Source organism: Dendrobates tinctorius, unplaced genomic scaffold (assembly GCF_039654945.1).
Source record: "Dendrobates tinctorius isolate UK_male_01 unplaced genomic scaffold, ASM3965494v1 ptg000201l, whole genome shotgun sequence".
NCBI classification, from domain to species: domain Eukaryota; kingdom Metazoa; phylum Chordata; class Amphibia; order Anura; family Dendrobatidae; genus Dendrobates; species Dendrobates tinctorius.
Window position 1 is genome coordinate 10,831,816 of NW_027361868.1, and position 60,637 is coordinate 10,892,452.

General features: G+C 44.3%; 1 protein-coding gene across 2 annotated transcripts; it reads left to right on the plus strand.

Moving 5' to 3' along the window:
- The first annotated feature begins 456 nt into the window (after nucleotides 1–456).
- On the plus strand, nucleotides 457–59,790 carry TRAF5 (TNF receptor associated factor 5). Of its 2 annotated transcripts, XM_073553408.1 has the most exons (11): nucleotides 457–807; nucleotides 38,586–38,807; nucleotides 42,847–42,904; nucleotides 50,710–50,811; nucleotides 51,725–51,889; nucleotides 52,824–52,901; nucleotides 53,365–53,439; nucleotides 54,192–54,284; nucleotides 57,211–57,348; nucleotides 57,504–57,672; nucleotides 59,078–59,790. In XM_073553408.1, exons 2-11 carry the CDS (start codon nucleotides 38,593–38,595, stop codon nucleotides 59,656–59,658), a joined length of 1,674 nt encoding a protein of 557 aa, XP_073409509.1. In that variant the 5' UTR covers nucleotides 457–807; nucleotides 38,586–38,592; the 3' UTR covers nucleotides 59,659–59,790. The 2 variants fall into 2 exon arrangements, with proteins under 2 accessions (XP_073409509.1, XP_073409510.1); XM_073553409.1 differs by lacking the exon at nucleotides 457–807 and having other exon boundaries at nucleotides 38,671–38,807; nucleotides 50,766–50,811.
- The last annotated feature ends 847 nt before the right edge of the window (nucleotides 59,791–60,637 follow it).

Sequence of the window (60,637 nt, forward strand, 5' to 3'; positions counted from 1 at the left end):
GAAAAGCCTAGTGAGGAATATAAGTGGCTTTTTTCTTTTTTTTTTTTTTTTTTTTTTTTTACATATGGATGCCTTAAAGTGACTTACGCCTCTCTGGTAGAGGTCATTTTGGGGTCTTTTCCTGCCGTCTAAGTTAATCAGAGGCCATTAAAATAACATTTTAATAGGGTATTTATTTTTTTTTCCTGTGAGTCGCAGTCACATCCCTATGTGTATATTGTAAGTGTGACTAACTTGATGTGATACATTGTAACAAGCGATCGGGGCTGATTTATGCTTTTACATCACATGACTGCACTGGATACAATGTAACAAAAACATAAGAAAAATAAAACTTGAAAAGAGCAAAACAAAAGTGTCTCAGCTGAAGAGCAGAAGTTTTTATGATCTGTTATTTACATAAAGCCGGAAAACCCCTGAAACTTTGATGGACAGACACCCGCCTCCAGTTCCTGTATTGCACGTTCTCAGTGTGTTGTAACTTTCAGTGCTGGACTGGAGAACCGCAAGTCCCAGCAAGGCTTAGCTGTGGTTTAGCTCTACGGGCAAGGTTATGACAAGGATGGGACAACCCTGAGATTTTCCTATTTTCTTATGAACGCCTCCAGCAGTGACGTTCACACCACAACCTTCAGCACTGTCTCTTCCCTCCCTGCGCCGGATGAAAGAGCAAAGAAGTATCATGTCGCAGGTTCTCAGCCCACTAGTGGGCTCAGTAACATCTGGTGCGTAAAGCTGCTGCGACTGCGGAACAACCAGGGATACAGAACCCTCACTGCCTGACTACACAAGAGGGGAGCCTCCGAGGTAAGAGTGCTGTGTGTGCTGTCACCGAACCCGTGGGATATATGGATGTGTGCATTACTGTTAGAGTAGAAGAGGATTCTATGCTGTGATGACGGTGTGCCGCCTATGATGTGTGCTATGTATGATGTGTGCTATGTATGATGTCTGCCACCTATGATGTCTGCCATCTACGATGTGTGCCACCTATGATGTCTGCCATCTACGATGTGTGCCGCCTATGATGTGTGCTATGTATGATGTCTGCCATCTACGATGTGTGCTGCCTATGATGTGTGCCATGTATGATGTCTGCCATCTACGATGTGTGCTGCCTATGATGTCTGCCATCTACGATGTGTGCCACCTATGATGTCTGCCATCTACGATGTGTGCTGCCTATGATGTGTGCCATGTATGATGTCTGCCATCTACGATGTGTGCCACCTATGATGTCTTCCATCTACGATGTGTGCTGCCTATGATGTGTGCTATGTATGATGTCTGCCATCTACGATGTGTGCCGCCTATGTGTGCCATGTATGATGTCTGCCATCTACGATGTGTGCTGCCTATGATGTGTGCCATGTATGATGTCTGCCATCTACGATGTGTGCTGCCTATGATGTCTGCCATCTACGATGTGTGCCACCTATGATGTCTGCCATCTACGATGTGTGCTGCCTATGATGTGTGCCATGTATGATGTCTGCCATCTACGATGTGTGCCGCCTATGTGTGCCATGTATGATGTCTGCCATCTACGATGTGTGCTGCCTATGATGTGTGCTATGTATGATGTCTGCCATCTACGATGTGTGCTGCCTATGATGTGTGCCATGTATGATGTCTGCCATCTACGATGTGTGCCGCCTATGATGTGTGCTATGTATGATGTCTGCCATCTACGATGTGTGCTGCCTATGATGTGTGCTATGTATGATGTCTGCCATCTACGATGTGTGCCGCCTATGATGTGTGCCATGTATGATGTCTGCCATCTACGATGTGTGCCGCCTATGATGTCTGCCATGTATGATGTGTGCCATCTACGATGTGTGCCGCCTATGATGTGTACCATGTATGATGTGTGCCACCTATGATGTGTGCCATCTACGATGTGTGCCGCCTATGATGTGTGCTATGTATGTTGTGTGCCGCCTATGATGTCTGCCATGTATGATGTGTGTCACCTACGATGTGTGTCCTCTGATGTGTGCCGCCTATAATATGTGGCGCCTCCTACGATGTGTGCTATGTATGATGTGTGTCACCTATTATGTATACCTCCTCCGATGTGTGTCACTTACAATGTATGCCGCCTATGATGTCTGCCATCTACGATGTCTGCTGCCTATGATGTGTGGCGCCACCCCCGATGTGTGCTGTGTATGATGTGTGTCACCTATGATGTGTGCCATGTATGATGTGTGTCACCTGTGATGTATGCCGCCTCCGATGTGTGTCACAATGTGTGCCGCCTATGATGTCTGCCATCTCGGTGTGCCAATAACATTTGGTTAACCTGTGTTCATTGAATGCATTGGTGACCAAAGTCATCCATTGTTGTAGTACTACTAGTCTCAGTATGGAGACATGGAGCACAAGGATAGCACTCAGTTCTGTGACTTGGTGCCTTAGCGTATGTTCACACAAAGTTTTTATATATATGATTTTAATAAAGTTTTCACATCAAAATCCACATTTGAAAAAAAAACCACCCCAGCTCCTCTTCCTACAAGCTTCTCGTTTGCCCTTAGGGGATGATCACACGCAGTTCTTTGAAGTGAATTTTGAAAAATGAAAGTGAAAAAAACTTTTGCGCATGTTATTGTTTTTTTTTTAATTTTCCACTAGTATTTTTTTTAATGCACAGAAGAAAGAGCATCATGTCAGTTCTTTGGGATATTTTCCTCCCCACTTTTGGGGTGCATGCAAGCATTGGGGGGGGGGGGGGGGGTTTTCACAGGGATCTTGAAGCAGACCACTTCAAAATCCACATCCCCCAGTATATAGAGAGTATTCGAAGAGGGTTTGGGATGTAGATTATGAAGCAGAGCAGCACCAAAATCCCCACCAAAGAACTCAGTGTGAACATACCCAGAGTACATGTCACTTTCTCTGCTCCTTTTTTACACGTTGTAGAAAAAGCATCATGTCAGGTCTTTGGCATGTTCTCCCATTTGTCGTAGTTTTGGGGTGCTCTCAGCCAGAGTTTGTTTTTTTTTTCTTTGTGCATCTTGAAGTGAATTTAGGGCACATTTATTTGGTGGTTTTTCAAAAGTTTTTCCCACTGAATAATAAACACTGAATCTGGAGGACATTACTAAGTAAAAGGGCTTTCTCCTGACAGTTGCTGAACCCCCCAGCAATCAACTAGCGCCAAGTCCTTCCAAGCTCGAGACATTCATAGTATGCACTCTAAGGCTGTGTGCACACGCTGCGGATTCACCCGCGGATTTGTATCTGCGGATCCGCAGGTAAAACCACAAGTAAAATGACCTGCGGTTTGCCACCTGGATAATGAAATAGGTGGCAAACCGCAGCAGAATCCGCAGAAAGAATTGACATGTCATTTCTTTCTACGGATTCAAAACCACAGCTTTTCCGCAGTTGAAAATCCGCAGCATGTGCACATAGCCTTAGGGTCACTCGACTGTATTTTCTCTCTCATCCGAGAGAATCAGGTGGACTGTGCAAATCACTCTCTGATCAGACTATTATGAATATGATCTGATTTTCTTGATGGTGGAGAAAAAATTTTTTTGCCCCGTCTTCTCCTTTCTGTCAATCCGTAAAAATCGGGCTGCACTCAGACGTCATCCGAGCGCAGTCGGATTTTTTTTTCCCCCAACGGACTCAATGACCTGCATGACCGAGCGCGATCTGAATATCGGATGCAAATTGTACATGCTGCCATATTTTTTTGTTTTCTTGGATAGACTCGATCTGAGGGGGAAAAAAAAATTGAACATGTGCACAGCCCCATAGTGTAATGTTGGCCCAAGCGCGATCCGATGTTTTGTCAAAAATAGGATACTTAATGGAATTAATTAGCGGGACCCCCATTATATTTTAAAAAGACGATACGATAATAACGAGACAATAATAATGCTAATCGTACACATGACCTGAACTGTAATAAAACAAATGTGGTTTAGATCCCACAGATGGGCGTAGATGTCCGATATGTATAAAGAAAAAGCGCGCGCGCAATTATTGCAGGCGTTCGTATCAAAAGGAAATCATATACCTATAAGCTAATCCTGCAATGTGTGCAGAAAATGACAGAGGAACCTTGATTAGGAATAGGGTATATATTCCCTAGGCAATTCTCCCTTCAGGTATCACTAAAGGCCCCGGTGATGCATTTACACCGTGTTCTTCTTTTCTTTTCCAATCAATTTTATTAACATTTTATAACAGAGCATACATAAATGCAATATCATGAGGCATTCATGACACGTGAAAGAAAAAAGAAAAAAACACAACCAGACTATAAATACTAAGAAGAAGAACTCACGGAAACATTTCCAGCCAGCGAGACCATTTCTTTATAAAGGACGGAAGGCAGCCATTCAGCAACACCAATTTTTGCTCATATGACTTGTGTAAAGTCAGCTTTGCAATAATATCGAGTGAAGTGGGCACTCGAGTGGATTTCCAATAAAACACAATTTCATTATTCGAAACCAAAAGTAAATGAATAACCAATTTCCTAACAGAAGGATTCAAACGACTTGCATCCAACGAGAGCAGGGCGAACTGAGGAGTCAGGGAAAAATCTGATTGGTTTAAAATATGAGAAAGAAGGCTGGTTTCAGATTCGCGCTTTTTACATCGCTTCCTACTATCGCACACGGCTGCATGCGATCTGCGCACCCTATCTTAAGCATAGGGTGCGCTAGTAGGGTTTTGGCGTGCGCTGCGCACTTTTGAAGGTGCGCCGAGCGCACCAAAATGCAACATGGTGCGTTAGGCGCACACTGGCGCACCTTCAAAAGTGCGCAGCGCACGCCAAAATCCTACTAGCGCACGGTCTGCGCACCCTATGCTGAAGATAGGGTGCGCAGATCGCATGCAGCCGTGTGCGATAGTAGGAAGCGATGACCGGATGGGGCGGGCAGGGGGCGGGGCTTAGCGGCGCCGTGCGCTGCATGTTAAAAGCGCAAATCTGAAACCAGCCTAAGGAGTAGTACCATCTCGATATGATTTTAAAGTAGGACTCATGGAGAGCCACAGACATGGTAGCAGAATAGGTTAGAGACATGGTCAGTTCTCGAACATCTGGGGTAACAGAAAAATTCAAAACCGATTCCCATTTTTTCATATATGGGGATTTTATAAATGCAGAATCGTTGTTGAACCACTGGTAGATATAACGAGTGGACCAAAAAATATTATGGCCTGAGTTGCAGAAAATATTGATCGCTGGCTCCGATAGCGGAGGACAACGAGTCACCAGTGGAGTCAAAACGTGTTCTTTTCACTTGCACCTACAGTATGTTGTGTTCGCCTGTTGTTTGTTTTCTTTTTTTTATGATCGTTATTGTGTGCATAGTTTGGGGTTTCCAGATATTTTCAGCTGATTCATCAGTTGTGACTTTTAAAAAAAAAAAAAAATCTCAAATGTACTCCAGACTCACCCACCCACCCACTTTTTCACCCAGAGTGATTTTTTTTTTTTTCTTTTTGGTATGTCTAAAACGTTTGGGCAAATTTTGTGACATTTTCGCAAAATAAGTTGCAAAAAAAAAAATCAAAGAGCTAAAAGAGAGCTTTTTTTTTTTTTTTTTAAGTTTGCTCAATATTCGTGAACCACACCTGCTCCATTTTGAAGAATGTGGCACAAGGAAATGTCAACAAGTGGCAAAAACAAAAACAAAAAAAAAAAAACGAACAGAACAGAAAAGTAACTTTGGAAAAACAGCAAATAATGACTCAGTCCCATGTTTCTGATAAAAAGCAGGGGCCGTGTCTTCAGTTCAGGACCCAGTTCGTATAGGAGTCATGAAAGGCGGTGGTGGTAGCGGAGATCATTGGGTCTGTTTTTGTAGCTGTGACTCAATAATCAGATCAGGACATGATTTTAACATCAATCTCATGTAACAAGATATAACCCAGCCATCATCAGCCCGGCCAACCACCGATCACACGATATCAGAGGTCCAAAAGTCCTGTGTGACTGGAGCCGTACTGAGCATGTGCGACCACTGCTGCACTCATGTCTGTGGGACCGGTGGTTGCACATGCTCAGTACAGCTTCATTGACATAGGGGTCTTTGGGCCCCTCATTCTCAGAATCAGCTGTCGGACACCTAGGAATCATAAATTTATTCTCTATGCTGTGTGTGAAAACGTTGTTTATGGGACAACCACCCGTTTAGGGTACGTGCACACGCTGCGGATTCCGCTGCGGATTAATCTGCACGGATTTTGCAAAAACCGCAGATAATCCGCAGGTCCAAAGACCTGCGGATTATCTGCGGTTTGGTCCTGCGGATTCACTATCTCCACAATGGTGGAGATAGGAACCCGCAGCGGTTTCCGCAGAAAGAATTGACATGCAATTCTTTCTGCAGATTCAAAACCGCAGCAAATCCGCGCGGATTTTTCCGCAGCGTCAGCACAGCGGTTTTTATTTCCCATTCATTAGAATGGCACTGTACACCGCAGCTCTGCGGGTCCGCAGCGGCCAAAACTGCTGCGGAAACGCAGCGGAATCCGCAGCGTGTGCACACAGCCTAAAGCAGTTTACTGATATATCAGAGGAATGAGCTAAGGAGAAGGGAAAAAGAGGATCCTTTTTGTATGAGATGCCCGTCACAGCACAGAGGACAATGTCTGGCCTGTGGAGCCTGAAAAGAACAGCACCTCCATCTGCAATATAGTCAAAAACACATAAAATGGGGCAAGTTGTTGTTGTTCCTCATAGCAACCAATCACAGCGCAGCTTTCATTTTGTATTCTCCTCTTCACAGATGAAAGCTGTGCTGTGATTGGTTGCTATGGGCCACACAGATTGTTTACTTTCATGAATCTGTCTCATAAAAATGTCTGTAAAAATCAGGGCTATAGAAATGTTGTCTGTCCGTCAAAGGAGCATTCTTTTAAAATTAGTAGCCTGAGGCAAATTTATGAAAAATGTCTTAAACATAAAGTGTCTTTGTCGTCCATAGCAACCAATCACAGCGCAGCTTTCACTTTACCTTAATGGATTATTAACCCTTGTGCGATGTATTGTATATGTATGGCCGAAGTGCGCACTCAGTATACGGATCATACATAGAGTACACAGAACCTGAGCCCACTCCATAACGTGCCCACCTGTCACACCCACGACATGTATCAGCTGCCAGGTTTCCTTCCATTTTTTCCAAATGTAAATTTAAAAAAAAAAAATCTGAAACAAAAAGTAAAAATAACATATTTGGTCTCTCCTCAGACACAATAGCCCAAACTAATGAAATACAAACATGTTTATCCCATACAGTGAAAACTGGAAAAAAAAATCAACATGGTTGAATTTTTTTATTTTTTTCATCACATCTTCTCCCCATAAGGAGGAAATAAAAAGATCAGAACGTGGAATGAATCCCAAAATGGTAACGATAAAAACTACAGCTTGTGCCGCAAAAAAAAAATACTTTACGGAGAGAAAAATAAAAAAAATGCAACTTTTTTTTGCAAGTTTTTCATTTTTTTTTTTTTTTGTTAACTCGTAAAACAAAACAAAAAAAAAACCAGCATAAATTTGGCATCACCATAACCATACTGAGCCGAGAACACATGAGCGTCACTCACTGTCAATTAATCACTGATCTGTTTTCCGTAAGTGCTCAGGGCAGCATCCGAAGTGCTATTTCCATCTCTTCCTGTTTACCCCCGTCCAGGAGAATTGTCCAAGCTCATTTCTAAGAAAGTGTCATTATCTGATTGTGAATAAGTCCTTTTATTGTTTTTTTTCTTTCTCTATGTCCTGCAGTAAGAGAGGGATCATAAGAATAGCAGGGATATTCTGCCCCCTATAAACAGTGCCAGGCGTGGATGGTCATCATAAACTGCCATTTTCACAGCTTCCCTATTAAGAAATAGAAAAATCAACTGGAAAGTGGACCCGCAAACAGCGATATAGAGAGACGTAGGAAAAGTAGGCTATGCCTTTATAAAAAGTGTTAGACAGGGAATCCCCTCATAACCAGTGTCAGCCATAGAGCGCCCCTAAAGGCTCCTTGTAATTATAGCTAAGCAGAGAATGTGAGCAGAACGGAGGCACCAGGTGAGCTGAACTACTAACTGGAAGAGTCAGACGGCCGTATATCTCAAACGAGGATCGCAACGCAATTCTTGGACTGGTCATCCACTCTCCCGACCCGAGAGTGACAACTGCATACGTCAAGCTGTTAACAGCCGACGGCCGAGTAATACGGCTGTCTGACTCTTCCCTAATACTTATTTGCCTAAAAATGCCTCTTTAAAGCCACGTTCACACGGTCAGTATTTGGTCAGTATTTTACATCAGTATGTGTAAGCCAAAACCAGGAGCGGGTGATAAATCCAGAAGTGGTGACGGGTTTCTATTATACGTCTCCTCTGGTTGTTCCACTCCTGGTTTTAGCTTACAAATACTGATGTAAAATAGTGGCCAAATACTGAACGTGTGCATGCGGTCTAAGGAACTTATCAGCAGGTGACGCACTGACAAAGAATACTCTGAAGTAAAAACTGATGGAAAAAAGTGTTAGCAAATGCAGACGTTTTTCCCTCTAAGGGCCCCGTCACACATAGCGACTCACCAGCGTTCCCGACAACGATATCAACTTGTCAGGATCGCTGGTGAGTCGCTACATGATCGCTGGTGAGCTGCCAAACAGACAGCTTCACCAGCGATCAGCACCAGCGATGGCGAGCGCTGGCGTCGCTGTGTACATTAGTTACCAGCGCACTGATGCAGGGAGCTGGTAACTAAGGTAAACAGCGGGTTTCTAAGTGCATTATACTATATGCAGGACTATGGGGCACATTATATTATATGGAGGACTATGGGGCACATTATATTATATGGAGGACTATAGGGAGTGTATTATACTATATGGAGGACTATGGGGCACATTATATTATATGGAGGACTATGGGGCACATTATATTATATGGAGGACTATAGGGAGTGTATTATACTATATGGAGGACTATGGGGCACATTATATTATATGCAGGACTATGGGGCACATTATATTATATGCAGGACTATGGGGCACATTATATTATATGGAGGACTATAGGGAGTGTATTATACTATATGGAGGACTATGGGGCACATTATATTATATGCAGGACTATGGGGCACATTATATTATATGGAGGACTATAGGGAGTGTATTATACTATATGGAGGACTATGGGGCACATTATATTATATGGAGGACTATGGGGCACATTATATTATATGGAGGACTATGGGGCACATTTTATTATATGGAGGACTATGGGGGACATTATATTATATGGAGGACTATGGGATGTAAACTGTAGATGTGCTGCTGATAACATGATACTGTATGGTGATCTGTTAGTGATCTATTAATGATTGTTCTGTCCCCATCATTCTTTCTCAGATGGTGGAAAGAGGCCGGGAAACAAGTGTTGAACGACTTCAATATTGTTGATCGCACTCATTTAGCGTCCTGGACTCAGCGCACGTAACTACAACCGAAATGCTTCTGTGTGATGTGCAATATGTTAGCATTTGGGGCCCCATTTTAAACTCTGCCTAGGGCCCCACTTTGCCTAAAACCGGCCCTGCTCATACACATGACATGATGCAGCATCACAGATCACAATCTCTGCCAGGGCCTCCTATATAAGATGCACACACCACACTCTTATATGGCCTAATATGTCATATGAGGCCTGTATACCGACTGTACAGACCGCACTATCATCCTCCTGTATGCCGTACATAGGCAGAGAGTGCGGTCTGTACAGTATCTAAGAGGGCAACAGTCTGTGTGTCTTATAGGGGCCTAATAGGAGGCCAAAAGTCTGTGTGTCTTATAGGGGGCCTAATAGGAGGCTGACAGTCTGTATGTGTTATAGGGGGCCTAATAGAAGGCCGAGAGTCTGTATGTCTTATAGGGGCCTAATAGGAGGCCGACACTCTGTATGTGTTATAGGGGGCCTAATAGGAGGCCGACAGTCTGTATATCTCATAGGAGGCCTAATAGGAGGCCGACTGCCTGTATGTCATATACCAGGCCAATATGCCGTACATACCGCAATATCGGCATCCTATATAATGTACATACCACACTCTCAGCCACTTATAGAAAGTATCTATTGTAGGAGACCGAGAGTGCGGTCTGTATGTGATATAGGATGCCAAGAGTACAGTCTGTACAATATATAGGAGGCTGAGAGCGTTCTCTTTTGCACACTGTACAGCTTGCTAAAAAGCACATGTTTTAGTGGGAGAAGCCAAAAAATGAACACGTAATAAAACCGATTATTGTAGCCATAGGGTGGGCCCCTAGAGTCAATTCCCCTGGTGGGCCCTAGGCACCCCAGTCCGACCCTGCGTGTAACCCTCTGGAGATTGGCAAGTTCCAAGCCAAGATGGGTCAAACATTTTGGTGAACCATCTGCAGGGAATGTGTAGCACCACTAGTCAGACAAATGTCCAACATGTAAGGTTTGGAAATTCCACCAAGTCTGGGTCCACCAAGGTGTGAGCTGCTCTTACATAGCAGCTCTCTAGACCAAAAAAAGGTAGTTGTAGAACAAAGATCCCTCAATAATTAAAGCACTGACTTCCAATACTTAGATAAAGCAAACTTGTATATGAAAAAAATGAAATTCCAGTAGCAAGAAGACATCTTTATAAAATGTTTAGTTTATTAAACGTTGAAATTACAATGGTCTGTTGCCATTGCATGGACTTTAGGACCTCGATCTGACACCATCACATGGACTTTAAGCCCCCTTTACATTTAGCGATGCACCAGCGATCCCGACAACGATACGACCCGGTCAGGATCGCTGGTGCATCGCTAAATGGTCGCTAGTGAGCTGCCAAACAGGCAGATCTCACAGCGACGTAGCGACGCAGCAGCAGTCGTTACCTGTCAGATGCGGCGATGATGACGTCCTCCGCCCGCATGCACGCGTCGCTCGTCGGCGCCAGCAGGAAGCGGCCGACGTGAAATGGAAGTGGACAATCTCGCGCAATCAGCGATAGCCAGCGGGGGAGCCGGTCGGAGGTATCACACATAGCGATATCGCTATCGATATCGCTGCTGCATCACAAAATCGGTGACGCTTTAGCGATATTGCTAGCGATATCGCTATGTGTAAAGTCCCCTTTAGGAGCTGGGGCTGACACCATCGCATGGACTTTAGGAGTTAGGGCTGACACCATCGCATGGACTTTGGGAGCTGAGGCTGACCCCATTGTCTGGACTTTAGGACCTCGGTCTTACACCATCATATGGATTTTAGGAGCTGACACCATTGCATGGACTTTAAGAGCTGGGGCTGACACCATCCCATGGACTTTAGGACCTGAAGCTGACACCATTGCATGGACTTTATGATCTGTGGCTGATGCCATTCTATGGACTTTAGGACCTCAGTCTGACACCATTGCATGGACTTTAGGAGCTGGGGCTAACGCCATCCCATGGACTTTTGAACCTGATGATGACACCATCGCATGGACTTTAAGAGCTGTGGCTGATGCCATCAGATGGACTTTAGGAGCTGGGGCTGATGCCAACGCCTGGACTTCAGGAGCTTGTGCGGACACCATCTCATGGAATTTTGGAGCTGGGGCTGATGCCATCACAAGAACTTTAGGATCTGGTAGCTAACGGCATTGCATGGACTTTAGGAGCTGTGGCTGATATCATTGCATGGACTTTAGGAGCTGGGGCTGATGCCATCTCATGTACTTTAGGAGCTTGATCTGTTCATATAAGTGCATGTTAATATTCATTTTTTTCAGTAGTAATTGGAGCATAAACTCTCCAAATCCTCCTGAAAACTTTTTAAAAAACTCTTGGAAAACTCAACTTCAATTCATTTCTATTCCAAATCCACAGTATGTGAGTTTACACTCCAAAATCTCAGTAAGAAGACTTAAAGGAATTCGTGTACAAATCTGGAGTCATATGTGACTGCAGACTTGTGAATCCTCACAGTGTGCTCACTGCACGCTCTGAGGACTCCCAGGTGTCGGCGCCTCTAGTAGGCGGTCATGTGACTATAAGTTTGCGACTTGCATACTTGCGACCACATTCCGACTAGATGTGTCCAGCCATGCTCAGAACAATAGCATTAAGTGAGGCTGCGCACATCTAGTCGGCTTGTGACCTCCTGTATGCAAATCACATATGTGAAGTCATGCGCCTGCCATCGGCACCGGAGATTCCTCACAGCACACAATGCATGTAAAGATTCACAAGTCTGCAGTCACATAGAGTGACTGCAGATTTGTAGCCTAATGCCGGACAACTCCTTTGGTCTTCTCAAAGGAACTCTTTGGTGCTCCTGTAGGTGTAATATGAGGGCAGGACGGTAGTCGCAGCCGAGGACACCGGGGCTCTGGTGTCCTGACCTCCTCCCACAGGAATATTTTAAGCATCTACCGGTGTACCTGTTCTGGTTGCTGGTCCACGGTCAGGAATTCCACTGCGGTGCGACCCAGCTCCTACACACTTGCTTCCAGTGCATGTAGAAGAAATAACAAACACAGATACCAGTTCTGATGCAAACTCAACGCTTTTACTTTCTTCTTTAATGGGTCCAGGCACAACAGTTACATCACAGTCCACACAGCCTTCCTCCTTGTCATGATCCCAGTGCAGGTTTTTGAGCTGCACGTCAGGGGTTAATGTCTGGAACTCAGTGCAGGTTTTGACCTGCACACCTGGGGTTAATGATTGTGGCCTCTTTCTGGTTCTGGGAGAGCTTCTTAAACCCCTGGGAAGCTCCAATCCCTGTCAGTTATACTTTTGCCTTTGGCCAAGTGTGGTGACCTCTGTGTGCCTGTGCCTGTTCGTTGTTATAGCTTGTTTATATGGTTCTGACCCAGTTCTGTTCCCCGTTGTGAGTTGCCTGTTGATTCTGTACTTCGCTACCCTCCCTGTGTATGACTCATTGCCTGTGACCTGACTACTCTCTGCTCGCCCCTCTTGTGCCTTACAGCTATCTCTGTGTATGACTCCTTGGCTATGTCCTGACTATCCTCCCTGACTATGCCCCTTGGTAACTTTGTCTTGCAGTTACCCTGCTAGGAGTTCTCTTGCAGCTCCTAGCTCTCTGGAGTTTAGGCCACGCCCCCAGCAGTCACGTGCTTCAGGTCCTGCTGTTCTGAAGTACGCACCTACTCGGCTGCTGCCCGCTCCACAGGTATCTTTGAGCACAGTTCGCTTTACTCAGGACACGCGCACTGGCTCAGTGAGCAAGTGCAGTGCGGTGTTCCTGACATTATAACTGACCGTGAACTTTTTTTTTCTCTCCTCACTTCTGCAGCATGGACCCAATGCATGCCTTATCTGAGCAGGTGAAATGCTTGACTCAGTCGCTGCAGAAGCTAAGTATGGAACAGGTTGCGGACTCGGTTCAGGGGGTGCTTTCCGCAGGCTTTCAGCAGGTGGGGAATAGAGATGTCTGTTGTGAGCTCATTTTCTCGTTCACCTTTGATGTCCGATGAACTCCCTCTGCTGGTGAAAGGAGGTGGTGAAACTGATTTGGATGGGAGAAACCTGTCACCTGAACAGGTGGATTGCGATTGGACATCCGGAATCTCTGAGTGGATATAAGGCAGCCGACGCCCTGTAGGGTTGCTGGTGATTTCTCTGCTCTGAGCTCTGGCCTCCAGTTCAGTTCCTGTCTTCTAAAGCTAAGTTTTGCTCTGTTATTGTTCCATGAGATTTTGTCTGATTTGCTTATTTTTGTGTTCTGCCAGCCCCGGCTGGGGCTCTGCTGAATTTCCATTTTTGTCCCAGATCGGTTAAATCTCTTTTGCTCTGTCTTCAGAATATATCAGAGTGCTGATATAGGGATTTTGAAGTCTAGTGACTTCAGGGCCGTTTTTCCTATCAGACGTTTTGGGACATTTTTGGTAGGGTTTTTGCGGATTGCAGCCAGCATCTTTTCTGTCCTTTCCTATCTAGTTAGTTGGGCCCCATCGTTTGCTCTGCCTGTCTTTCTGTCTGTGCTTGTGTTTTCATCTGTTTTCACCGACAATACATGTTGCGGGCTGTCTATTGCTTTGGGGTCTGCTCTGGGGCTGTTTAGATTTCCCCTTTCTTTCTTTAGGCTTATTTAGTTCTCCGGCTGTGAAGAGGCATCTAGGACCACCTTAGGAACGCTCCACGGCTACTGTTAGTTGTTGTGAATAGGATCAGGGGTCTGCAATCCGCTAGCTACCAACCTCTCCGGTTTTCTGGACTTAGCTTGTATTTTTGTTTTTTCCTCCTCCGATGACTCATTCATAACAGATGTCATTTTAGTCCCACCCGAATCCCCGGTTAAAGTGCCAGATACGTTTTCTGGTAACAAAGATGAATTCAGAGCATTTAAGGAGGGCTGTAAGCTCTTTTTCTCTTTGAGATCCCGCTCCTCTGGGGATGAGAAACAGAGGGTGGGGGTGGTTATGTCCCTGCTTAGGGGGTCCCCACAAGCCTGGGCATTTTCGCTTTCCTCTTCTACCCCTGAGAGAATGTCTGTGGATGTGTTTTTTGAAGCCTTAGGGCTTATTTATGATGAACCTGATAGAGTGCGTTTGGCTGAGGACAAGGTGATGAGTGTCTGTCAGGGGAAGCATTCGGCCAAGTGGTTCTGTACTGAATTCAGAGGTTGGGCAGCCAAGATTTCTTGGAGTGATGCCGCCCTTCAGGGGCTGTTCTGTAGAGGCCTGTGTGAATGTCTGAAGGATGCCCTGGCACTCCATCCTCCACCTGACTCCCTGGAGGATGCCATGACCCAAGCGGTTCGCATGGATCGCAGACTGCAGGCTAGAGGTGTTATGCAACTGGAAACACCATTATTCTTCAGTGGAGATGAGACCCATACTCTTCCTGTGGCTATGGAGGTGAGCGCTGTCACCTGTGAGGAAAAGGAAAGAAGACGCCACCGGGAGAAGCAGTTGTGCTTCTATTGTGGGGAATCTGGACACTGGAAGAAGGACTGCCCCTCCTGTCCGTCATCCTCCAAGATGGCGGGAAACGACTAGGTCTGAGTAGTAGTCGAGGAGGCTACCCAGACCTTCAGGTACAATTTTCCTCACATGCAAAAATGGTGCTGCAGGTGGAACTGGAACTTGGTATTGGTCCGGTTCAAACTACTGCTTTTGTTGACTGTGGTTCTGCCGTGAGCCTGATTGATACCAAAATTATGACTCTTAATAAGATAGGGACAGTCAGGCTTCAGGATCCTATTAAACTTGTGGCAATTGACTCGTGCCCTCTTACCCAGGACGGTATCTGTTACAGGTCTGAACTTTTTTCTCTAAAAGTGGGTTCCACTCATGTGGAAAAACTAAGTTGTCTTGTGCTAGATAACTTGCCTTCAGGACTGGTACTGGGGATGCCTTGGCTTCAACGCCATAATACTACCATTGATTGGGTGACAGGAGAGATCACTCAATGGGGATGTAAAGATAAATGTGGTAACCTGGGACATCTTGTTAACGCTGTTAAATCCGTATCTGTGTCGTCTGTCGGTCTGGAAGGTATTCCGGAGTACCTGAAGGATTTTGAAGACGTTTTTTCCGAAAGTGAGGCTGAGGCGCTGCCACCACATAGACCCTATGATTGTGCCATTGATTTAGTACCCGGAGCCAAGTTACCTAAGGCTCGATTGTTCAATTTGTCCGGGCCCGAGCGCAAAGCCATGAAGGAGTACATAGCTGAGAGTCTCCACAAAGGGCATATCAGGCCTTCTGTGTCACCTGTGGCAACAGGATTCTTCTTTGTGAAGAAGAAAGATGGTGGTTCCTCGACTTTCGCAAACTGAACAAGATAACGGTTAGGAACACTTACCCACTTACCCTCATCCCAGACTTATGTAACCAGTTAGCTGGGGCCCAATGGTTCTCCAAGTTAGATCTCAGGGGGGGCCTACAGTCTGATAAGGGTTTGGGAAGGGGACGAGTGGAAAACTGCGTTCCTCACATCAGAAGGACTCTTTGAAAACCTGGTAATGCCGTTTGGGTTAACTAATGCACCCGCTATTTTCCAGAATTTCATCAATGTTGTGTTTTCTGACCTGATAGGCCGTTTTGTTATTATTTATTCGGATGACATTTTGGTGTATTCCACGGACAGCCAATCTCACTTGCAACATCTACAGACAGTTCTCCAGAGACTCAGGGAGAACCAATTGTTCGCTAAATTGGAAAAATGTTAGTTTTTTGTACAGGAACTGTCTATTTTGGGGTTGATTGTGTCCTGTGAGCGGTTTCGTATGGATCCTAAGAAGGTGCTGGCGATCGCTGACTGGGTTCAGCCTCGAGATCTCAAGGGGCTCCAGCGCTTCTTGGGATTTGCGAACTATTATCGGAGATTCATTAAAGGTTTCTCACAAGTGGTTAAACCACTCACGTATCTTACCCAGAAGGGCGCTGATGTAAAAAATTGGTCTGTACTCGCTAAGGAGTCCTTCTCAGCTATTAAGAAATGTTTCATGTCCGCCCTGGTGTTGGTTCAACCAGACCCGTCCAAACCATTCATTGTGGAGGTGGATGGTTCTGAAGTGGAGGTGGGGGCTGTGCTGTCCCAGGGTCCAGTCACCCTTACCAATCTCAAACCCTGTGCCTTCTTCTCCAAGAAGTTCTCTTCAGCCGAGAGAAACTATGACGTAGGTAATAGAGAACTTCTTGCGGTCAAGCTGGCGTTTGAGGAACGGAGGCACTTTTTGGAAGGGGCGGCTCACCCTATCACGGTTGTCACGGATCACAAAAACTTGGCATACCTTGAATCTGCTAAGAGGCTTACTCCTAGACAAGCCCGTTGGTCAATTTTTTTTCACGATTTCAATTCTCCATTACTTTTTGACCGGGGTCCAAAAATGTTAAAGCGGATGCCCTGTCCTGAAGTTTTGACCCGGTGTCTCCCCCCCGAGCAGCCATCCTCCATTCTTCCCCCACGGGTGGTAGTGGCGGGGGTCTCATCTGAGTTGGAACAAGAAATTCTAAGGGCTCAGGCGCTAGCTCCGGCAACCAGGCCAGGGGATAAATTGTTTGTTCCATATTTTTTGCGGCCTAGACTTCTGCAGGAGTTTCATGAGTCTAGGTTGAGTGCTCATCCAGGTATCACGGCCACTAGAGAGGCAGTAGCCAGGGGTTTTTGGTGGCCTTCAGTAAGGTCCGATGTCAAGAATTTTGTTTCTGCTTGTGGTGTGTGTGCCTGTTACAAAAGCTCGCATAACCGGCCGGCTGGGGAACTCATACCTTTACCGGTTCCTGATAGGCCATGGACTCATCTTTCCATGGATTTTATTACTGGCCTTCCACCTTCCAGGGGCAATACCGTGATCTGGGTGGTGGTGGTTAGGTTTTCTAAACAGGCCCACTTCATTCCCTTGGCAGCATTACCCTCAGCAGAAACATTGTCAAGGTTGTTTGTGCAGCATGTGGTCCAATTGCATGGGGTACCCCTGAATGTTGTGTCTGACAGAGGTGTGCAGTTTGTGGCCAAATTTTGGAGGGCGTTCTGTATGAAATTGGGCATCTCACTCTCCTTCTCGTCGGCATATCACCCGGAGAGTAATGGTCAGACAGAACGCACCAATCAATCCCTGGAACAAATTCTCAGGTGTCTGACCTCCGCCAGACAGGAGGATTGGTGTGATGCGTTACCGTTGGCAGAATTCGCTTTTAACAACCGAGTGAGTCCACCAATATGTCCCCATTCCTGATTAACTATGGGTTCAATCCGCATTTTGGGGAGTTTTCACGGGTGGATTCCGGTTGTCCAGGGGTAGAGGGGTCCGTTCAACAGTTAAAAAACCTCTGGGCTGAAGTCCAGCGTAATATCTCTCGGGCCCAGGGGATGTACAAATATTTTGCTGGCAAAAAGAGAGCCTCGGGAGACATGTTTCAGGTGGGAGAGAAGGTTTGGCTTTCCACACGTAACATCAACTTGAAGGTACCATCAGCTAAATTGGGACCAAAGTTCATTGGTCCGTACGAGATTATGGAGATGGTCAACCCAGTGGCATATACGCTGCGTCTCCCCGCCTCCTTAAAAATATCCATTGTGTTCCATAAATCTCTGTTGAAATCCGTAGGGTCTGTCAAAAAGCACTCCGAGCCTGTTGTTCCTCCAGTACTGGTGGAGGGTCAGTTGGAGTATGAGGTAGGACATATTGTGGACTCTCGGCGGGTGCGCCGCTCTTTGCAGTACCTGGTCCACTGGAAGGGATATGGACCAGAGGAGCGCTCATGGGTCCCTGCTCGCTCTGTACATGCAGATCGCCTGGTTCGGGCTTTCCATGCCAAGTACCCGGGGAAGCCTGGGGTCCAGAGGCCCCCCGTTGAGGGGGGTACGGTCATGATCCCATTGCAGGTTTTTGAGCTGCAGGTCAGGGGTTAATGTCTGGAGCTCAGTGCAGGTTTTGACCTGCACACCTGGGGTTAATGATTGTGGCCTCTTTTTGGTTTTGGGAGAGCTTCTTAAACCCCTGGGAAGCTCCAATCCCTGTCAGTTATACTTTTGCCCTTGGCCGAGTGTGGTGACCTCTGTGTGCCTGTGCCTGTTCGTTGTTATAGCTTGTTTATATGGTTCTGACCCAGTTCTGTTCCCCCTTGTGAGTTGCCTGTTGATTCTGTACTTCGCTACCCTCCCTGTGTATGACTCATTGCCTGTGATCTGACTACTCTCTGCTCGCCCCTCTTGTACCTTTGCCGCTATCTCTGTGTATGACTCAATGGTTACGTCCTGACTATTCTCCCTGTCTATGCCCCTTGGTAAACTTTGTCTTGCAGTTACCATGCTAGGAGTTCTCTTGCAGCTCCTAGCTCTCTGGAGTTTAGGCCATGCCCCCAGCAGTCACGTGCTTCAGGTCCTGCTGTTCTGAAGTACGCACCTACTCGGCTGCTGCCCGCTCCACAGGTATCTTTGAGCACAGTTTGCTTTACTCAGGACACGCGCACTGGCTCAGTGAGCAAGTGCAGTGCGGTGTTCTTGACACTCCTGCTCTTTCCTTTTCTGACTTTCTTCGCCCTCACGTACATTACAGGGTAGTAGCGCCCTTGGCGGTACCGCAGTTTCGCTTCTGTATGACCTCAGTACATAGGGGATCCCGCTCATCCGCTTCCCCTCAGACTTGCAGGCCTCAGCCCTATTGAGGATCTGCCACATCATGAACATTCTGCGCCCTGCACGACTTTTGGACCACGTTTCCTTCTTCGTTCCTGCAGCTGATGTGAACTGTAACTTCCCCGGGTGCTCCGGTCTTATCCAGCACCCGTCTGACTGTGCCCGTGCCTTCCTGCTTCTTATCAACATTGCGTAGCTACTATGGCGTCCTGGGCTTAGAGCCCTTGTGGACCTGTTGGGCGTGCTCTCCCTTCTCAGCTATTCCTATCACCTACACTAACTTAACCCACAGCAGCTCCTCCTACAGTTAACCCCTAATGAACTATCTATCAACTGTACCTATCAAGGACCCACTAGTATGCCCCCATCTAGTGGCCCATTCCAACACTACACTTACCCAGTCTATGAATATTTTATACTACAAGTGCCCTCCGCTATTGAACCCGAAGGATACACTGAATTACCCTGATCTATACATTAACATACGACATACAATACAATATACAGTAAGATAAGGTCACAACAAAGCATAATATCTTACAGTTTGGTAACACATAATCGTGGCAGTACCAAAAAGACCATCAGTAATACACAGCCATGTAGCAGTACCGAAACACCATAGAATATTTACATTAATAACATCTGTACATAAGAACTCTTAAAGGGGAGGAGGCATTAAAGGGGTGTTCCATTCCAATCCCCTACATAGGCTCCAGGATCCAGGTGCAACTGCAAACCCACCACCTACTGTAGGCACTCCCCTTTTAAAGGAGCCTGCTGAATGTGATTGGTGGCTTGTTTCCTCATCTTATACAGACCTATTTGTTATTTTAGAAGGTTATATCCCTTTATCTCTATATGGATAGTGTTTTGGTGATAGTTGTGTGATTTCTGATATTATTTCTTGTACTTCTTTTCATCATTAGGTTGTGGTGGTCGTAGAGGAAAATAATGACTAATATAGTTACAAATTGTCCCTTTTTAGTGGGAAAATCCCTTGTCATAACACATATTTTTGATAACTGTGTATTCTTTTGTAAATATGTCTAGGGATAACCCCTACTTGCACCATGAGACTCTCATAAGGCTTATCTTGTGCTCATCTTGTCCATTCATGAATTAAAGGGAATCTTTCACTAGCATTTTGCTACTCCACCTAAGAGCAGCATGATGTAGGGGCAGAGACCCTGATTCCAGCTATGTATCACTTACTGAACTGCTTGCTGTCAATTTGATGAAATCACAGTTTTATCTGCTGCAGATCTAGCAGAGCTCTGAATGCTGAGCTCTGTTTAACCCCGCTAACATCTCTGATCGGCAACTTTCTGCCTATGCACAGTGTACACAGAAAGTTGCAAACAGTTGTGGTTATACACTCACTGGCCACTTTATTAGGTACACCTGTCCAACTGTGTGTTAAGACTTAATTTCTAATCAGCCAATCACATGGCGGCAACTCAGTGCATTTAGGCATGTAGACATGGTCAAGACAATCTCCTGCAGTTCAAACCGAGCATCAGTATGGGGAAGAAAGGTGATTTGAGTGCCTTTGAACGTGGCATGATTGTTGGTGCCAGAAGGGCTGGTCTGAGAATTTCAGAAACTGCTGATCTACTGGGATTTTCACGCACAACCATCTCTAGGGTTTACAGAGAATGGTCCGAAAAAGAAAAAAAATCCAGTGAGCGGCAGTTCTGTGGCCGGAAATGCCTTGTTGATGCCAGAGGTCAGAGGAGAATGGGCAGACTGGTTCGAGCTGATAGAAAGGCAACAGTGACTCAAATTGCCACCCGTTACAACCAAGGTAGGCAGAAGAGCATCTCTGAACGCACAGTGCGTCGAACTTTGAGGCAGATGGGCTACAGCAGCAGAAGACCACACTGGGTACCACTCCTCTCAGCTAAGAACAGGAAACTGAGGCTACAATTTGCACAAGCTCATCGAAATTGGACAGTAGAAGATTGGAAAAACGTTGCCTGGTCTGATGAGTCTCGATTTCTGCTGCGACATTCGGATGGTAGGGTCAGAATTTGGCGTAAACAACATGAAAGCATGGATCCATCCAGCCTTGTATCAACGGTTCAGGCTGGTGGTGGTGGTGGCATGGTGTGGGGAATTTTTTCTTGGCACTCTTTGGGCCCCTTGGTACCAATTGAGCATCGTTGCAACGCCACAGCCTACCTGAGTATTGTTGCTGACCATGTCCATCCCTTTATGACCACAATGTACCCAACATCTGATGGCTACTTTCAGCAGGATAATGCGCCATGTCATAAAGCTCGAATCATCTCAGATTGGTTTCTTGAACATGACAATGAGTTCACTGTACTCAAATGGCCTCCTCAGTCACCAGATCTCAATCCAATAGAGCATCTTTGGGATGTGGTGGAACGGGAGATTCGCATCAGGGATGTGCAGCCGACAAATCTGCGCCAACTGTGTGATGCCATCATGTCAATATGGTCCAAAATCTCTGAGGAATGCTTCCAGCACCTTGTTGAATCTCTGCCACGAAGAATTGAGGCAGTTCTGAAGGCAAAAGGGGGTCCAACCCCTTACTAGCATGGTGTACCTAATAAAGTGGCCAGTGAGTGTATATAGCTCATGAATATGCTTGACTATCTGGCAGCAGGTTTACTAGTTATGGTGCTAATCTCCTGCAGACTAAACTACGATTTTATAAAAATTATACTAAGTAGCCTAGCAAGTGACACATCGCTGAAATCAAGGTCTATGCCCCCACAGATTATATAGCAAAAACCTGGTGTCAGAGTCCCTTAAAATGGAACCTGTTATCAGAAAATGACTTACTGGCTAATGGGAGCCTGTCACTTTATTAATGTTGCCCAAGCCATGGGAGAGAACTGTCAATCACGTCTAAAGCAGCACTGGGAGAAGAAGGCTGGGGTCGGCACCAGACTAGTCTGGTCTCCGGTTACAGTCCCCTGCCCGATCTTAAAAGTTTTCCATTTCAAATTTCTACACACCATCAATACATCTGTGTTAAAAATAATAAAATCAGCCTAATCACGTTCCTCTGCTCTAATATCGGCTCTCCGCCGCTGCGCCTGGTACAATTTTACAGGCTGCACTGGCAAAGTCACAACTACAGCTCTCATGAGTGCTAAAGCCGTTCTTGGGGCTCAGTGGTAACGTTGGCGCAGGCAGCATAAGTTCAGTGATTGGCTGCAGCAGTCATGTGTGATATAGTCATGATGTCACCGCTGCAGCATGTAAGCAATCACTGGCAGCAGCAGAGAGGCAGTGCTTGAGCCCGGGGAGGATGAATGTAGCTGGTTTTACCATTTTTAACACTGGCACTCTGATGGTGTGCAGAAAGTTGTAAGAGGAAAATTTTAATTTTGTTTCATTTTTCCTTTTCTGCAACTCAACAGCCATAATTGTTTTTGTTATTTTTCACTTTTATGATGCTTTCTTTTATTACATTACATCATTTTTATGTGTCGCAAATATAGAAAAGAAGTAATTTGTTTAAAAAAAAACCTCTAGTTTACTCTTCAAATTAAATAACCTTTTGAATAAATTTGGCAGATTATTAGGTATTTTGCTATTTATAATTAAAGGGGATGTTCACTACTGGATATCCTCTGCTTAAAGGGATTATCTGGGACTTTGCTTATTTTTCCCTATTGGGCTGAGAACTTGCCTGTTCTGCCCGGTGCCGATCTCTGATGGCTCAGAGCGGTCACGGACCACAACTGCCAGCAATTCTGCTGCTTCACTTGGCTTCACGTCAACAATGCAGCTCTTTCTTTTCCGGCCTGCTCTGTTGATGGAGTATTACTGCAGATGTCATGCTGACTGACAGCTGGCTCCCTGCAGTGATGCAGCGGGGAGCCACAGGTCAATCAGCATAACGTCAGCAGCCATCGGCAGAGCAGCCTGGAAGAGGAGGAGCTGCTCTGTTGGCATGAAGTAACAATCACCGGCAGGAGCGGTCCGTGACTGCTTATTAGCTACAGCTAATCAATACCTTCATCAATGGGTGGACGCCCGCCACCTGTCAATCCAAAATCTAGTGTAAATGCTGCCTCCCGATCAGTCCACAGTATAGTGTAAACGCTGCTGCCGATCAGTCCACAATATAGTATTAAATGTTGCCACCGGTCAGTTTAAATTCTAATAAATGCTGCCCCTGGTCAGTCCACAGTCTAGTATAAAAGCTGCCACCGGTCGCCTCATAGTCCAATGTGTATACTGTCTTCGGTCAGTCCACAGTCTAGTATAAAAGCTGCCACCGGTCACCTCATAGTCCAATGTGTATACTGTCTTCGGTCAGTCCACAGTCTAGTATAAAAGCTGCCACCGGTCGCCTCATAGTCCAATGTGTATACTGTCTTCGGTCAGTCCACAGTCTAGCGTAACCTTATTAACCAAGTGTGTATCACGGTAGTGATTAGTTTGAAAGTTCCTGTTACTCCTGTAGCGCTGCTGAGAAATATCCATCATTGTTGGCAATGACCCTTTGCTTATTAAGTTTAGTTAGAATTTAACAGAAATCTCTGAGCAGTTCAGAAGGATTTGACCATTATACCTCAGACACCTCAGCAGAATACTTTGGCTGGATTTCCCTTTAAGCTATTAATTATGAGAACCACCCACTTATTCATGAACATGAGTGAGAGGGCTTTTTTCAGTGGTGAAGGCTCAACTTGATAATTTCCCGATTAATGAACACTTTAGCATTCTCAGACTGATTACCTTTATTAAACACCCACTTCTCTTCTTTGTCTTTTCTCCAATTGTTTGTTCATTGATACACGTTTTTCTGCTTCCTCTTTTCCATGTCCTTCCTTGGTTCCATTTCTCCATCTACGTTAAACCATAATTGCCAACTTTTCTAAATGGAGTTTCGAGAGAATTGGGTTTGCAGCTGATTTTTCATCACGATCATGCCCTTTTTTTTTGAGCCATGCCCAAATCTGTGCCCTGACCCCAGCTTGTGCAAATGGACACCAGGGTCCTACATTATGGTGTAGAAAACTTTGGGTTAGAACTGCCTTTTAGGAGGTTTGTGGTATGCCTGAAAACCTTATCAACTCTCCTGGGAGTCCAGGAGGTGTTGCCTTTTCCCTGAAGCTCCCCAGATGTTCCAGGAGAGTTGTGAAGAATGTCCTAACGGCAGTCATGTTACCGGTTATGTGAAGAGGTCCTCTCATGAAAATAAACACTTTATTATTTAAGGCTGCCTTTATATTAACTAATTTCTTCTTGTCCAACATGTATAACCCTCTGGGGATTGGCAAATTCCAAGCCAAGATGGGTCAAACATTTTGGTGCACCATCTGCAGGGAATGTGTAGCACCACTATTCAGACAAATGTCCAACATGTAAGGTTTGGAAAGTCCACCAAATCTGGGTCCACCAAGGTGCAAGCTGCTCTTACATAGCAGCTCTCTACACAAAAAAGGTAATTAAAATAAATAATTAAAACACTGACTTAAATGAAAGTCCAGTAGCGAGGAGACATCCTTATAAAATATTTAGCTTATTAAACGTTGAAATTCCAGAGGCCGTATCACCAGCCTACAAGTCTCTGACCAATGTGTCCTAAAATCATAGACACAACTGTCTGAAATGAATAGGAAAGCGATAAGGGTTCTGTTTCTAGAAGAAAGCAGACATGTTTTTCAAGTACCTTTAAAATAGTATGAATTTCAGTCTAATTGCAAAGGTCGACATCCCGATTTCAGCTAAGTAGTAATACCGGTATATCCTCCTTAACTAATTACTAGTTCAACCCCTTACATCTGTATACCGAATTGTAATTATTACAGTTCAACAAAAAGATTCGGAGACCACTGGTCTAAGAGCCACATCAGTAGTTCATGGTCTCCGGTCCAGATCTCTGTGAACCTTCTACTATCTGCAGCTTCTTCTGATTAGAAGGGCTGGGTCTGTTGCCATTGCATGGACTTTAGGACCTCGGTCTGACACCATTACATGGACTTTAGGAGCTTAGGCTGACCCCATTGTCTGGACTTTAGGACCTCGGTCTCACACCATCACATGGACTTTAGGAGCTTAGACCATTGCATGGACTTTAGAACCTGAAGATGACACCATCGCATGGACTTTAAGAGATGTGGCTGATGCCATCGCATGGACTTTAGGAGCTTGATCTGTTGTGATCGCTCTGGATCTTTGGGGCTGGATCTGACGCCATTGTATGGTCTTTAGGAGCTGGGGCTGATGCCATTGCATGGACTGTAGGAGCTGGGGCTGATTACATCGCATAAACTTTAAGACGTCATCAGCCCCAGCTCTTAAACTTTAAGAGCTGGGGCTGATGCCATCGCATGGACTTTAGGAGCTGGAGCTTCGCCATCGCAGGGACCTTAGGAGCTGAGGCTGATGCCATCGTCTGGACTTTAGGAGCTGGTGTTTACACCATCTTCTGGATTTAGGAGCTGGAGCTGAAGCCATCGCATGGACTTTAGTAGCTGGGGATGATGTCATTGCATGGACTTTAGGAGCTGTGGCTGATGCCATCACATGGACTTTAGGAGCTGGAGCTGACACCATCGCATGGACTTTTGGATATGGGGTTTAGGAGCTAACACTTCGCCATGTCTGTATTGTCTGTAAAGCGCTGTGGAATTAATGGCGCTATATAAATGAGTAAAATAGATAAATAAATAAATAAATAAAATGTGGATGTTTGAATTCATCCCTAATAAAGTTTTTGCAAATTTGCAGGCTGCAGGTGATGAAGAGAAGAGGCTGCTTTCCCCTAATAAGAGTGAGATACTAAAATTGTTGATAAGTACAACTGTTCCATATATGGCCGAAAAATTATTGAGGTAATTTTTGCAACAATGTTCAATGATTGAGGCTAAATGGTTGTTAAATATGACTTTAGTTAAATTCAATAAAAATTTATGGTTAAAAAAAAAACAAAAAAAAAAACAACTGTTCAGAAAGTGAATTTGAGTTTCCCATGAGCGTCATGTTAACACAATTATGTGTCGCTGACTAATATGTCACTTATATGAAGTTAGTCATAAGACATGGATAAGTACAAGACTGTAACGTAAGAACTGAAAGATCACACAGATAACTTCCCGGCTCGGTCTGAAAACATTACAAATGAAACAGAATTTCCTCCTGATATACAGAAAACAAATGTTGAGTCCCCGAGGTTTAGTCTCGTGGAGTTGCTAAAAACTTTATTTAGCCTTTATTTATCTATATTACGAGTGAAATATAGGAATCATAGGACCTCGGAGCTCCAATTCCTCAGCTTCTCTTCGATTCCTCAGCTTCTCTTCTAGTCCCATCTAGTAAAGACATGACCCATCGCTAGGATATGCTGTCACTCTATGATTGCCGGGATGGATCTCTGTGACCTCCACTGATCCTGAGAATGATTTGCAAGCGGCAGGGTTCGAGACATACTGAGGCTATGTGCACACGTTCCAAATTCTGCTGCGTTTCCGCAGCGTTTTTGGCCCTGCGGAAACGCAGCTGTTCCGCAGACATGGTACAGTACCATGTTAGCCTAAAGCATTTCAAATCCGCTGTGCTCACGCTGCGTTTTTTTCCGCGCGGTTTTGCTGCGGTTTACAAACCGCAGCATGTCAATTGTTTGTGCGGATTCCGCAGCGGTTTCACACCTTTAACATAGTGGAGGTGTGAAACCGCAGGGCTAAACCGCAGGCTAATCCGCAGGAAAACCGCAGGTCACTTTACCTGCGGTTTTACCTGCGGATCCGCATGTAAAAACCCCCAGGTGAATCCGCAGCATGTGCACATAGCCTTAGGAAGAGGTTGTATCAAGTGTGGAAGTTAGCTTCTATGCATAAGGTCCCCTTCACACATCTGTGTTTCTGGAACGTTTGGCGTCCGTTTTCACACGTACCGGAGACACGTGCACACCCATTATAATCTATGGGGCTGTGCAAATGCCCGTGTCTTCACACGGACCGTGTGTCCACGTTACCCATATGTAGACATGTCCGTTTTTTTCCGGGAGCACGGATGACATCCATGTCTCATCCGTATGCCGTCAGTGTGACGCGTACCGGAATAGAATGCAGAATGGAAAGAAAAGATTTCTATGTGTTAAAGTTGTGCAAAGAAATAGATTATTAATAATTAATATGGGAAACAGTCAGCATGGCCACCATATTTTCTAAACGCCATAGAAGAAAGTCTACCTGTGTTTACCATGATTTATAAGCCCGAGATGTGCGCCCACATATTACAATGAGAAAGAAAAAAAATGGAAATGGATCCAGCGATAGGCGGGGGGTAGTTAAAATATAACTTTGATTACAAAAGTGTTAAAAATATGGAATCACATATTGTCTGGCACTGTACACGCAGAGGAGCAGATCAACCCGTTTCAACGCTAGATGATCCAGTCCTTGAGATCATGAGGAAGACTAGCGTCGAAACGCGTTGATCTGCTCCTCTGTGTGTACAGTGCCAGACAATATGTGATTCCATATTTTTAACACTTTTGTAATCAAAGTTTTATTTTAACTACCCCCCGCCTATCGCTGGATCCATTTCCATTTTTTTTTCCTTTCTCATGCTTCTTGTTTGTTCATCTGGATCTGGGCGAGGCGTTGGTTGGTAGCAGGGAGTCCACGCACAGCACCCGGTGAGCTGACTATTTTTCTTTTTTGTTTTTACATATATGAATAGCTGATTGCTTTTTCACATTGGACAGTAAGAGAGATTTGGTCATGTTCTATGAATCTTATCTTTCCACATCTTAGTTTTGCACTTTTCTACTTTTCAACCACAAATGCCCTTCACTGAGACGGCCTCATATGTCAACAGGAAGATGATTCAGTGACACATAAGAGTAAGTTTAGAAGAGTTTCCTATTTATGGGCTGTCTGCGTTAATATGGAGGTGGCAATGGTCTCCATTTGGTTTCATACAGTAGGTTACACTGGCATTTGGGTTGGTGCATTGTGACTGTGGATCCTACACACCAGTCTGTTTCCTGGCTTCCACTGTCTCTTTTGCGTCTCAACGTCTCCACAGTCCGCCCGAGCTGAAAGAAATATTGTTTCTTCTGGTTCAGATGGAATGTGAACACTGCAGCCAATCAGTGGCCGCTGATTGGCTGCTGCAGTCGCATGATGTCTTCCATCAGACTGGAGGAGAACAATGAGGGGCAGAAGAGCAACAGAGGTCCCACAGGTGAATATCTGATTTTTTTTATTTTTTTATTAATTCCCCCATTGGACTGTTTTTTTTTTAAATAAAAAAATATACGGGGGGCGTGGCATGGCGGGCGAGGAGTGAGGACGCACACCGGAGAGCTCCCGCTCCTATTCTGAGAACCAACGATATAAGAGACTCACCCTGATGTTTGGCACCCCAATGCCCACAAGGAGAAGCCGGGGGAGTGCGCCTACAGGCCCCGTGGCACCTGAAAAAGCTCCCCACAGCATCTCCCGCTACTTTACGGGAGCGGGGAAGAGGAGGACTGCAGGCACAGGCGCCATGTTGGAACTGGCGCGCAGAGGACAGACGGGCCCGCCGACAGCAGGGAGCAAGGTAACGGAGGTGGGGGAGCGGAGTGGAGGGAGAGGAGACAGCGGGGGGACCTCCCCGGGATCTGGTAAAGCGGCCTTGGCGGCTGTGAAGGGAGCGGGGCAGACTTCTCACGGCGAGGGAAGCGCCACTGAGCCCCTGTCACCATGCGCTCCACAGGGAGACCCCGCAGACAGGCAGGAGAGGTCTGACGCTGATGCAGTCAACAATGCGGCCAGCACAGGCCTAGAAAGGGCCCACCTGTTATACCCCGCATCATACTCCCAGGGACGTGGCTCCAATCCTCCGGGCAGCAATCCTGTCACCATAGGAGATGAGACAATTCAGGAGAGAGCGGACCCCAAGACAGGAGAGCGGCCTAATCACTCCACGACAAACACTCCATCAGGAGAACTTACCGTCTGACATGTTTCCCCCACCTGCTCCTCAGCTAGTTACACCAATAACTTCACAATGCGGGCCTACGACCCCCCTCCCGATGGGACAGCCTATATTACCTACAGGAATCGATCTCGCATTACTGTATAATAAGATAAAGGATATCCCGACGAAACAGGATATGGAACAATACATTGTTCGCTTGGAATCTTCTTATAAAACGGAGCTTTCTATACTTAAGGATGACATCCAGCAATGCGGAGAGAAAGTTGAATCTCATAACCAACTCCTGACCTCCCTGAATGAAAGAGTAGAGGCTCAGGAAGCTGCCATGGCTGCTCAGGCTAGACAGCTACAGACTCTGGCAGAGATGCTGGACGATTCTGAAAACAGGGGACGCAGGAATAACATAAGAATACGGGGATTACCCGAATCAGTCCCCCCTCAGGAGCTGAAAACCACCTTGAGAGACATTTTCAATTCGGTATTGGATAGACCCCAGGATACCCCACTGGAATTAGACCGTTCCCATAGGGCCTTAGGCCCGCGTCCTAATGCACACGACCGACCGAGAGATGTGATCTGTCGGGTACATAAGTACCAGCTTAAGGACGCACTCATGGGAGCGGCGAGGAGAGCAGGACCTATTAAGTACTTGGATACCCACATACAGCTCCTACCAGATTTATCCAGATGGACCTTACTGAGACGTAAAGCCCTTCGCCCACTATTGGAGGAGCTGCGACAGCAGGATCTTCCCTATACCTGTGGGTTCCCGTTCTGCCTTCGAGTTCAGAAAAGGGGCAGAGTGCACCATCTGAGCCACCCCAGCGGAATCCCAGCATTCTCGGCTGCCCTGGACCTACACGAGGTGGACGTCCTCGACTGGCCACCCCTACCATCCCTTTACAAAATGGACGACGCTCGAGGAGGACAACTTCCCCAGAGACAGCGCCAACCTGGAAGACAGCCCAATAGATGTGGACGAGCACAGCTGGAAGGAGAAAATAACTGATAACGGGTTCTTGTGACTTTGGGGAGTTCTCTGCGTGGGTGGGCGGGGGATGGGATGAGGGATAGGCTTTATTAGCAAGGTAAGAGAGAGGACTACACCAGATGATGTGATTGGTCAGTCTCCCCTTTCCTTTTTCCTTTCCTCTTTTTCCCTCTTTCCTCTCTTGCCCGCCCTCCCCTCGCCCCCCCCTCCCATTGCTCCTGGATGGACGTGTCTTTGTGCTGAATATTTACGGATACGTGGTGGGACCGCCATCTTATAGAGTTTCATTTAAAGGGAAGTATGACTAATGGAAGTTTCTGGTAACATGGGATTTATGGTTGTAAAGCTGTCATCACTTTCAGTTTAATGGTACTGAAGACGAAAGACGAATGCGAGATGCGTTATATCAACGATTTAGGGGGCTGTTGAAAATGGTAAATATAAGTTTAAGGGGTTGATTTTCTTGCTTCAGGGTCAAGCGAATATTACTTCATTATAAGGTTGGGGACCGGAGGAGACGGGTCTCCATTTCTCTTCTTGCAGTACACTCACCCCTTGGAGGTGCTGTCTTGCCATCGAGGCGTACAGCAATTAGCACATACCTCCACCTGGTTTCATGTTATTAGTGGGCGTGTGCTTAATCACACCCGCATTGTTAACTTGTTAACTTTACCGTTACTTTTTGCTTTTCTAGTTTCTGACTCCTTGTCTACCCTTTGTGTTTACCCTAACCTCACCCCACTAGCCTTTCCCCTTCCCACAGCGGGCGCTGGACCCCGGAATGGACCCACCCCTTTGGAGGAGGCCTGATTCTCTCGACCCTAGACTACAGATAAGATGCCTGGTAAGACTACCACACCAAAGATCACATTGGGCTCCTTAAATGTCAGGGGCTTTAACACGCCACAGAAACGGTCACAAGTTCTGTACGGTATGCACAAGAAAAAAGTTAATGTATTGATATTACAAGAAACACATTTTAAGATCGGACATGTTCCTAATATATCCAACCGCTATTACACATCATGGTTCCACAGCGCCAACCCAGATTCACGATCGCAAGGGGTTTCCATTTCACTCCACAAATCCCTCCAACATACTATACTAGACACACTGGTTGACACGGAGGGGAGGTATGTGATCTTGAAGATCCAGATTTTTTCAACAAAGTATACCATAGCGGGATGGTACGCCCCCGGCAGGGATCAAATTCGAGCTGTTAGGTCTTTTTTGAAGACTTTAGCTGATTTTGCTGACGGGGTTGTTATACTGGGAGGGGACTTTAATTTGACTCTTAACCCGACACTAGACTCCACGACGGCGAGGTCCTACCTCTCTCCCCGACAGATGGCCTGTTTGAAGAAAGACCATCATGACCTGCACCTCACCGATGTATGGAGGCTCCTTAACCCCAATGTGAAGGATTACACGTTCTTCTCCGCGCCGCATGACTCGTATGGTAGAATAGATTTTTTTCTTCTTAGCCACTGTGCGCTGGCTTGGCATCCAAAAGCGACTATTGGTAGTTTTCTGTGGTCGGATCATGCCCCAGTCTTTCTGGACATCAGCCCCCCTGATTCAGGGATGAGGCAGTGGACGTGGAGACTAAACGATAATCTTTTAAAAGACCCTACATGTGTAGCTGACGTTAAAACTACCATAACGACATTTTTACAAGATCACACACATGACGACACCGCTATGCCCATCAAATGGGAAACTCTTAAATGTTTCCTTAGAGGGGTACTCATTAAACATGGTTCCCGTCTGAAGCAAATGAAAAATAAGGAAATTAGGGATCTTATGGAAAAAATTCTAATTCTGGAGACGAATCACAAGAATGACTTAAGAGCAGAGACACAGAGTGACTTGATCAAATGTAGAGACGACCTGAAGTCCCTGTTAAATGAGAAGTCCCGTATTCATAGAAATCGTTTTAAAAGTCTCTTATATGGCCAAGCTAATAAATGTGGACGTATGCTGGCTAGATTTCTACATCCACGTTGTCAGACCTCATATATTCCATCCATTCAGAAGCAACATGGACAGGCGACGTCGAATCCAACCAAAATCCTAGACATAATGAGACGATATTACCATGCATTGTACAACATAAACGGAGGTGACCCCTCTCGGTCACCTCTGGACCCCCAACCGCAAATCAAGTCTTACATACACGATACCGCACTTCCGACACTGACTACAGACCTAACGGAACCATTAGAAACTGATTTCACCATGGAGGAGATTGATGAGGTTTTTCGGAGCAGCCCGGCTGGTAAGAGCCCGGGACCGGACGGCTTTTCCCCTCATTTTTACAAAATGTTTCGGGAACAACTTAGCCCCACTATGACACAGGTCTTTAATTCCATTACCGGCGAGGCCCCATTTGTTCCACAATCTTTAGAGGCTTTCATCACAGTGATACCGAAACTGGGTAAGGACCCTACGGTGGTGACCAATTACCGTCCGATATCACTCATTAATGTGGACGTGAAACTTTACGCAAAAATTTTGGCCAACAGACTGGCTCCCCTTCTGCCTTTGGCTGTACACTCGGATCACGTGGGGTTTGTACGAGGAAGGGAGGCGAGAGACGGGATAAACAAGACCCTCACCCTGACTGCACATGCTAAAATAAAAAATAAACCAATGGCACTACTGTCGATTGATGCAGAGAAAGCCTTTGACCGGGTACACTGGGGGTTCATGTTCTCGGCCTTACGACAGATAGGCCTGAGGAGCCGCTTCCTACAAAGAATTGCGGCTCTATATTCCAGCCCTTCGGCGAGAGTTAGGGTCAATCGCGCATTGTCAGACCCTATAGTTATCAGAAACGGCACACGACAGGGATGCCCTTTGTCACCCCTCTTATACACGGTGGTCATGGAACATTTGGCAGTAGCAATTAGGAGGAACCCCGGTGTACACGGTCTATGGGTGGACCGTGTCCATTATAAGGTTTCTCTTTACGCAGATGACCTTCTATTGTATATATCTCAGCCACACATTTCCCTCCCATCGCTAATGATGGAGTTTAGAAAATATGGTGCAGTCAGTAATTTTAAAATCAATCTTCAGAAAACTGAAGCCCTTAACATATCCTTGGGACAAGCAGAACTTACGAGAACAATGGGGAATTTCCCCTTTAGATGGAAGAACGGAGCTATCCAATATTTGGGCGTTCAAATTCCTACTGACATGACCGACCTTTATAAACTCAATTATTTACCCCTTCTGGAATCGACCCTGAGGCGTTTGCGGGAATACGGACGAAAAAATATCTCATGGTTTGGGAGGATGAACTCTTTCAAGATGGATGTTCTTCCCAGATTTCTGTATTTGTTTCAGGCGGTCCCGATCACTCCGCCGAAGGCACTCTTCCAGACCATCAGATCCGCACTGATCCGATTCGTTTGGCAGGCTTCTAGGCCCCGTTTAATATATGCCAGTCTGACTGCTCCAAAGTCCAGAGGCGGTGCAGGTCTCCCTGACTTAGAACTTTATCATAGGGCATCCACACTAGTGCGCCTGTTTGACTGGCGATACAGCCATCGCTCTAAACAATGGGTCCAACTGGAACAGACATCCTTTGATATTCCCTTAAGACACCTCCCTTGGATCCGATGCTGTGATTTTGCGGCAAGCGGCTCTGAGGAATCAACCGGTTTTTTGGTACAGGAGACATTACGACTATGGAATCGCATAAAAATTAAGAAGGGATTAATTAGTGCCCTGAACCCGTTGATACCAATTTTTGGCAACCCAGACTTTCCTCCAGGACGTTTCAGGGACCGCTTCTTGGGCTGGCATATTAGTTCTGATTTACTCTTGGGACAAGTACTGGTGGGAAGAGATATTCCATCTTTGGGGTCTCTACAAGATCAGTTTCCCACTGAGAGGCTCTCTTGGATGGAATATAATCAGTTGAGGTCGTTTGTTCAGAGCCACATAGCTGGTCGTACATCTCGCCTCCCCGAGACAAGACTGGAAAACTTATTACAGTAACAAGAATCCCCTTCCCACTTGATCTCTCTATTATATAGAGAGCTCCATGTTGAGAACTCGGAGACGATCCCGAGCTATATCCGGGCATGGGAGGAGGAGATGGGATGTAGATTCTCAGTAGAGGATCTTAACAAAGCCTACCTATTCACACACAAAATGTCCCCGGCCGGGGGGCGCACAGGAGAAAAATTTTAAGATACTGACCAGGTGGTATCTGTCCCCCGTTAGATTAAAGTCTATCTTTCCGTCGGTGGAGGACACTTGTTGGCGGTGTGGAACTGAGAGGGGCACATTATACCATATATGGTGGCAGTGCTCCGCGATACAACCCTTCTGGAAGAGAGTGTTTCTGGCTTATCAAACAATTACTGGTGATGATGTCCCCCCTTCCCCACAAGTCGCCATCCTCTCGATCCTCCCAGGCTCCATATCAGCTCAGAAACGGAGCATTCTCAGATTTTGTATAACTGCAGCACGTATGGTAATCCCACGCCATTGGAGGGCAACATCACCGCCAACCATGGCGGAATGGGTGTCAGAATTTGCAGAAATTTTCCGAATGGAAGAGCTGATGGCCGAGATGGAGGGGGACAACTCCCGCTTGATTCGAACTTGGCATCCATGGATCTTGTTCAAAGAAACTGCTGGGCTGCCTCAACTGGCTGAGGAGGCTTCTTAGGGGCCGGTTCGGGAGTCTAGCGCCTAATTCCCCTCTTTCTCCCCTTCCTCCCACATTCTCCCTTCTTTACTACCCCTAAACGTTCCAATTATAATTTTTGTGTTCTTTCTTCTCCCTCTTTTTTTATCTTTCTTTCTCTCTCCTTCTTTCTATAACACACCCCCACTGAGAAATGTAAAAGATATTTCGAACGACCGCTACTACACTGTTCCTGCCCATCTATGGTACTAAGAGTTAAGATAATGAGAGGAAGGTTTACTCCCCTGGCTGCACCACTTCATGTAAGCAGAATGTTTAATGCAACCCATATAGCGGGGTTAATTAATACTAAGGGCCAATCATTCGGGTGGAACTCGGGTAGTGACAGTGGATCTGGGTACACTCAACATGCATTCTATTGGGAAGATGCGAAACTTTACCTTAAGCAGATGTGATAGAGTTATAAGGGATTGTTATAATGTGAAATTGTTCAGATGATGTACTATCTTTACCATTTTGTATGTTTATTTTCTTTACTCTGTCTGTCTATTTGATCTTTCTTTCACTAAAAATAGATTCAACATAAATAAAAAATATACAAGTTGATTTGCTTGCTGTGATACCATATACTACTATACTATATAAAATTACAGTAACCTGTAAAAGAGATGGTCGACCACGACCATACTGAAATTGTGACTGTACATACTTTGGTTCATGAGAGGCTGATGTTTTAAAGCAGGTGTTGAAAATGTCTGGTCAGAGTATGGTCAGATTGTTATCGGATTCTATCACATGAGGAGAAGATAGAGAGAAAAAATGTCTACATCTTCTCCATTTTGTCAGTGCGTGGAAATCGGACTGCACTCAGATGGTATCTGAGTGCAGACCGATAGTTTCCATGGACTCACTGACTTGCATGGCTGACTGCGATCCAAATATCAGATCAAACTCGGACATGCAGCGATTCTTCCTCGGACAGACTCTGTCAAAGGAAAACATCGGACATGTGCACGGCTCCATAGAATAACATTAGTCCGAGTCTAATCCAATGTTTTATCAGGTCCCTCATCCGCACGAGCTCTAAATCAGTCAAGTTACAGACTCAGGCCGGGATCACACACAGCGAGATACGGCCGAGTCTTGCAGGTTAAAACCAAGCTCTGGCGCCGGCACTCCGGAGCGGAGCGTGCAGCCGCACAGCAATACATGGAGCTGCACGCTCCGCTCCGGAGTGCCGGTGCCAGAGCTTGGTTTTAACCTGCGAGACTCGGCCGTATCTCGCTGTAGTGTGACTCCGGCCTCATTCATATATACGGACAGTTTCAGATGCTATCATTGTCATATAAACGTCACATAGGGCATCTTAATTTACTAGTGGTAACAGCCTGGAAAAGACATTAAAGAAAGAAAAAAAGGACTCGTTATTTAAATTAGATTTTTAGGTTAAATGATTTTTTTTGCTTTTTTGTTTTTGCAATTTTTGGCAATGTTTTTTTTCCCATATCACAATTTGTATTAAAAAAATTGAAAAAAAAAAAATTTGCAATTTTCATCCTGACCACTGGGGTTTTTTTTAGACTCTAATTTCCTGTTGTTTTAGAAAATGCACATTATATTAGCAGCAATGAACAGAACCTGATCTTTTGTATTGAAGCATCTAATGAGCGTGTAAAAAGGTCATTGGGAAGGGAGGGGGAGGAGGTGAGCTGTGACATCACTTATTGTGATTGGTAGATCATGTGTTATTAGCTGTCTATAGAGGTGTTACCAGTCATTGTAATCCTGCCTCTGATGATAAAGAGCCTGCTGTAAACTCTTCTTGAAAATGGCAAGATTACTAATTTTGTTATTTTTAATAATGATCATTAGTAGAAAAAAAAATTAGCAATATATATATATATATATATATATATATATATATATATATATTTAAATGCATATAACACAAAAACGTGATTTAAAAAATAGGTAATTTTCTGATGATAGCTTTGCTTTAAAGATACAGCGTCACATATAAAAATGAAGGTACTTCTTTCAAACGTGCTTCCAAAAGTCTGTGGATCCATACTGTACCTCTCTATGTGTCTGATTTCATATACACACAGTGATGTTTTATGCAAAGGTTTTAGCTGTAGGCACTTAAAGGGAACCTGTGAGAATGTTTTTACATATTGAAGATGTGATATGGCCGTATAGGCGCGCCCCCCCCCCCCCCCCCCAAATATAGATTATGCCTTTGTTGTAGATATCCGATGTGACAGCCATGAGAAATCCTGCATAGACGTCAATTGTAAATAGGTGGTGGAACTGCACTGGGGATGTTACTGCACTTGCACTGCTTCTGACACGCCCCCAGTGCACTTCCATCCTGATTTGCATATGACGTCTGCCCTCTTATGACTGGAACATTGGACCACTACAATAAAGGTGTCATTTTAATTGGTGTACAAGCGCCTTTACAATATTAGATAACACCCTGCCTCAAGTTTTTATGTAATTGTTTTTATTTAGATTTTCCTTAAATGGGTTGTTTCCTTGCAGAAAACTTTTTTCCCATAAGCTTAGTTTGTTGTAAGAAAACCAAACTGTGTTTCATTTACCCTCCCAGGGTCCAGGGCTGAGTCTCCGCCACTACCTTAGTCTCTCTTGTTTGGCTTGTTTCGACATCACTGCAGCCAATCACTGAGCGCAGCATCTCTGTCCATGCAGACCGCACAAGCTGCTCTGAGCTGCTGCGCTCAGTGATTGGCTGCAGTGATGTGGACGTGATGTCACCGCTACGCGCAAACAAAGGAGACAGGCAGCAGAGGAGACTCAGCGCTGGATCCACAGAGGGTGAGTAAGGCTGAGCTTGTTTTTTAACAATGAACTGTGCAAATAGGGAAAAGTTTTCTGAAAGGGGACAATCTTCTCCAATTTCTTATCTAAATGCATTGAAAGTATAAGTAAACATTTTTATTTTTTAACAGTTTTGTCCAGTTTGGAAAGCTCTGAAACTTTGCAAGTCACTTTATTAGGGGATTTGTCTTCGTTCCTGTTAAAAAATGTTTTTATGTAAGTGGCTTCCAAATTCCGTCTTTTCCCCAGCACGTAATCATTTGGAGTACAGAAAATGGCAGTGGAAGGGTCAGCTCAGCACCTGTATTTCACTATGGGCTCATTCAGTATTTTCCACCTACGAGAAAAATGGACCAATTATTCTTTTTAGGGTTGGGTCCAAGGGTCATCAGTGTTTCTTGTACGTCGAGAAAAAAAGTGTCTCCACCTTCTCTTTTCTGGCAGTCTGTGTTCATGGACCCACTGACTTGCATTGCCAATTTTGAACTAAGAGGTGAATCAAAATCAAACATTTTTTTTAAACAAAAAATTGGATATGTGCCCAGCCCCATAGAATATCATAGATACAAGGTTATCCTTGAAAACCACAGATTGCACTCGTACGAGGAAAAACCGAATGAGCCCTTACTCTGGGGATAAGCTGCTGCAGGAGACTGTTCTGACAAGTATGATACTCAGAGGAGGAGACATGCACCGATCCATCACTGCCATCATCTGTACTCCAAATGAATACATTCTGATACCTATGCAACTGAAGGCAGGAAAGTAATGGGTAAGCCCCGGCCCCACGCAATAGGACCTATGGGAAGCAGTGAAGGTTAGTATAATTTTTTTTATTATTTTGAGCCATTTTGATGTCTCGCTGGGACTTGACTTTACCGCGCAAGCGACCGACATTACTGCAGTCGTGAAGGACCCTGATCAAAGGTGCTAAACACTTGTTAAGGGGGACCTTGTCTTCTGCAGCGCTGGGTGAGACTCCACACCACAACATTTCCTGTATTTATTCTTTCACTTCCAGGAATATTCCTCCATATTTCATTCTTTATTGGCTTTGTTCCAGCTCAAACATGGATTGTGCCGACATTACATTGCATCCAGAAAAATTCGGCAGGCAGAACTCCAGCGCGGGATTGTCACTTGACTTTGAGCCGAAGCAGGAATATGTGTTTGTGGAAACGCTGCAGGAGCGCTACAAGTGTGCAAGCTGCCATCTGGTTCTTCACAATCCTCATCAAACAGGATGCGGTCACCGTTTCTGTGAGAAATGTATGCTGAGCCTGAAGTGAGTGCCGTACGGCTTTTGTAGCATGTGCTGCACTAACCACATATCTGACTACAGTATATCATTATCGTGACATTATCTGAAGACTCAGGCAGATATTGGGTGACGCGCACCTATGGACACCATTGCAATACCATCATCGCCACACACTGACTAGTACAGATTTGCTTTGTTAGGCTCACATACACTATATACTTAAAGAGAATCTGTCATCAGAATTTTGCTAAGTAAACTACAGACATTGTCAGGTTGGCGCTGTCACACTGATTAAAATGATACCTGGGGTGAAGAAATCCGTCTTGTGGTTCTTGTGTAATCAGTGTTAGAAGTTTTCAGCTAATGAGATGCCTGTGCTCTGGGGCGGGACTGTAGGCAGCGTCTTATCTTCCTGCTCTAAGCCAGAGAAACCAATGAAAGACCTGACCACAGGCTGCCCCGAAGCACAAGCATGTTTCTTATCATAGAGACAGAGAGTGACAGACTGTTTGTGCTTCGGGGTGGACTGTGGGTAGGTCTTTCCTAGGTTTTTCTGACCTAGAGCAGGAAGATAAGACTCTGCCCCGGAGCACGTGCATATCATTAGCTGAAAAGTTCTAACACTGATTACACAAGAACCACATGACGGATTTATTCACCCCAGGTATCAATTTAATCAGTGTAACACTGCCAACTTGACAATGCCTGTAGTTTACTGAGCAAAATCCTGCTGACAGGTTCACTTTAATTCTGTCTTACTGCTCTGACTATAGTTCATGAACCAAGTAGCTCAGGATTAACTGTTATGATGGAGCGGTCCTCATGCATTAGATCTTTCTAAGATTTCTGGTCAGATGAGGATATTATTCGTTATAAAAGAACTTAACAGCAAATTACCATGTTAGGATGCTACAGTTCTGTCCCACTCTTGATCACAGCCCCTTGAGTTCTAACAAACAGATGTAAGCGCATTGTGAGCGGACTAAAATAGCTGAAAGCATTGAATATATGAACTTGGAACTGCATTACTGCTATGTAGACTGTATTGTAAAATTGAGATTCTCAGTGCAAATTTTTATCAAATTGTGTGAGCCCATCTGCCAGCAATAAAACAACCTCTTTAGATGGGAACTTACACTATCAGAATTACCTCTCCAGATCTAGGCTACAAGTTTAACCTCTTTCCGACATCAGGCGTAATAGTATGCCGATGTCAGACACCCTCCCTTTGATGTGGGCTCCGGTAGTGAGCCCACATCTTTCCCAGCACATGTCAGCTGCTTTGAACAGCTGACATGTGCCCAGAGCAGCCCCGGGTGGAATCACGATCCAGCCACAGCTATGAACTCGTTAAATGCCGCTGTCAAACTCTGACAGTGGCATTTAACATGCATTTCCGGCAATCGTGCTGGAAATTCGCTCATCGTCACGTGATCGCGGGTCACCGATGGGTTGGCATGACAACCATAGGTCTCCTGCAGACCTCTATGGTTGGCAATGCTGGCTTGCTATGAGCGCCGTCTGGTGGTCGGCACTCATAGCAAGTGAGTAATTCTGCTACATACAGGTGATCTGATCATCGCCTGTATGTAGCAGAGCCGATCGGGTTATGGCAGCTTCTAGACTCCCATGGAGACAATTGAAGCGAAGCATGTAAAAAAAAAAAAAAAAAAATGTAAAATATAAAAGTATTAAAGAAAAAAAAAAAAGCTAAATTCACTCCCTTTTGCCCCATTCAAAATAAAACAATAAAAAAATCAAACATACACCTATTTGGTATCGCCATGTTCAGAATCACCCGATCTATTAATAGAAAAAAGGATTAACCTGATCGATAAACGGCGTAGTGAGAAAAAAAGTCAAAACGCCAAAATTACGTTTTTTTGGTCGCCACGAAATTACATTAAAATGTACTCGTAATAAATGGTGAACAAAAGATCATATGTGCACCAAAATGGTATAAAAAAAATGTCAGCTCGGCACACAAAAAATAAGCCATCACCCAACCCGAGGTCACAAAAAATGGAGACACTACGGTGGGGCGGAAAATTGCGCAATTTTTTTTTTAAACAAAGTTTGGAATTTTTTTTTACCGCTTAAATAAAAAAGAACCTAGACATGTTTGGTGTCTATGAACTCGTAATGATCTGGAGAATCATAATGGCAGGTCAGTTTTAGCATTTAGTGAACATAGTAAAGAAGCAAAACAAAAAAAACAACTATGGGATTGCACTTTTTTTGGCAATTTCACCGCACTTGAAATTTTTTTTCCCGTTTTCCAGTACACGATATGTTAAAACCAATGATGTTGTTCAAAAGTACAACTCGTCCCGCAAAAAAAACAAGCCCTCACACGGCCATGTTGATGAAAAAAATAAAAAAGTTGTAGCTCTGGGAAGAAGAGAAGCCAAAAAAACGAAAAAAAAAAGCAAAATCGAAAATACCTCTGGTCATGAAGGGGTTAAAATGCAGGCAGGCTACAACTCTAATTAAAACACTCTTAATCCCCCGTCACACACAGCGATCTCGCTAGCGAGATCGCTGCTGAGTCACAAGTTTTGTGACGCAACAGCGATCTCTCCAGCGAGATCGCTGTGTGTGACAGCGATCAGCGACCGGCCCCCCTGCCGGGTATCGCTGATCGTTGTGGAAAGGGGTGGACATTTTTTTGATCGCTGGTCTCCCGCTGGCCAGCACGCATCGCTGCGTGTGGTAGGTGGGAGACCAGCGATCAGCGAGCAGGAGCTTGTAACCAAGGTACACAGCGGGTTTGTAAGCGCGCACGGCGCTTAGAAACCCGCTGTTTACCTTGGTTGCCAGCTCCCTGCACCAGTGCACTGGTCTCTAAGGTACACAGCGACGTGCGTGCTCGCCGTCGCTGATCGCTGGTGAAGCTGCCTGTTTGGCAGCTCACCAGCGATCATGTAGCGACTCACCAGCAGCGATCCTGACAAGTTGATATCGTTGTTGGGATCGCTGGTGAGTCGCCATGTGTGACGGGGCCCTTAGACTAATCGGCTTAGACAAATTTTATCAAAATGTAAACTAAAAATCGTAAATTTCTAAGAACTGTCTGTATAGCAGTAATGAAAGACGCAAGGATAAAAACAATGAGCGAATACCCTGCAGTAAGTAAATAAATAGTGATAGTACATGTACATAACATAGGTACTTAGTGGAATACACCTTGGTACTAGCTATGTGCATGATTAGATATACGGTACTTAAAAGCCTCAAAAGGAACAACAACAAAAATGAGAAAAATGCTCAATACAGGAAAATTAAAGCTGACCTATGGCTAAAACCAAAATATGTCTCTACGAAGTAATGCATGCCTCCAGCTCCCGCCACAGAGGGGTCTATCGACCCTTTCATTAGCCTGAAAGGACATTCTCATAAGGTCCCCAAAATGGACTCTGTTAGGCTATGTGCACACGGTGCGTATTCTGTGCTTGCATTTTCTGTGCAGAATTCACGAAATCCGCAGGTCAAATGACCTGCATTTTTCCTGCGGATTTCTTCCTCTTTTTTGCGGTTTTTGTGCGGCTTTCCACCTGCGGACTCCTATAGTGGAGTAGTTGGAAAACTGCACAAAAGAAGTCACATGCTGCTTTTTTTTTTGCCGCACGAAAACCGCGCGGAAAAAAACGCAGCATGTGCACAGCGGGTTTTTATTTTTCATAGTCTTTAATGGTACTGTACATCACCTGCAGTTCTGCAGCAGAATCCGCACCGTGTGCACAGGGCCTTAACGTGCTTCAGGATTATTGAAGTCCTTAGTATGCTCCTGCATATGTACTTTTAAAATCTCCTGGATGTACAACCTATATAAGAAATCTCATACGTAGCAATGAAAACAATGAAAAACCTGGACATGTGAACAGCAGCATATTCTATCTGTCAAAAATGGATGTTAGAATGAGGCCTTACCTGTATTTTGCTCAGATTAAATGGACCCTACGTTTCTGATCATATCTGATTCTATATACAGAATGTGCATAGGAATCCAGTATAAATATTTGTAATTGTGGCTGACACATACTCCATCATCCCTTTTTTGCAGAGAGTTGTATGAAATTCCTCAGTGTCCGATGGACAAAGAAAATATTAAAATACAAGAGGTAAGAAAAACCAGTCTTTTATTACGCAAATCGTCCATTAATCTGGCACCCAGCTGTCCAAAATTCCTTCTACTATGGCACAAAAGAACCTAAAGCCAGGTAAACATGAAATGACCAGATAGTGTTGTGCCCCATATTAGGGGTCTGTTCACCTTTGTGAGATGTGCTTATAACAGGTACAACTCTGAGAACTTGTAAAGCGTGGATCAGCTGCTGTTCCTCCTTGTGCCGGTTATGCACAATGGCAACTACAAAAACTGTCACAAGATGTAGAAAAAAACAAGGAACCATGGGCAGTGCTAGAAAAAATTACAGCTTGTGGGTAGAGGTACAGTAGCTTTATTGAGGCTATGTTCTTCAGCACTGTCCAGGTGTCTTCATCAAGGCCATATAAATGAAGATCATGTCCACTCTCTATCTTAAACTCAACCTCTCCAAAACTGAACTTCTTCTGCTCCCGCCGACTACTAACCTCCCTAAATCTGACATTTACCTCTCCGTGACTGGCACCACAATAACACCCCTGCAGCAGGCGCGCTGTCTGGGTGTTATGTTTGACACCAATCTCTCCTTCACATCCCATATACAATCTCTTGCCTGCTCTTGCCGCTTACATCTAAAGAACATCTCTAGAATTCGCCCTTTTCTCACCATGGAAACAACAAAAACCCTCACTGTAGCATTGATCCACTTCCCGCCTGGATTACTGCAACGCTCTATTAATTGGCCTCCCCGTCACTCGACTATCCCCTCTCCAGTCCTTACTTAATGCAGCAGCCAGGGTCGTCCATTACACTGGCTTCCCATTCATTATAGGATCCAATTCAAAGTACTTGTTCTCACCCACAAAGCTCTCCACGGTGCGGCACCCCCCTACATCTCCTCCCTCATTTCTGTCTATTGGCCTAGCCGATCCTGCGCTCTGCAAACGACTTTCGACTAACCTCTGCACTAATCCGTACCTCCCACTCCCGACTCCAAGACTTCTCCCGTGCTGCTCCTATCCTCTGGAATGCTCTACCCCAAGAAATTAGAACTAACTACAATTTGCACAGTTTTAGGCGCTCCCTCAAAACACATTTGTTCAGAGCGGCCTATCACATTCACTAATCAAAGTCATTCTATGTGTAAAGCCCACGTTACACACTGCGATATCGCTAGCAATATCGCTGTAAAGTCACCGATTTTGTGACATTGCAGCGATATTACCTCCGACCGGCTCCCCCACTGGTTATCGCTGATCGCGCGAGAAGCTCCTGAGCCATTCCTCGTTGGCCACTTCCTGTGGCGCCGACGAGCGATGCGTGGAGCCGGGTGGGAGGACGTCAGGATCGCCGCGTCTGACAGGTAAGTAGCGACCCCCGTCCCCAGCGATGCCGCTAGTGAGATCTGCCTGTGTGGCAGCTCACTAGCGACCACTTAGCGATGCACCAGCGATCCTGACCGCGTCATATCGCTGGTCGGGATCGCTGGTGCATCGCTAGGTGTAACGGTACCCTAAGGGTGTGTGTGTAGCCCATTCACTATCTCCATCCATCCTTCACTCCCTCAAGATGGCTGGACCATCATTGTAAATACATCATTGTAAATACACCCCTGTACTCTGTATCTCCCCCACCTCATTGTAGATTGTAAGCTCCCACGAGCAGGGTCGTCTTATTTTGCTTTAATTATTGTATTGTTAATGTTGTTACTTATGACTTGTTTTGAAACTGTTAAACTGTAAAGCGCTGCGGAATATGTTGGCGCTATATAAAGATTATTATTATTATTATTAGAGGTTCAGATACATACAGTAACTAGACAGTGGAAAAAAGAAGTATTTGACACACTGCCGATTTTTCACGTTTTCCCACCTACAAAGAATGGAGAGGTCTGTAATATTTATTGTAGGTACACTTCAACTGCGAGAGCCAGAATTTAAAAAAAAAAATCCAGAAAATCGCATAGTTGATTTTTACATAATTAATTTGCATTTTATTGCGTGAAATAAGTATTTGATACAATAGAAAACAGAACTTAATATTTGGTACAGAAACCTTTGTTTGCAATTACAGAGTTCAGACGTTTCCTGTAATTCTTGACCTAGTTTGCACACACTGCAGCAGGGTTTATGGCCCACTCCTCCATACAGATCCTCTCCAGATCTCTCAGGTTTCGTGACTGTTGTGTCAACATTGAGTTTCAGCTCCCTCCAAAGATTTTCTTTTGAGTTCAGGTAAGGAGACTGGCTAGGCCACTCCAGGACCTTAAAATGCTTCTTACGGAGCCACTCCTTAGCTGCCCTGGCTGTGTGTTTTGGGTCATTGTCATGCTGGAACCAGCCACGACCCATCTTCAATGCTCTTACTGATGAAAGGAGGTTGTTGGCCCGTATCTTGCGATACATGACCCCATCCATCCTCCCTTCAATACGGTGCACTCATCTTGTCTCCTTTGCAGAAAAGCACCCCCAAAGTATGTTGCCCCCACTATGCTTGATGGTTGGGATGTTGTTCTTGGGTTTGTACCTATCCTTCTTGTTCCTCCAAACACGGCGATTGGAGTAGATACCAAAAAGTTCTATTTTGGTCTCATCTGACCACATGACCTTCTCCCATGCTTCCTCTGGATCATCCAGAGGGTCATTGGCGAGCTTCAAACAGGCCTGGACAAGTGCTGGCATGAACAGGGGGACCTTGCGTGCCCTGCAACATTTTAATCCTTGATGGCGTAGTGTGTTACTAACGGTAATGATTGAGACTGTGGTCCCAGCTCTTTTCAGGTCATTGACCAGGTCCTCCCGTGTAGTTGTGGGCTGATTCCAGACCTTTCTCAAAATCATCCTTACCTCACGAGGCGAGATCTTGCATGGAGCCCCAGATCAAGGAAATTTGACAGTCATCTTGTGTTTCTTCCCTCTTTTTTAATAATTGTGCCAACAGTTGTTGCCTTCTCACCAAGCTGCTTGCCTACTGTCCTGTAGCCCAACTCAGCCTAGTGCAGGTCTACAATTTGGTCCATGGTGTCCTTAAACAGCTCTTTGGTCTTGGCCATGGTGGAGAGGTTGGAGTGTGATTGAGTGTGTGGACAGGTGTCTTTTGTACAGGTAATGAGATCAAACAGGTGCAATTAATACAGGTAACGAATATGAGTCAGAGGGCTTCTTAAAGAAAAACTAACAGGTCTGTGAGAGCCAGAATTCTTACTGGTTGGTAAAAACTATAGACCTCTGCACTCTTTGTAGGTGGGAAAACTTGCAAAATCGGCAGATCATAGGTCATATTCATTAACTTATTCATGACCTTTGACATCACATCCCTCCCATTTGTGTCTGTACTGTGCTGAAACATGTAACCTCAATAAAGTGATCGTATTTCTAATATCTAGCTATCAGCCATAATTTTTTTCGAGCAGTGCCTAGTGGTTCCTTGTTTTTCTACTACACCATATAGCTCTCTATTACTGAGCAGGGAAGGCAGGACTCACAGGCAATCTCTGTTAGAGGTCAGGGAAAGCATGACTCACATGTTCTGTCTATTACTGGGCAGGGAAGGCAGGACTCACAGGCTCTCTCTATTTCTAGACAGGGAAAGCAGGAATCACAGGCTCTGTTTGTTAGTGGCTGGGGAAAAGGGGACTCACAGGCTCTTACTGGTCAGGGAAAGCAAGATTCACAGGTTCGCTCTGTTACTGGGTAGTGAAAGCATGACTCACAGGCTCTCTGTTTCTCGGTGGAGAAAGAAGGACTCACAGGCTCTCTCTGTTACTAGGCAGGACTCAGAGGCTCTGTCTGTTAGTGGGTGGGAAAGCAGGACTCACAGGCTCCATTATTGGGCAGGGAAAGCAAGACTAACAGGTTTGTCCTATTACTGGGCAGAGAAGGCATGACTCACACTCTCTTTGTTTCCCGGCAGAGAAAGCAAGACTCACAGGCTCCTTCTGTTAGTGAGTGGGGAGAGAAGGACTCACAGGCTCTCTCTGTTACTGGTCAGGGAAAGCAGGACTCACAGGATCTCTCTATTTATAGGCAGGACTCACATGCTGTGTCTGTTAGTGGGTGGTGAAAGCATGACTCACAGGCTTTATTACTTGGCAGGGAAATCAGGACTTGCAGGTTCTCTGTGATAGTGGGCAGGGGAGCAGGTCTTGCAGTCTAAAAAGTGACTGCAGCCCTGATGGAGATTTAATGGTGTCCTGAATCACTTCCCTGTCTTCCTTCCAGATGGATTTACGGGCAAATCTCCCATCCTGGAAATTTACTGTAAAGCCTATCACAAATCACCACTGTCCCAAGTTTCATAGAAGAGGAAGCAGCCAAATATACTGCTCTGGCAAAAATTAAGAGACCACTGCACAGTTTTATAAAAACTAAGTAGCACTGGTATAGCCACTCCTCTTAATAGAACATCAGCAATTGGATAGGAATAAAATATAACTTTTATTTCAAAATTTATCAAATCTACAAAAGCGCAAGGTGCTCACATAGGACAACACACAACAAGAAAAACTGGTATACACAACCTCAATCAACAATTCCGTGATTGAAAGTGTCCTTCAATCATATATCCAAACGGACACTATATATATGGCCTTAGGCAGAATAACTGCCTCAAATAACCCCCCAAAAAAATATAATACCCTAATAGTAGCTATTGCAAATTGTCCACCAGGCCATCAGTCAGTGATATCCAACGAGAATGAGTGTCTAATGAACAAACAAAATGCCAACTAATTCAGGCTCACATCCGGCATATCCAAATATACTCATCTCGTGGTATTTTGTCGGCATATAGGGTATAATCATATCCCATTTAAACAAACCCCTGATAGCCCACTGACATAAATTAGTGGAATATTACCACAGACCAGCTTTATAGACCTCAGTTATGTATTCACTGCAGGCTTCACTTATACCCATAAATGCACGTGTGTTCATGACGTGCTTCATTCGCGTCACATTTGAGGTATTAGATTTAACAGATCAGTGCATATCTCCTCAGTTGAGGAATTATTTTTTACAAATAAATGCATATAACCTCATTATATCATTGCACACCTCATCTTTCTATTTGAGGTATTTTCCATGACACAAAATTCTCATAGCATGTATGCAAAAAGAACGGTCTCACCAAATTGCGGGATTCTAATCGGGTATGCTTCCAACCCCATGAATGGTGAATACGATACCCCTTCTCCCGACGCGTTTCGTTATAGCTCATCAGGGGAGTCGATGGGGGCCAAAGTTGCCATGTATATCAGGTGGCCGTTTTATATCCAGAATGGCATCATGCGTGCATATGCCTTTTTTTAAAAAATTCTTTGGAGTAAATTCATGGACTTCAGTGCGCTGCTAGACAAATTCACTTATCCAGGTTATGAGAAAGATTAACCGTTTATTTCCCAACGCGTTTCAAAGTGTATACCACTTCTTCATCAGGGGATGATATGTCATCCCCTGATGAAGAAGTGGTATACACTTTGAAACGCGTTGGGAAATAAACGGTTAATCTTTCTCATAACCTGGATAAGTGAATTTGTCTAGCAGGGCACTGAAGTCCATGAATTTACTCCAAAGAATCTGAAGTTTTACGGTCACAGAGTTGACCTTTGGACGTGCAGCAAGCTGACTACGGATCTTATATGCCTGAACCTCTCCTGGAAAGGGTGAGTAGATTCTAATTTATTCTTCCAACAATAACCCGGATAAGACCCTATTGCGCTTTTTGTTCCTTTAGTTTGATTGCATTTTTTTTTAAAATAATACACTCCCTCGAATAATTTAAAGATCTACATTCATGCATGTTTAAGGAATCAAATTTGTATAAATCATGATGTGTTTTTAACCAACCGACTTTCTCATACAACATGGGTACAAAGAACGCCGAAGGGTGAAAAAGGGAAAGATACTATATGGGCACCCTAGAAACCTGCGCAAACGGCGTCCCCACTCATCGGCGGCTATCCCTCTCTAATGGCCCCACTAGACCCTACACTAAATAAAAGAAGCAAAGGAAAGTTGGTCATTAAGGCCCTTTGGATTGTATAGTTTGCAGCCAAAAGATCCATTTTGTCTCTTTTTGGAGGATCATTTGGTCCCAGTTGCCGCCGCGTACGGGTGGGTTGATTTTATCTATCCCCTTAGATGTAATTGTCTTAGGGTCGCCCTGATGGTACTTATTCACATGATTAGCTATAGAGGTGTCCCTTTCATTTGCGATATCTCGTAGATGTTCCCCTATCAGAGAGGCTTGACAAAGACGGGTCACCGTTGAAACGTTGCCACCCGGGGATCAGTAAAGTATCCACCGTTTTCACATTTAATTTGAGTGCTGCCTATTTTTTTCCTTTTGTTAATTTGGCTGTTTGGACGCTGCTGAATAGGTTTTGCACCTACTATATTATCTTGGTAGTGCTGCCCTTTTTTCTTGATTTATATTTATATAATACGCATGACTTGATCCAGAGATTTCGTTCAATTGTAACCCTGTAAGGGGTTTGAACAGGATCACAAAAGTATGGCTGCTTTCTTCCAGAACCAAACCTGTCCATAGATTATGTCTGGTATTGCAGCCCACTAGATTAACTCTTCCAAGGTCATCCACCAGGGATTATAACATTAAACATTTAACTGCTTTAGACCAAGAGATATCATTGCATTAACTATGCCCTGTTGAAGACCACTAGAGACTAGAGATGGGCGAACACATGGATGGTTACTGTTACAAAAAGTTCAGGTTCGGGTACCAATACCCGAACTCGAATCCCATTCACTTTAATGGGGGGCCGGAATATCCAGTGTTTGCCACACTGCATTAACCTTTTATTGCTCTAGACCAGCAGACACACTGGCATGAACCCTTTAATTGCTGTAAGTAATCAGTGAGACAAATTTGCATGACCACATGTCCAGTAGTCATTGCTGTTTTTTTGGATCTGTTTTGGAAAAGTTAAATATTCTAGTTCAAGCCCCAATCTGGGAACACAAGTGTCATAAGATGTCTTCCATTTGCCTCCTCTCCATTTCAAATGGATGACACCTGGACGTGTGAACAGAGCCTTACACACAATCACATCTTACATACAGTCATGTGCGAGTTTCTGATCCGCAGGATGACGACCTCATGGTCATTGGTTTGTATAAAGTATTTGTTTCTCAGCATTGAACATCAGTGAGTTTCCTGGAGTTAGATTCATTCTTTGGCCTGAGGTTTTCACTTTGCAGAGTGATATTTATATGTGGGTTTACTGTTCTATGCATAGACATTTATTGTGGTTTGAGATTTCAAATACTTAAAAATTTTTTTTTACTCTGGCAGATTATCTATCGATCTATCTATCATCTATTATCTGTCTATCGATCATCTATCTATTATCTATCTATCTTCTATTATCTATCTATCTATCAATCATCTATCTATTATATATCTCACTATTATCTATCCATCATCTATCTATTATATATCTATCTAATCCTAGAACATAAAAGAATCAGATATGCCCCTGTCCATATCAATTATCCCCCCCTCTCCCCCATGTGCTGCAATTTCCTTTGGGATCAATAAAGTGTATCATATCGTTTGTACAATGGTTACAAAAAAGTCTGCACACCCCTGTTAAAATGCTTTGCTTTTGTCATTTCAAGAAGAATCATTTCCAATATTTTTCCTCCTTTAATGCATTCCATTATCTGTACAATTCAATTGAAGAACAGCCCCAAAGCATAACGTTGCCTCCACCATGCTTCACTGTCAGCCTCATAGCAATGAACACGATCGTAGATTGTTACCGCGGCCTTGTGAATATAACCCTATGATCCTTTCTAGATATTTAAAGACAATTGCTGTAAAAGAGAAGTCCTAAATCTACTGGTATATTGCAGAAATGCCCCGGACTGTGATGTGAAGGTGTCACTGGGGAGGTTTCAGGTACGAGACTTTGCTATTTTGGCCATGTAGGCTTCAGAGATACAGTTATCTGTTATTTGGCTATAAATCTTTTTCACGCAAAATTAAAATAAACCTGTCTGGTGAGTTAGCGAGAAAAGTTGAACTTTATTTCAACTTATATATTGTAAAACTCAGCTTCCCTCTCAATCATACCCCGTGGTTTGCATTAAATATTGAAGTTCTGGCTGCCTACAGCCACCACTAGGGTCAGGCTGTGGGTTACCGAAGACTAATTTCATTTGTCATATGGCAGCTGGGGAATTTACAAGATTGACCTTTTTTTGACCAAACAGACGTCCCTGAGGGCTCTTGGTGGGGAGATACCTGCATAGTGGGGGGGTTTAGGTGGCTGAAAACACCCTTGTTCCTTCTAATATATGCAAAGGCACAGCTCAGATGTTACTAAGGTATATATGCGCTCATACACCCGTATACATTGCCACCGCAATCGAAGTATAAACCAAGGAGTAGAAAACTAGCCTCAAAATCCAAGTGTGCCGGTACATAATGCAGCAGGTAAATATTACCCAACATCCGTAGAAAGCAAAGACAATCAAAAACCAGGGTGCGGTGTGACAGCAGCACAAAGCCTAGTAAGTGATACATCCCTGGAATCACGCTCTCTGCCCCTACATCATGCTGCTCTCAGATTAAATGGCAAAAACCTGCTGACCGATTACGTTTAAGTCTGCAAGGTAACAAAAATTCAGCAGAGAGTCATTGGCCACAGCGATGATACCCTATAGGGTATCTGCTGAGTCTAGTGATTTGCAAACCCACTTGTATTTGCCCGTAGATTGACATTTTGAAGAGGGAGCTCCCTCTGGGGGTGATGTGCAGCTGTATTCCATCCATATAAATGATATACATGAGCTCTCTAATCTTACACCAGGATCATCTTGGACAGTGTCTCTATGAAACGATCACGTGCACCAACGCCGGCTGTCACGACAAAGTGATCCGAAAGGACCTGGACAATCACGTGACCTCTCAGTGCGAACAGAGAGACGAAACCTGCGCCTTCTGCAATAAAAGCATGACTTCCATCGATCTGCAGGTAATGAACGACGAGGGGATTGCTGCTTGACCCTGATTCATGTAATCCTTTACTGTAATACTGAGGTCAGAGCTGAGATTTTGTATCAAAGAATGGCAAACATTTCTGCAGAACAAAGCCGCCACTAGGGGGCGCAAACTGAAGACAAATTTTTTTACATGGCCTTTAATGGGAATCTCCACTGAAAACTCTAGAATCCTTTGAGAATTCTGAACGCTAAAGATAATGTCAGATGCCACGGCCGCCTCTTGTAGGTCCTAAATAATAAAATATCAGGACTGTGCTGGACCACTGTGACACAGGAAAGATATTTTATAAACACAAGGTAAATATTGAAATATCAGGTGTCAGGATAGAGCACAGATTTAACCCCGTCCTGACCAGAGTAATTTTTATTTGCATTTTTTTTTTCTTTTTTTAGGGATGATGTGATGAAAGGCAGATGGCAATTTTGGCTTTTTGATTTTATTTATTTTCTGTACGGTTTAAATAATTTCACATTTTGATAGATCGGACTTTTACAAATATGTTTATTTTTTATTTTTCACCTGGGAAAGAGAGTGGGGGGTGATTTAAACTTGAATATTTGATTAGATTTTTTATACATTTTTCTTAATTTTATTTTTTTTTTTTACGTGCCCTTAGCGAAATTGAACCTGCTCTATTCTATATTACTGCATTATATAGAAGAAATTTCCTATGAAGCCCAGCCCGTGAGAAAGGGTTTATATTGTCCTGTTACCACCTACGACATGCTGGGAGTTGTAGTTTCACAACAGCTGGAGTGCCGCAGGTTTCTGACCCCCTGCATAAAAGACACATAATGTCACAGGATGTGAACTCCTGTATACTGTTTACTGTTTGTTTGCTTTTTGCTACCATTTATAGGATTAGTGGATGATACATGAGTCATCTCAGTATTGATCTCTTCCAGATTCACACACAGAAGTATTGCCCATTATATCCAGTCTCATGTCTCAACAACTGCGGCAAAAGTTGTCCAAGGGAGGAGGTAAGCACTGACTGTACCATTTACATGGACATCATCACCATATTTATACATACGCTGAAAAAAAAATGCATCCTTTTGTACAAAACTTGTGCAGAAGCATGGTCCGCTTCCTAAAAAAAAAAAAAATTATGTCCATCCTTAGCATTCTGAAAATTTTACTATGAATTGTAGATAGGCTGCAATTCACATGGCAACCACCAGGTGGCCGCATACAGGCACATATAGCATAAACATCTCCTGACGCTATTGAAAAAATTTTTTTTTGGTTTCCAAACGGATCATGTTGCCACATTTATTTGGGGATATGTTTAATCAAGACTAAGGTAAAGAAAAATACATGTGTGGATGGTATTCGAATAGCGGCTGGCGGTGAAGTGCGGTGGCTATGAATTTTTAGCCATAATTGACAACAATCTTGAAATAATAATAATTATTTTATAATACTACATATTTCATTTTCCAGGTAAATGACCACCTGCTTCTATGTCCGGAAGCTGAAGTAGAATGTCCCTATACAAGTTATGGCTGCTATATCAAGGTAATTCGATCAATCTTGCCCTTTTTAGGACCATTAGTCAATGTGACATGTATGGGTAGTCCTGATTTATAGCCAAAGTAGAAATCCACTACAGATAGACTCCAGATCTGGAGATTGATTCTGGGTGACCATCTACAGTATCTATTATGTGGACGCTCATTTATTTGGAGACGTGCCATGTAATACACCATTTCACCAGCATTGGCCGCTGCAGGAAAATAACATGAGACCAAGGACCCTTGACAATCTGGTGAAATTATGATCTGTTGAATCAAAGTAATCTATAGGGCCTCTGATAAAGTCAGCCAGTGCTGGCAACTTAAAGAGGAACTTTCACTAGGCTTTTTTCTTAATTTAAACTGAGAGTCTCTTCCAGTTGCTGCTTTTTCGCTGATTCTGGAAGTTTTTCTTTTTTTTCTGTGCCCCTCTGTTCCAAAGTTATACCCCCTGGTAATAATGGTGCAAATAACCAATTGGGTGTATAATACACAGAGCTTCCTTGTGGGCGTGGTTTTTCTTCTCTCATGCTGGCCAATCAACACAAAGCCACGCCCACCGAGGCATTTTGCGGATTACTCCCAGTTGGTCGAATGGAAAATTTTCACCATTGTTACTGGGGGGGGGGTCATAACTTTGGATCAGAGAGGCGCAGAAGAAAAAGAAAAATGGTTCCAGAATCAGCGGAACAGCAAAAATCCAGCTGAAGGTCCCATTTATATGCCATCACAAATTGTGCGCTTTATTGTCCGTAGGTAAAAAGAGGAAAACTGAAAGTCCACGAAGAGACCTTCCTGAGAGACCATATGCTTTATGTATTGAATAGGAACACAAAGCTTGAGAAGCAGGTAAAAGCAGCAGGTATTCCAATGTGGCACCCGCTGGGGGTACAAGGCCCTTGCGCAGGGACACCCACGCTGGACCCCCGCCAGGACACTCCACCGGATCGCTGCCAGGACCTGCCGCTGCCTGCCCACCCACCTCCGTGCAGTCACAGCCCGTGGCTTGCAGACTGTGCTGGAAATAGGGTGCTGGGGCCCTCTGGTGGCGCCGCACCAGAGCACGGTGGGGGAGAGACAGCCGCCACCCCAGGCAGCGCCACAGAGCTGCCCCCATTGTGATGTCACTGCCCTCCCGATGCGATAGCATCGTGCCCACATCTAGTCTATATAGAAGTGCCACAAATGTCTAAACATACATTTAATACAAAATGTCAACTCACTCAACAAGTTATTTCCTGATGACACATTCCCTTTAATATGTCTACATTTCTCATCTCCTGGCAGGACCAGCAGAAAATTTGACAAGTGGGTTAGCGGAGATTACAACGGGTTAATTTTGGTCAAATTAAATGTTTTTAGTTTTATTTGTGACTTTTATTTGTGTACCTTTCGTATCCAGATAAAATTTGCCCTTGGACATTTTTGCCTTTTTGAGATGGTCTGACAGTTTCTCGAAGTGAAGTTTGACTGTGGAGCACAACATACAGACCGCCTCCGGGGGTCTCCTGACCCAAACTCAACAACCTCATAAATATATATGCTGTGCAGTTGGGTCAGGAGACCCGCACATAGTGCGTACATCGTAGCCCACACCTAAATTGTGTAGTACGGCTGTATGAAACTAGCCTATGGGCACGTGTACACGGCGTCTTTTTCAGGGGGGTTCCTCCTGCAACCCACCTGACAAAGCGCGAGAATTAACAAAATGCATAGCATTGTCAAAAAGAATTGTTCTGCTCATGTTCCACCTTATGTCACTTCTTTTTGCCTCTTCGGACTTCGAAAGCAGTGAAACAGCTAAAAGAAGTGACCTGACTTGGAAGCTGCCACTATTTTACAACCCCTGGCAAAAATTATGGAATCACCGGCCTTGGAGGATGTTCATTCAGTTGTTTAATTTTGTAGAAAAAAAGCAGATCCCAGACATGGCACAAAACTAAAGTCAATTCAAATGGCAACTTTCTGGCTTTAAGAAACACTAAAAGAAATCAAGAACAAAAAATGTGGTAGTCAGTAGTGGTTACTTTTTTAAACCAAGCATAGGGAAAAAATTATGGAATCACTCAATTTTGAGGGAAAAAATTATGGAATCACCCTGTAAATTTTCATTCCCAAAACTAACACCTGCATCAAATTAGATCTGCTCGTTAGTCTGCATCTAAAAAGGAGGGAGCTGTTGCACCAAGTGGTCTGACATGAATCAGATGTTGGTTGTTCACAGTCAGCTGTGTCTAAAATCTGGACCAAATACAAACAACATGGGATGGTTGTTAAAGGCAAACATACTGGTAGACCAAGGAAGACATCAAAGCATCAAGACTGGAACCTTAAAGCAATATGTCTTCAAAACAAGAAATGCACAACAAAGCAAATGAGGAACGAATGGGAGGAAACTGGAGTCAACGTCTGTGACCGAACTGTAAGAAACCGCCTAAAGGAAATGGGATTTATATACAGGAAAGCTAAACGAAAGCCATCATTAACAACTAAACAGAAAAAAACAAGGTTACAATGGGCTAAGGAAAAGCAATCGTAGACTGTGGATGACTGGATGAAAGTCATATTCAGTGATGAATCGCAAAATCTGCATTGGGCAAGGTGATGATGCTGGAACTTTTGTTTGGTGCCGTTCCGGGGAGATTTATAAAGATGACTGCCTGAAGAGAACATGCAAATTTTCACAGTCATTGATGATATGGGGCTGCATGTCAGGTAAAGGCACTGGGGAGATGGCTGTCATTACATCTTCAATAAATGCACAAGTTTATGTTGATATTTTGGACACTTATCCCATCAATTGAAAGGATTTTTGGGGATGATGAAATCATTTTTCAAGATGATAATGCATCCTGCCATAGAGCAAAAACTGTGCAAACATTCCTTGAAAAAAGACACATAAGGTCAATGTCACGGCCTGCAAATAGTCCGGATCTCAATCCAATTGAAAATCTTTGGTGGAAGTGGAAGAAAATGGTCCATGACAAGGCTCCAACCTGCACAGCTGATCTGGCGACAGCAATCCGAGAAAGGTGGAGCCAGATTGATGAAGAGTCCTGTGTGACACTCATTAAGTCCCTGCCTCAGAGACTGCAAGCTGTTAGAAAAGCCAGAGGTGGGGCAACAAAATACTAGTGATGTGTTGGAGTGTTTTTTTGTTGGTTTGATTTTCATGATTCCATATTTTTTTCCTCAGAATTGAGTGATTCCATAATTTTTCCCCCCATGCTTGGTTTAGTAAAGTAACCATTACTGACTACCACATTTTTTGTTCTTGATTTCTTTTAGTGTTTCTTAAAGCCAGAATGTTGCCATTTGAAATGACTTTAGTTTTGCGCCATGTCTGTGATCTGCATTTTTTCTACAAAATTAAACAACTGAATGAACATCCTCCAAGGCCGGTGATTCCATAATTTTTGCCAGGGGTTGTATATGTAAAATTTAGAAAGAAAAAAAAAAAAGAAAAAAAGATGCTGGCAAAATGACTCAAAAGAGGACAGAAAAGAAAAACCCCGCCGGCATTTTCCTGAAACGTCTTTTGCTTCAAAAACTACGCAGGTTCGCCGGTGTCTACGAGACGCCATGTGGCACATACCCTTAAAACATTTCTGACTTTCAGCAAAGCCAACAAGTTTGTAAAAGCTTATGGCAGCTGCCACCAGGAGAACCAGCTACTGTACATATGCACTTATATTGCTAAAATGGGAGCTGTATAGATACGCGGACCCTCATTGTCTTCCCCCTCGTTGGTATAATTATTACCTTTTGTCTCTAGATGTTTGATTTAAAGCAAAGTTTGGAACAAAAAGAAAGCAAAATCCTGCAACTCTCAAATACGGTTAAATGGTGTGAAAAGGAATGTCGCCAGTTTGTGCAGCTCGGAGGTAACGGTAATCACCTCACCAGTGTCCAGGTAAAGAGCAAGATCCTGACCTAGTATTTATGAGGACTATGTCCATCTATCCATCTTCAGAATATCTATCTTTCTACCGTCAGACTTTTCTATTTCCCACGTCATTTTACTTTTCCGTATACATAATTACACATTTCCCTTTATTCCACCCTCAGTCGTTGGCCAGTTATATGGAGAAGGCGGCATGGCTGGAGGAGCAGGTCATGCAACTGGTGCAGTTGATTAGTGAAGAACAGAATCGCCATGATCTCCGGCCACTTATGGAGGCTATTGAGAGCATTAAACAAAAGGTGTCTTCTATGGAAAGATATAGAGACCAATTAGGTATGTGCCACGTGACAAATTGTCTATTATGGGGTCCATGTACAGAGCTTTTCAGAGGAACCTGTGATAGCGGCATGAACTTACCAATAAGTTAAAATATGGTTCCACTTTATGAGTCACATGAGGATGACCTCTGTAATGTCAAGAGGATGTAGTCCTATTTTTTCCATACACAGCAGCACCATGGCCACTAGGTGATCTAAGTATGGTTCGCTATACCCACCCGGAGTCCAAGTTTTCTAGGGTGATCTACAGTTGGTTCGCTTTAACCGAGTCATCCGAGTCTTCAGTGGTTATCTAAGCCTGAAATCCATATATTCTATGGTGATACAAGTTCAGTGCAGTTGAACTACATGGGGTTCAGGTCTTTTATGGTAATCAGAGGTCAGTTTACTTAAACCACAGGCAATTGGGGCTTATTGATCTAAGGTCAGGTCACTTAAACCAGAGGAGGGTCAGGTCTTCTAGAGCAGGGGTGGGGAACCTCAGGCCCCAGGGCCATTTACGGCCCTCAATGACCTTTTATCAGGCCCCCGAGCAGATTCTCAGGGACCGCATTCTTGGGCAGGGAGCTGTATTTTGATTGCCACAATCTCATTAATTTCTTCTTGCTCTGTTAGCACACACACGCAGTGTTCACTACTGAACATTGAAGGGCATGCAATGAAAGATTAAGTCATGAAACCAGTGCCAGAGTCAAGATGTACTTTGTGGGCAGAGTTTGTACGGCCCCCGAAGGATGGTATAAATATCCAAATGGCCCTTGGCAGAAGAAAAGATTACACACCCCTGTTCTAGAGTGATATAAGTTCAGTTTTCCTGAACCTTAGAAGCTCCATCTTTTCTGGTGAGCTAAAGTTTGTTAACTTGAACCTCAGATGGTTCGGGTCTTCTCTGGTGATCTAAGGTCGGTGCACTTGAACCTCAGACAGTTTCTGTATTCTCTGGTGATCTAAAGTTGGTTCACTTGAACTACAGGAGGTCCATATTTTCTCTGGTGATGTAAGTTCTGTTCCCTTGAACCTCAGACAGCCCAGGTCTTCTCTGGTGATCTAAACCTTTCAGTTGAACCACAGGAAGTTCAGATCTTCTCTAGGGATCGAAGTTCTGTTCACTTGAGCTTTAGGGAGGATGTCTTCTCTTTGGACCACAATGTAGCTATAACTGCAGTACAGTGGTCAGAATGATAGTTTAGGCTGGTTTTACATGGATGCAGTATGGCCCGATCTTTTGCCTATATTACGCCCACAACATCCCTAAGAACTATGAGGGACCATAAGTAGTAATCAATGTTTTTGGGTGGAAATCTTTATTTATTGTAATTTTCTATTGGATGTATCAATTTTCTAGTTTGTTACAGGTCTTCATAGTCCACTGCTTCTCACATCTTTACCTTTTTCTTCAGATTTTCTTGAAGGACAATCCAGCAAACATGATGTCCAGATAAATTTCCATAAGGCTCAACTAAGTAGCAATGAGGAACGTTTTAGGCTTTTAGAAGGTACTTGTTATAATGGGAAACTCATCTGGAAGATCACAGACTATGAAAGAAAGAAGAAGGAGGCTGTGGAAGGTCGTGTGGTCTCCATTTACAGTCAGCATTTCTACACCAGCCGCTGTGGTTACCGCCTCTGTGCTCGTGCCTACCTGAACGGTGATGGCTCAGGGAAGGGGTCGTTTTTATCTTTGTATTTTGTGGTCATGAGAGGAGAGTTTGACTCACTGCTGTCCTGGCCATTTAAGCAAAAAGTCACCCTAATACTGATTGACCAAAGTGGAAAAAAGAACCATATCGTAGACGTCTTCAAGGCTGACCCTCATAGTAGCAGCTTTAAAAGACCTGAAGGAGAGACCAACATAGCGTCCGGGTGTCCTCGCTTTGTCTCGCACACCCAAATGGAGAATCCAAAGAATGCCTGCTTTATTAAAGACGACACAATATTTATTAAAGTAGCAGTCGATCTTACAGATCTTGAGGAGCTTTGAAAGAAACAGAACTTTGATTTTTTTTTGTATAAGTACTGTTTTTATTTTTTATTTTTTTGTGATATGTAAATTATGTTTTATCATGTGAAAGAAGTGTACATTTTATTTTTAAATAAATTATTTTAATACGTTTCCGTTGATACACTTGTACAAGGCAGCAGTATCACACTGAAGGTCCATACAACCGAGTCGGGGGTGGGCGTTTCTGTGAGGAGACTTGTTTGCCAAGGACTTATATTGTAGAACTTTGCTTTTGGTGTCGTTTTAAGCATAGGATCTTCGCTTTCTAATGATCCCAGGCTCAATCTGCCACGTTTGTATAAAGTTGTGGAGCAGGATGAAAAGTTCTACTTAATGCAGCTGCATCTACTTCAGGGAAGATGAATGTCCGCAGCCTGTCATTGTCACCTCTTCCCCTGTAGAGCATTCATGTGCCCAGGAATACAGGTACTTTTCATGTTATCACTCCATCCTACCAATCTTACCCTAATACTGTCATCTCTCCCACTGTACAGCTTTCCAAAGACTTGGAGAGATAGAGGAACTGTTCTTCATATTATAATTCCTCTACAAATTACAGCACGTTATGGTCACCTCTCCTCATACACTTTTCTGACCTAGCAATTGTGGAGATACAGGAACCTTTCTTCGTGTTATCGCTCTACTAATCCCATTCATAGTTTTCTCTCTTTGTCCAGCTTTCTGACTTGGTTATGGCGGTTGGGGGGGATACAGGACCTTTTCTTCCCGTTTTGACCTATCTACCAAGCACAGACGGTTACTGTCATCTCACTCCTTGTACATCTTTTTAACTTTGTGGGCATAAAAGAACCTGTTATCTCTTCTACTCCCAACTTGTTACAGTTTTCTTCTCTCTGACCCAGTGATGAGGACATTTTCTTCATGTTATCAATTAGCACAGTTACTCACTAGTCAGCCGCTGCAGCTAAACAGGCAACTTGTCAACTTTTAGCCATAA

Coding starts and splice junctions, on each gene's coding strand:
- TRAF5 (XM_073553408.1), top strand. CDS start 38,593: ATGGATTGTGCCGACATTACATTGCATCCAGAAAAATTCGGCAGGCAG. Junction 42,905..50,709: donor AAAATATTAAAATACAAGAG/GTAAGAAAAACC, acceptor GATCCTTTCTAG/ATATTTAAAGACAATTGCTG. Junction 52,902..53,364: donor AAAGTTGTCCAAGGGAGGAG/GTAAGCACTGAC, acceptor TTCATTTTCCAG/GTAAATGACCACCTGCTTCT.